General features: G+C 34.5%; 3 protein-coding genes and 1 pseudogene across 3 annotated transcripts in view; 2 read left to right on the forward strand and 2 right to left on the reverse strand.

Annotated features, from left to right (window-relative positions):
• The window catches only part of LOC110692676 (GLABRA2 expression modulator-like), an 11741-nt gene extending 6975 nt beyond the window's left edge, over positions 1 to 4766 (reverse strand). The window contains exons 1-2 of the mRNA XM_021869713.1: positions 4293 to 4766; positions 4090 to 4191 (exon numbers count right to left, since the gene is read on the reverse strand). Of these exons, the coding sequence (XP_021725405.1) occupies positions 4090 to 4191; positions 4293 to 4611 (421 nt within the window). The 5' untranslated portion in view covers positions 4612 to 4766. The remainder of the gene's footprint in view (positions 1 to 4089; positions 4192 to 4292) is intronic.
• A 9931-nt stretch (positions 4767 to 14697) lies between these two features.
• Positions 14698 to 15593, forward strand: LOC110692677 (classical arabinogalactan protein 10-like). The gene has a single exon (XM_021869714.1). The coding sequence runs from the start codon at positions 14910 to 14912 to the stop codon at positions 15339 to 15341; it is 432 nt and encodes a 143-aa protein (XP_021725406.1). The 5' UTR covers positions 14698 to 14909; the 3' UTR covers positions 15342 to 15593.
• Positions 15594 to 23804: 8211 nt separating this feature from the next.
• LOC110692678 (protein DETOXIFICATION 27-like) lies at positions 23805 to 29780 on the forward strand. Its single transcript, XM_021869715.1, has 8 exons — positions 23805 to 24286; positions 24858 to 25399; positions 26309 to 26395; positions 27070 to 27126; positions 28005 to 28243; positions 28731 to 28849; positions 28954 to 29043; positions 29560 to 29780. The coding sequence occupies exons 1-8, from the start codon at positions 23936 to 23938 to the stop codon at positions 29605 to 29607; spliced, it is 1533 nt and encodes a 510-aa protein (XP_021725407.1). The 5' UTR covers positions 23805 to 23935; the 3' UTR covers positions 29608 to 29780.
• An 18246-nt stretch (positions 29781 to 48026) lies between these two features.
• LOC110692878 lies at positions 48027 to 52626 on the reverse strand (annotated as a pseudogene).
• Positions 52627 to 72089: the final 19463 nt, after the last annotated feature.

A 72089-nucleotide genomic window follows, 5' to 3' on the forward strand; every position in this document is an offset into this window, starting at 1 on the left:
GCAAAAAGACCTTCAACTGGGACTAGTGATGATGTAGGAGCTGAAAATAAAGGTAAGAAAAAAAGGTATTGGCTTTGGGATCATTTTGAGTTGATAAAAAAAGGTAGGGATAAAAGATCAAAATGTTTGTATTGTCATGTTGATGTTTGTGGTGGCTCTAAAAGTGGTACAAGTGTTATGAAAAATCATCTTTCAAGGTGTAAGGATTATCCCCCTAATATTGGGCAATCACAAAGGCTTCTTGCTTTTTCTAGTAAGCAAAGTCAACAAACTTAAGTAGATAGTATAGGTGATAATAAAAAATGTGAAAAGAAAGGGAAATTAGAATTTTGGAAGTTTAGGCACGAGATTGGTCGAAAAGCTTTTGCTAAAATGATAATAATGGATGAATTGCCATTTAGGTTTTCTAAGCGTGAGGGTTTTCACCATTTTACGTCTGTTGTTCAACCAAATTTCATTATTCCCCCTCGTTTCACAATTGCTAGAGATTGTTGTTGTGTGTTTTTGGATGAAAAAAAAAATCTGAAAAGCTACTTTAGCAAGTGTCTTCTCGTATTTGTCTCACTACCGATACATGGACCTCTTGTCAAAATTTGTCTTACATGTGTTTTACCGCCCATTTTATTGATCATAATTAGAACTTGCACAAAAAGATTTTAAAATTTTGTCCAACTAGGTGAGGCTATTGGTAAATCGGTTGAAAAGTGTTTGCTTGAGTGGGATATCACCAAGGTAATGACCATTACCGTAGACAATGCAAGTTCAAATGATGTAGGGGTTCAATATTTGAGGAGGAGGTTGCAAAGATGGAAAGATGGGACTATATAAAATGGTAAATTTGTACATATGCGATGTGCAGCCCACCTTCTTAATTTATCAGTGAGTGAGTGAAGGTTTGAAAGAATGTGATGAATCAATAAAAAGAATATGTAATGCTGTGAGATTTTTAACAGTGAGGGAAGGTTTGAAACAATAGATTGAAAAAGTTTCGAAATTGTGTTAATCAAGAACAAATTGAATCAAAACGTCAACTTTGTTTGGATGTTGAAACTAGGTGGAACTCCACTTATTTGATGTTAAAATATGCTATGGTTTATCGAATTGCTTTTGATTTGTTGGAAAATTCTGATGGTGATAAATTTCTTGCTGAACTAACAAAACTTTCTGGTGTTCCTACCGATAACGATTGGGATCGTGTTGCTTCTTTGTTTCCCTTTCTTAAGATATTTTATGATGCAACTTTGAGACTTTTTGGATCTTTGTATGCTACTACTAATGTGTATTTGCTTGAACTTGTGACAATTTGGAAGATGATTAAAAAACAAGTGAGAAAGTGTTAAATAGTGGTGAGATGTTAATGGCCTATGGGATGAAGAAAAAGCATGAAAAATATTGGAAAAATGTGGATAACATTAACTTAATGTTGTATGTTGCTGTTGTGCTTGATCCTAGACGCAAAATGCATTATGTGAAGTGGGCTATTAATGATCAATATGACTCTGTGAAGGTTGCAAAATTGCATGATATGGTCATGAATATTTTGACTTCGTTGTATGAACGTTATGCTTCTTTACAAAGTCAAAATGTACCAAATGTTTCTGAAAATATTGACTTGAGTTCAAGAGACTTGGAAACTTGTAATGATTGGCATGATGTGGCTGATTATGAGTTCGAAAGGGATATTGGTGGACAAAAGGTTTTTGATAAAAAAAAGTGATTTGGACAAGTACTTAATGGATGATAGAGAGTCTATCACGGGTAAGAATTTTGATGCTTTGGGATGGTGGAAAAAAGGGGTGGAGAGATATCCTATTGTTGGTCATATGGCTAGGGATGTATTAGCCATTCCGGTTTCTACGGTTGCATCCGAATCTACATTTAGCACCGGTGGGAGAGTACTTGATGTGTTTCGTAGTTCTCTTTCTTCACATATGGTTGAAGCTTTGATATGTGCACAAGATTGGATGCGTAGTACACGTGGTCCACTTATGATTGAAGAAAGTATTGATGATATTCAACAAATTGAAGAGGGTAATACTTTTTTTAATATCTATTATTATTTATTTAAGCTGGAATTTACAAAATATTTCTGTTTTTTTTTCTATTTTATTTTCTGCTATTATTTGTATGTATTTATTGTATAACTTACTATTTTTTTAGTGTAAAGTTGTCTTCTCTTATTGATCCTCCCTCGGTTTCCGTCGTCGATGATTATTTTTAGAATTAGAGGTAATACTATTTTGTTGGTTTGTATATTTTTTTTTTAATGTTATAGTTTCTGCATTTTTTTTATTTTTTATTTACTTTTATTGTGTTATATTTTCTGCATTTTATTGTTTAAATTAATTGTATAATTTACTATTTTCTTTTTTCTTTTTTTTTTTTTTTGTAGAGTTGTCGACTTGTCGTCTCTTCTTGATACGCGGTTTCATCGTTGATGATAATTCTTAGTATTAGATTGAATGTTTATGTATTTTTAATATTTAAACATTGGTTTGTTTATTTGGACTTTGAACATTTCTTTGTTTTGTAATGTGACAATTAGTATACAAGTTCTCTAAAATTTCTTTATATTGTAATATGTTATAATTAGTTGGATTTCAGGCTTTTTTTTTTTAGTCACTCTGTGAGTTTGTTCACAGGTTATTCAAATCAGTCCAGGTTATTTGATTACTTAAGTTATTCAGGTTATTTAATTATTCAATTTGTTCGGGATGTAATTTGCCTATTAAAACTAAAACAGCAAAATAACTAAGATATACATATGAATTTGCCTTTTAAAAAAATAATTTTGCCTTTAAGAGCTTAATTTAGTATAAAATGATTAATATTAAATTATTAATAAAGAGAATCGGATACTGGATATCCGAAATATCCGATCCGAAAATTTCTGATATCCGAAGCTTTCGGATCGGATATCGGATATCAGATATCTTAATTTTCGGATATCCGATCCGTGCTCACCCCTAGTATTCTCTATTCTTCTATATACCCAAATACTAAACTCATTGTAGGTAATTACTTTTCATCTAGTTTCATAAAACAATTCGTCTAGTGGTTCATCCTTTTTGCATCTCCTTCGGCACAATCCATCACTTTCCATACCAGAGACTAACAAGTTTGACATATCTTTAGGATCTAAAGAATTGGCTTGAAATGCTTAGATTTCACTTATTTGCCAGCATATGTTCGTCTCTCTTATTGGTACCTTCATTATTTTTAATCAAAAAGAGCTTTGTAAACTATCATTAAGCTCTTGTTTTCACCATGAAAATTTCCTAGGTTTTATGGTGGGGGGATTTTAAGTTGACTTAGCAAATACCTGGACACCAAAACTTTCTTAGTAATCAAGCATACTGAAGTAACTTGGCTACACGTAAGTCAACAATTCGAAACAACATACAATTTTTTTTTTATATTTTTGTTCTTAAAAAAGCCTCCCCATGCTAAAGCACTTCCTAGTTCCTAATTTCCTATAGTAGTTAACATTTGTATGCTTTCAGCAAGGAGAGAGCTCAACTGAGGATGATGGTATTATATTAACCTATAGATTCCAGATAAAGAACTACAACCTTATTGATATTGTCCCGGATACATATGCCACAAATAATAAAATAAAGATAGATGAAGAATAAAGAGTATTCCGAATTGTAGCTTTCCCTACATCACAACAAAGCCGAAAAGTTCTTATTCACATGAGAAGTATGATTACTGCACTGAACCCAAACTATATGCAAGCGAGATAAAAAAAAAAAAAAAAAAAAAAAAAAAAAAAAAAAAAAAAAACTCAAATTGTCACGTCACTAACCAAAAAAGCCAATCCTACAGGAAGAAACTTTCTTTCTTGATCCATGTACAACATCAAATCATTGCATATAATGTCAAATTAAGAATACGAAGCGTCAATCTACTACATTATGTTCAAGAACCATGCTATCATTTCACTTTAAATTAATAATAATTCACCGACATTTCAATCAATTGCAGCCCAAAATAATGATAATTTACTGACAATTCGCAAAAAGAAGCGTCTAATATAACAAATTCAATAAACAAAAATGAAGAAAAAGGGTAAGAAATGAATCATACAATGCTGCCAGGTATTGCCGGCGTAATCCTCAGCTTTTTTAGCAGCTTCCTTCACATTCTTCCCCCATCTTCCCAGCACATTCTTCACCGTATCCATCCTTTCTGTAGTCCCCATTCAAATCAAAATCAAAACCAAAATCGTATTATATATAGTTTTTTATATCCTCAAAATTCAATCAAAATAACAATGATGATTATGATACCTTTAAAAGTGGGCTCAGATGAGAGAGAAGGAGAAGACGAATGCGAAACGTAAGGGTTAGATCCACGAGAAGAGTGAGAATTGGGCGAAGAATCAGGTTCAATTGAAGGTGTATAAGTCGACTCAGAAACCAATTGTTCGCTCCACTTCACCGATTTCGCCGCCTTCGATTTACCCTCCGGCGATCCGGTTACGTCAAGAGTGACGTCATTTTCCGGCGACTTTTTTGGTGCGTCTTCGAGATCAACCTCGTGATGCAACGCTACCTCGTCTAAAGGAACGGAGTGAGTCGCATCGGCGGCGAGTTTACCGTCTTCCATGGCGGCGAGCTGAAGATTTGGGGATCGGAAAAACGGTGGTTTGATTTGTTGATTTGTAGGAAAGAAGGAGAGAAAGCGGGGGTGTTGGAATGAAGGAAATGAGAAGAGAGTGGAATTCAACTTTTTTTAAGCCGTGATTGTCTTTTTGAATTCTCTTTCTCATTCAAATACCAACGACATGTCATTACTTTTCCCAATTATTTTGCTTTACCCACTTTACTAATACAATATTTATTTCATTCAAATATGTTTGAAAAATTATACTTCCTCCTTTCCTTAATAGATGACACGTTTCTTTTATCACATTTGCCAACGCACAATTTTCACGAGTTATATCTCCCATTATCAACATTGTAAAATTATAAAAAAGTGAATATTAATAAAATATACATTAAGACGATTCAAACAAGATCCCACATGATTATGTTTTATCGTAGCTACAAATCACAAACGCTAGTCAAAGTGTTGTTTGTGAATAGTGCAAAAGTCAAACTGTGTCATCTAAAAAGAAACGGAGGAAGTATACTTCATTCCTTACAAAATACTCTCTCTGTTTTTTTTTAAATGCATCACTTTAAGTGATATATTTGTCAAAACATAACTTTAACCATTAATATCTTTAATTTTCAATTACTCCGTAGTAAAAATGTAACAAAATTATATTATGAAAGTAGACGTTGTGACGAATCTAATGATATATTATTTAATAGCATTTATTTATTTTATAATAGCAAAAAAAATTAAGTGTCACATGACATGTGAATAGTGCAAAAATCAAACTGATGCATTTAAAAAAAAAAAAACCGGAGGGAGTACTCAACATTTGTACTCCGTAATATTTTAATTTTTTAAGAGTTGTGGACCTTGTAACCCTTGTAGATGATCAACTAGTTGAATTGAATAAAAGCTTGAGGAGTAATACTCAAAACGTGGGATCAAATCACGTTTGCATCACTTGCTCTTATGGCGGCGTAAGTCTCCACCTATATGCACCATGTGTCTTGTTAAGAGATCTAAAAGGCTAAATGAGCCATCACATATTCACATGAATTATTTCGTTAGTCCTCCCTAAATGCATGAGCAAAACTAATACTTTCTCCTTCCCCTATCATTGTAATAATTACCATTTTAGGAAGTTTCACAAGTATTGCGACATTACCATATATGCACATGCTTTTTCTCTATCTCCCTCTTCATCACATCGGTCTGTTTCTTTCTTTCTCTCTATGTATCTCCTCATCTTAAATTCTGCATCATTCCTTGTTATTGCAATATTAGGGCAACGAAGTAAGGCCTTGTTTAGTTCAGCTTATTTTTATTCAGATCAAATCATCGTTTTATGTGCAGTTTTTTATATCTAAATATCTTTAATTTCGTAATGAATAAAATTATAACAATTATATATTAATAAAATACACATTATTACGAATCTAACAAGACCCCACATCAGACCAGATTAGATCATATAAGCAAAAATAAGAAGACTAAACAAGCCCTAAGTAACATAGAAATAAATCAAAGCAAACCTAGTAAAGACATCTTTAAAAACAATTTTCTTAAAATTTAAACTTTTATTTTTTTTAAAAAAGTAGACATTAAAAGTTATTCCAAGAAATATGTCACCCAATTGTCTCACAATCACAATACAAAATATAAATAAAGCAATCTAAGCATGGTAATCCATGAAGTCATGAACTCTTTTGAGTCTTGAAACTTGAAGCAATAACTCATGGCCCAATTGTTGCTGTCTTTAAATCACACACGAAGGCCCACTATTATGAAACATGGGGCCAATGGAGTCCAAATTAATGGGCCCAAGTTAATGCTAGCAGACCATGTTCAGGGAGAAAAGAGTTGGTGTTTTTTTTTTTTATTTCCTGATTGGAAAAAAGGTTTGATTTTGTTTATAATTCTGTTAGGATATAATTACTACGTATATAAACTGCTATAAAATCACAATTTTAATCATATTATGACCCAACTTGTGATGTGGTTAATCCTTGGGGCTTAAGAACCCGCTTAGTCATTGCAAAATATCTTGCAATTGACCCTTGACAAATCAAACAATTTCGAGCAACCAAACGATCAATTCCACGAAGATTGTATCTTAAATTGTTGTTGCAAAACACGTCCTTATGATAAATTATTTGCTAATAGTCTAACATACTCATATCATCTTAAGACCTCCCTTTTCATAAGTCCAATTTGTTCGACTACATAGAACCTCGATCAGGTTGCAATAATAGATTAAAAGCGTACAATGACTATAACCGATCGACCTCTCTTATGTTAAACAGACACAAAATTGAAACCATCATAGCAGGAAAATTTTGATGGATCAAAAGTTCACTGCTTTAACCTGAAATTTGATCGAAGTCACAAGTCAGTATCTTTCTTTACTTCTAAGTCAAGCACAGGCTATGAACGTTAGTTGATTACAGAAGTATAGCTTTGAACTAACTCATTCACTCAGTCATCCTCTTCATCAGCTCCTGTTTAATCTTTATTTGATTAATCAATTGAACCAATAATAGCTTCGTCCATTAGAGGAAAATGTTCAAGCTGTAGGGTACATTTTTTTTTTATATATATACAACAAGAAATTAATTGAATTGGCTCCCTGAGTCCCTGTGTATATCCAAGACATGAAGTAATTCACACCTTGTTAGTTCTTGTTTTGCTAATGTATCAATTAGTCTTCTTACTTATCTCGACCTAAATTTTACACTCGTTATGAATTTTCATCCCACATCGTTGAAGAATTCGACTCAAATGATATGTAGAAATCATTAATTGAGCCTTTTTCCCTACTCATTTTGAGATCAATATCTTTCTTGATCTACTTTTGTTGGATTAATATCATTCTTATTATACTAATTAAGCTAATTGTATCTTATTTCATTCTCCTGTTCCACTATATGAAGTATTTGTTAATAAAAAAAAAGGGCCTATACTAATAAGATTCTTGTGACGTCATGAAAATAAACAATTAGAGACACAGGGAGAGTATACAGAATATAGTATACAAAACAAAGTGTTATAAAGCTAGTTAAATATGACGGAAGAAGGTGAATGTCCAGGCATAGCATACAATTGTTGAAAGAATATGTATGTATTAAATGATTTGTGCAATACTTCAATACCTATCATAGGAGGGCAAAGTTGCAACAATTCTTAAACCTATGAATACATGCATGCAACACGAAGAATATTTAATTTCCATTAATAATGAAGAAAACACAAACCATGGTGGGTAGCAATTGGGTTGGAATAAGCACAAGTTACAAAATTAAGCCAGCCATCTTTGGCTGGAAAGCACAAGTAAACAGCACATATACCATAGTTATATAGATTACTAGTAGTGGTTTTTCTTTCTTTGTATACCCTCTGGCAAGTAAGCACTAAGCATCGAGTGGGGTCAGTGGACCAATTTTCACAACTCATATTACATGCTTCAAAAATTAACATTAGTAACATACTAGTATATGTCATTGTTGCTTGTTGAAATCAAATTTTATTAATTTGCTATAAGAAATCTCACCAATCATTCATAAACTAGTATTAATAGCCTACCGTGCATGAAAAAGGTGATATGATTTTGGAAATGTATGTACAAATTTCGTAAGTTGTGTTATAAATATTACGTGTACATGATACAATCAAATACATACTTTGTGTTGATTACATGTAATGTTTTTTTTCGTAAATCCTTCTATATATTTTAGAGGTTGTAAGAGATCTAATGAAATCGTTGGACTTGTTGGCCTTGCACTTCGATAACGGGAATAAATGAGTAATGAACATAATACAGTGCACAAGTTGAGCAAATGATTGAAAAATGGAGTAAAAAATTATATGTAGGATAACAATGTAAACAAATTAAAGTAATCTTGGCCAGCTTTTGACAACTTTAAATTATTTTTAGCTTGTCTAAAAACATCTGTTAGATGGTTGCCCAACATATAAATTCTTTTGGAATACTTATTATCCCAATCATTTGGTGATCCATTTGATTATTGATGAAATTATACATCCGGTATCCTAGCTGACATTTTGTTGGCTCTAAAAATTTAATTCTACTGGTACTATTGTCTGCATTTTCTATAAAAATAAAATGTTATGTTATTATACGTGGGTTTCAAACCATTTAATAGTTGCAATTTTCTTATCCACAAATCAAATTAGAGAGAATAGACAAACAAGTTAAAAAATTGTACTACCTCCGTTGCATATTATATGCAATGATTTGATATAAAACGAAGATAAGCTAGGTAATGTATGATGAGGGATTGGTTTCAAAATTTGAACTACCTATAACTCTATAAGGTTATAAATCTATGATGTCACATTTTCATCTGAGTGGAGGAGTTGATCAGTCAAACTCAAATACCCTATAACTCTAATTCTCACATACCCTATAACTCTAATTCTCACATATCCTTTTAGACATTTAGATAACGATGAAATTAGCCAAATATTTACTACATTTTATAGACCATATTAGACGAGTTGTTAATCCATAAACTGAGTATATATTGAAGTGTGTTAGGGGTTTACATTTGATTATTTCTTGATCACACTTGATATTATATATATAGCACATTTAGTTTTAAGTTAATGTATGCACCTAATACATCCCATTTTTTTAATTTTTTTTTTATTGTCGACCATATTTTTAGGTGCTTTATTATCCGAGATCATGAATACCACCCTTAAACGAAAAATGAGTTACTAGTAAAATTAGCATTCATTATTGAAAGATGTATTCAATATATTATCCACAAATGCCACAATATAACCAACTAATATTGGAAATATATTTTACTCTGTATAATGTATGCCACGTGGACTCGTGGACGAAGTGCGCCTAGAAGGCTAGAATATTGCACGTCAATAAAGACTATAGCCCTTTTGATATAAATAAAATAAAAAAAGGGCCTGTTTATCAGAAAAATGTGGAGACATTAGGTTGTTGACAGCTACGACTACTTACCGTTAAAACTATATTGTCGCGCCTAGCCGCCTATATACATTGCAAATTTACAAGTTAAGTCTTTTGTTTTTTCAATTTTTTACTTATTTGTTGTTAACCACATGTAGTATTTTTTTTTTGATTAATTGTTTGAATTATTTCACATTGAAAAAATAATCTAATCTAATATTTATATAAATATAATAGGCGTTTTTGGAGAGTATTCGGAGCGCCACGTAAGAAATATATTTATTTCGACCAATAAGAAGAAAGATTTGTATTTTATTTTTGAATTAAAAAACTATGTCGCCACCTAGATAAAAGTAACGAATTAGATTTGATATATCTAAAATTTTAATGCCACGTAGATTATAATCCACGAATTAAATTATTTTAATGAAAAGAAAAAGTTAAAATATAGAAAAAGATAAATTTATTAATTCAATACTACGAGTATAAGAAATCCAAAAAAAAAATATTAAGAAATATTTGAATGATAAACGCTTATAATAAAGTTTGATACCTATCATTATAAGATAAATTTTGATAGTATTTATGATAAGAAATACAAATTGTTCGTTAATTTTAATTAAATTAAAATTTGTGATACCTACCATTATAAATTGACACATCATACGACACAAACAAAATTTCATATCAATAAAAAACCCCATCAAGTGAATTTTGTGTTAATAATCTTGTGTTAATTTTTTGTCATCAATGGCGAGTAATTTTTAGCTTATTTTTAAAGTCCTATGTTTAACTTAGTATTTTTTAATTATTACTTACATTATATTAATTTGGGATACTCAACGATTATATGTTTATGTTTTATTTACTAAATGTTTTTTACTTGCAAATCTAACACATTATATGACAGAAATAAAATTTTGTATCAATACAAAATCCCATCAAGCGAATTTTGTATTAGTAATTTTGTGTTAGTTTTAGGTCATCAATGTCCGGGTAATTTTTAAAATCTTACGTTTAAATTTATGTTTGTAATTATTAGTTACATTGTATTTATTTAGGATACTTAACGATTATTTGTTTATGTAATGACATACGATTAGATGTTGTATACTTAATATATGGATGACTTTGGTTATTTTTGGAGATGATGAAAAAATTCCAATGCATAGATTTGATTTTATATCGCAACAATTTTTCATTTATTGGTAAATATATTGATTTATTTTATATAAATGTAAAGATTTAATTTATATCAATTTCAGTTTGGCTAACATTTTTATCCATTGATGTAGTAGGTTGGTTGTGGACGAGGTTGGTGATTCTATCGAAATAAAAGATATGGTAAAACAATGAATAATGATTTAGGATTTAAATTACTAAAAATTTATCATTTCACATTAAAGATTTTATATAACGGAAAAAATATCATATTTACAATTTATTTATATTTAATAAATTCATGATAAATTATAGTAAAAAAAAATGAATATTAAACTTTTGTAATTTTGTCTGATATTATTAAATACAATAAATCAAATAATTAAAAATCTTAAATGAAAAAACCGTGCATCGCACGGGCTTCCATCTAGTAATGGAATAAAGCTATTGCTTATTGTATGACTAGCAACAGACGAGGTCTTGACTTATCTATAAAGATCGAATATCGTATATGATAACCTCAATAAGTCAATGTGCAAATTTTTCCTCCCCAATTTGTAATGCCCTTTTACCAAAAAGAAAAGAGAAAAAAAGATAAAAATACACTCTTTGTTTTCGAAATATGTCCTCATCTACTATAATCTCGATTAAAGAGTTTAAAATTTGACTAACATTATTAACGATTAAAGAAGCACATTGAAAAATTTGAAAAACCAAACTGGCTTGGTATAATTGGTACAACATCAAAAGAAAAAAGGGAGTATAAGTTGAGCAGCAGTAATGGTTTGTAGTCATTTGATTTTAAGATAAAATTGTGTATAGGATTTATGTGTGGCTAGACTCTCACCTATACAGCTATATGTATATATAAGGTTTATTAAGATAAGATAAAATCTTAAAATAAAATGATAAGGGTTGATAAATTTAGATAACATAAGGCCTAAGATAAGTTTATACAATAATGTATGTTCGTTCATATGAGATAATTTAGTGTATAGTAACGAGATCATAAAATAAAATAAGTGAAATTCAAGTGAATACAACCATATTAGCTTACGAAACCCATTATAAACTTATTATTAACTCTTTGTTCCAAATCTAATAATACAGAACAACACAACACGCATACATATGGTGCCTTGGACTAGCAAATAAGGATTTCAGCCTATGCTAACAAAAATTGTCTATATCATAAACATTTAACATAATTATTACTCTGCCTCAAAAAAAAAAAAAAAAAAAACAAAACAAAATAAAAGCATAATTATTACTCCGTATACTTCATAATCATAAGAATTTGCATTGCTACAATATAGTACGAAGTATATATTTGCGGAATAAATGTTTTGGAGGGGTACATTGCCTATTTAATTTTTATTATAAGGTGCCATAGCTCCAATGGTCTATCATTCACTTACACTGCTTCGATTGATCTCGCAACTGTTGGAATTAATTCTTCATGATCGAGACGAGAGCGAACTTACTTGTAATTTGTGATAATGGATATTGGAGGACTAAATGCCTAATATCATAGAGAGTAGTTGTCCAAGAGCATTGGACCATTTCTTGTTGAATGAATAACTTAGCGTTTCAACTAAATTTATCTACCCCTCCTAATTTACTAGCTTTATTTAAATGCTAAATTATTCGTGCGGTTACGCCAAAAAATTCAATTATATGGAGTATGTAGGACTGTAAGAGTGTAGGATTGATAGTTGATAACATGTTTGAAAATTTTGAGAACAGTTCCGAAACCAAACACGATCACAAATTTGACGACCCATGCCTTCACCCATAGTACTAGCTCTACAATAAACATGATCCTATACACATCATGTGCAGCCTAGGTATACCGTAACAATTTTGTGATATTACGACATTTGAGTGAAATGCTAATGTTGACCATTTCTATATCTTCCATAAAGAAGAAGATTCTAACATAAGCTACATAGGAATATGATACGTTCACCATGACATTTTGATTACAAATTCATGAATCATACCAACAACATACCAAAGTTAGAAATAAATAACGCGTAGAAGGAACCATCCCAAAAATAAAATTTACCACTAAAATAAAAACGCACTTAATTTTTTTTAAAAATAATGGTAGGGTAAATTGACACAGACGTTTTACTGACCAATACCAACTATCACACGTGTTGCACTTAGATGGTGATATTTGTCACTTTAAGCAGCAAATTTCTCACGGAAATTCATGTTCCTATTTTTTACTCTTTTCTTAACTCTTTACACGTGTCATATGTATTTGTCGCACGGCCAGTGCTTCATACACTTTTACATTTTGTATTTGCATGCAAAATGCTAATTACTTTAATATAATTAATTTAATGAATATAGGTTGAAGATTTCAAAGGTAGTAAGAAAAAAATGGTTAAAAACAAGTTAACTAACTCTTACGTAATTGACAAATTATGCTAGAAACTTCCTATGTATGCACTTTATTTGACGCGGTTAATTAATAGTATTACACGGTCAATCAATAGCTTATATTATAATCCAATTTAGTTTTAATATCTTCGCTTAAATATTGACAAGCATAATTTTGTTGATATTAATGTTAATGCTACAGCATGAATTTTGACTTAGGCAACAATAAGTACAACTGTATAAGTATAATTCATTAATTTGAGAAGTACAACTAAGTATATGAATTTTGTTCTATGAAAAATAAGTTGTATATAGACATATGTAAATAATAAAAATTACAAGTTACTGTTGTGAAGTATGCATTTTGTTGATTTGTTAAAAATATTAAGTTGTTTTTCTTATGAATTTATAATCAAATGTTACTATTTTTTTTTTAAAAAAAAAAAAAAAAAAAAAAAAAATTGAATCGTGAAATGTTAGACAAAGTGGAAAAAAAAATTATAATCACCAACCTACTACATCAATGGATAAATTGAACCGTGAAATGTTAGGCAAACTGAAATTATTATAAATTAATATATTTACCAATAAATGAAAAATTGTTGCGATATAAAATCAAATTTATGTATTGGAATTTTTTCATCATCTTCAAAAATAACCAAAGTCATACATATATAAAGTATATAAAATTTAATCGTATGCCATTACATAAACAAATAATCGCTAAGTATCATTAAAATAATTTAATTCCTGGATTATAATGTACGTGGCATTAAAATTTTAGATATATCAAATCTAATTCGTTACTTTTATCTAGGTGGCGACATAATTTTTTAATTCAAAAATAAAATACAAATCTTTCTTCTTATTGGTCGAAATAAGTATATTTCTTACATGGCGCTCCGAATGCTCTCCAAAAATGCCTATTTTATTTATATAATATATATATTAGAATATGAACCTTGTCAATTTAATTCAACTTAAGCATAATTTAGAGGATTTTTCTAATTATTTCGCCATCTATATCTAAAGTACATATTGGGGTCATATAAGGTGTATTGTATACTCGCATACAAATGTCTAGATGATCAGCTAATTAACAAACTGCGTAATTGGGTGGAGTCGTGAGTGGTTGTACATTACCATTAGAATTAAATTCCGTATGAATCTTTAGTCTGCGTAATTGGTTGGAGTCGTGAGTGGTGAAACGGTGTATGAATCTTCCCAAAACTCTAATAAGATGATTACATATTTACTATCAAATTTTAACCTATAAGAAGCATGATTATTAGTTCCATAAAAGGAAATTACACTTAATATATCATTTCAATTGTTGTGCACTTGTACTAACATAACATACTATATATAAGAACTTCTAATTATCATAGAATCTTCAATATTAAGGAAATTAAAGATTATTTTTGTAATCATATCTTTTTACCTAAATTGATTTTATATTCTTTGAAAACAAATACGAGTAATAAGATAAAGGGTTTTACTATTGAAACAATCAAAAAAGATATTATTAAATCTAAAATAGTTGGAAAGTAAGATAAATTTTACAAAAGAATATATGCTCAACCATAAACAAAATTAAAATTTTCAATTGCTAGTTGTACCTGAAGTCATAGAGACAAAGTTCACCGCATTTTCCAACTCATTCCACCGCCATAAACCCAAAGTCACCTCCTCCCACCTTATCACACAATCCCTATAAATACATTATTCTCTTCCTTTGGAATCTCATAAACTTTCTACCCTTCTCATTTTATAACTTTCTCTCACTTAAAAACTCAACAAAAAAATGGCCTACACAAAAACTAAAGTATTCTTCTTACTTTCTCTCTTGGTTGCCACTTCTATGGCCCAAGCACCCGCACCAACACCCACCACCGCCCCCGTAACACCCACGGCCGCCCCTTCACCCGCACCAACCGCCGCAACACCCGCCGCAACACCCGTATCAGCACCTACAACATCCCCTGTTGCCACTCCCACTGCTACCCCAACCCCAACCCCGTCATCGGCTCCCGCTACTAGTCCTTCTGCCGAGACCCCTGCTGCACCTGCCCCCGCTGTCGAAGGCCCGGGTGCTTCTGGTCCATCAGTAGAGGGCCCAGGGGCTGGTGGTCCTTCAGCCGATACCCCCGCTAGTGACAACACTAATTCTGCAGGAACGTCTGTTGTTGCCGGTGCCGTTCTTTTTGGTGGGTTCGTTGCTGCTTTGATGATTTAATTTGATGAGATTTTTTTAGATGTTTTTGTTTGTATTTAATTTTGGGTTTAAAATTTTAAATTTAATTACATTTATTGAATTTGGTTGTTGACTGTTGAGGTTTTTGAGGATTATTATTATTATTATTATTTTGGGGATGGATTTCATGGATTCTTAGGTGCTTTTATGAGTAGAAATTCTTTTGTAAAGAATCCCATGTACATGGATTATTATTACTAATAAAAAGTTAATTAATTTTACTGAATTTCACTATGTTTTATATTTTCTCTTGTTTATTGTTTTGCCGTTTTAGCTTTTTTTATGGCTTTTTGGTTTGAATAATTTTTAATAAGCCTAAGTTGTTAAAAGTCTATTTTGCTGGCGTACCAACCTTTTGGTTTAGAACGTGTTTTTTAATACTCCGTATTAAGACTATATCATTAGAACTCGCTTTTCTCCAATTCCTTTTTTTGGTTATAATATTTCATCATACTTAAAATTTATAATTCGTATAAATGAGCAAGCATCCGAGTATAGGTGCATCATGCATCCGAATATATATAAAAGTCTTTTCATGAGTCTAGTTATGATGCAGAGTCAAGAATCAGTCTGATTTAGTAGTTAAAATTCCTTTTCCAACCATATGATCGAGATTTGATTCGATTTGATTTTCACCCCCAAAAGATTGTTCCTTAATTTTCTCCCAACTTGCAAAATATCGTTCAGGGTAATTTTGAAAATATCTAATTTGCCATAACGGAATATATTTTCACTCGCCCTGTTATATTGGCACCACCTAAGGCCAAGATAAAAATATGGTCCTATTTGTGTGTGACTTAGTTTAAACTTTTTTTCTTTTTACAATCAAAATTAGTTTACACTTGTAAAAGCCACTTTAACCTTTCCTCCTAGGAGAACAAATATGTAAACCATGTGTGTACTTTGTGATATTACTGATATCAAATGTCATTCATTGTTGAACTTATGCGATGGTCTTCCCGGAATAGATTGGTAATGGCCACATACACTTGTACCGTATATTGTAACATAACGGGATTTTTTCCACTAAAACAAATTTTCATTTGTATACTTAGTTTCTTTTTTCCACTAAAACCAAATTTTCAAATGAGTTCAAATTGGCATAAACACGTGACCAATACCACGGTACTAGTAAAGTACGTAGTAAGTAGTAACTACTCTTGGCCTTTTGAGTCCTCCAGTCCAATCTAATGGTTAACTTACTTCGTACTAAGCTATGTAGAGGGGGCAGTGAATATTCAATTGACTAGGGTCCTCCAGTTCAATCTAAGATAGCGTGTTTAAGAGATTAAATTGTCCCATTGGCCATAATAAACAAAAGAAGAACCGAAGAAGTATAATGCCCTTAAATGATGAGTTGGCTACAGTCTTATAAGAGGGCTGGGCCAAAGGGAGAAACTTTGGAAGGGCTGGTTGTTTCCTTTAAGAAATAGAGAAAAATAATACTGTACTTTTGCATTATTGATGGCTAATACTAGTAAACCAATTAAAATCCACTCGTTAAAGTACAGTAATTCAGATAGTCAAATTAATTAATACAATCAGCTAGTAAAATCAGTTAATATAATCAGATATATCAATTAGCTACTAGCTAATCGTCAAAAAAGATACTTGTCTTATTTGAACTTATCAACACTTAACTTATTCAAAGTATAGTCATATTTAATCTTTATAATGTCTTATTATATCTTATGAACCTCGAGCTTAACTTTTAATTGCCCGTATATGAGCTATATCATCTTATCTTAACTTCATAAATTATGCTTAAAATGAGCGAAAAAAGTGAGAAGAATCAAACCTAAATCTTTTAAGTAAGAAATATTGGCAAAATGACAACCTATTTCAATATAATTTTGCTAATATAACAAAAGTCGATGCATAATGTGTTGAAAGGTCCCTTGATGAACTCCCAACACCTAGAATGTTTATTGACCACACTAATGTTAACTGTTTGAACTGCCAAGAGTATCAACTTACGAACCCTATCCTGTTAAAAAAAATGCAATTTCTATAAAAGAAATCTAACTCACAAAAAAAAAAAAAAAAAAAAAAAAGAGAAGGATGAGTTTACTCTGTCCTTAGGATAATATTAGCCCTCCCATATAATGCTGTTGGAAACAATTATGCTAATTTACTCCTATTACTTAGAATGAAAATACAGCATAATTTTACATTCTCCATGGACATGAAATTTTGTGAAAAATGTAGAATGAGAAAGAAAAAGATAAACTGAAAACTTAACACTGCCAAAAGATGTATTTACAGAGATTAATATGACAGTTATTTATCCAAAAAAAAAAAAAAACCTGCCATATAATCTTGTCCGAAATTATCAATTTAATTAATTAAAAATAAAAAATTAAATTAACATAACCGACAATGTTAAACTTGCTTAATTAACCGCGCGTGTGCCACGTACCTAAGAGCTAATCTATGATTAGTAAATATTTTGATAAATACACTACTAATCATCCACTAACAAAGCCATAACCAAAGGCCGATCAAATAGGCGCAAAACAAATCAACTATACATAGCCCACTCAAGTTAATAAAGACATCCAAAATATCTTAATCTTTCCATGTCAGAGAATGTTTCCCCTTTAAAACTCTCATATTGAATACTATACATAGCATATCCAAGTATCCATCTTTCCAACTCCAAGTGTTGAAAATAATGGGCTACAAATGTTGCATAAAGTCTGCTTTGCTGGACTACATGTCTACTTCCCTGGGCTTTTAACTGGGCCGTGTTAGATGGGTTCTGCCTGCTCAATGACACGTGATTAGGACTATTCAAAGCACGTGCTGCTGTGGCCAGCTGTCATGCCTCATGGGCAATTGGCACCTTGCATCTATCCGCATGACCGCTCCTGTTTTATCGGTAACATAGAATTCTTAGGGGAAAAAAACAAAGGAAAAACTGATATAAATTGTTTCAAACTATTTTTGTTCATTAAGGTCTTAGCTAATTACCGAGCTTGCCTCAGTTAATTTCAATGATAAACAATTTTTATTTATCATATGGCAATTTTATAAATATATTAATAATTCATACAATCACTATTAACTGTGGAGCCCACATTAATAAAAAAGTTATTGATTAATTAACGAAAATGCCATGTGATAAACAGTTTTTGTTTATCACTGAGAGAAACTTGTATTTTCCTCTAATTACCTATCAATTTATACTTCACGATTAAAAGACCATTATTAATAATTTTGAAACAAATACTTCCTCTATCCTGTCTTACTCACAATAATTTGACATTTGTGAGTATTAACAAATTTGGAAGAAAGTACTACTTTTTGTGTGCGCGTCATAGATAATCATGTTTGTGGAGATATTTCACTTTGACTTTATGTTATAACTTTAGTTGTTGGTAGCATTAAGGAGGGAAAATATGTAAACATATATTTTTAAGAGTTAATTTAAAGAAGACAATTAACATTAGTAATAGAAAATAAATAAATAAACATTTTAAAGGATAAAATTGTTCAAACACTATTTATAAGAGTTTTTTCAAACTTTTTAAATAAGAAAGAATCAAATCTAAGTATTCTTTTTTTCTTTGGGATGTAGCAGCAACAAGACAAAGCCTTATTTGATGGGCTTAGCCCATAATCCTTTGCACATGTGCTTCTACATATCTAATTCTTTACACCTATGGGCTATAGTAATGGAAGAAATTAACGTTATCTTTAGAATATGGTACGGTTTAAATCTAAATTATACAGTACTTGGCATGTAAAACGTTTCATTAATAGTTTTGTCACTTTTGTTTTGACTTATTCAGCATGCTTTTCCGATTCTTCATGCTTAAAAATTCAATCATTATGTCTCTTGAGTCTTGAGTCTTGACTCTCATCTCTTGTAAATTGTAATAGAATGCTAGAAAATGATTGCAGTACTCTCGTTAACGATATGGTTTTATTTAGCATTTTGTAATACAACTAAGAAAATGATTTTCAAAAGTTAAATGTGTTCACACCTGCATTAGTTTGGGCATTACTAAAACTATGATTTCATTGTTGTGTTAGCGTGTTAGTCGTAACTCGAGTGACTCGTGAGTTTAGATTTTCTGTAAAGCGGTTAGGCCATCACATATTCTGTTATTCACATTATCCCATATGAAAAGGACATCACCTGCCTCAACTTTGGTTATCCTCTATTTCACAATTACGTACAAATTAAAGTATGGAATACATGTTTGGTAATGACTAATTAGTCATTAGTGCCTGTAACTGCTTCGATAAAAGTTGGTTATGTTGACTAATTTGACTAGAGGGCTGTTAATACACAGTAATTATTTAGTACGGAGTAACATTTACTAATATGGAGTATATACTTGAATTGTATCTGTTTTGTTATTTGAACATTGGATCGGAAATGACTCAAATGAGTTATAAATTGCTTATTTGGCTGATTTTTTTTTTATAAGTTTGGTTCATTAGGATAATTGGTGTTATCTTACGAAATATAGTAAGGTGCTAAAATTGTTTCTTACGGAGTAAGGTTCCATTTACTTTACCTTATTTTTGTTGAACTGAAATTATTTTTGCTGAATTTAAATTATTTTTACTTAACTAAAATTTATTTTAATGAATATTATTTTTTTAAGGTGAAGTGGACAGGGCTTAATAAACAAGAATATTATAACTTTTTTTTATATACAAATAATACAATTGGTGATTTATTCTCATAAACAATTTTTTCAACCAAATTTTTTGTGATCCCTATTTTTCCAATCGTAAAAAGAAAATACTCAACCACAAATTATTATTTTTTATGGTAATGAATTGATGTGATGGACAATGCTATAATCAAACCATATAAGCAAAAATGTTCTACTAGAAATTAAATAGTACTCCCTCTATCCCAGTTTACTTGCAACATTTTAACTGGTCACGCTTGCCGATGCACATGTTTGACTATTGATATCTTTTATTATATATTTATATAAGTTATAAAAAGTTTATATTAAATAACTATATATTAAAATAGACCCAATAACATCATTACATAATTACATTGACTTTCATATAATAGTTAAAAAAGATGGTCAAAGGGAGTTGTGTGAATAGTAAAAAAAAAAATCACTGCGAGTAATTTGGGACGGAGAGTGTATGAAATGCTCTTGTCAAGATAATAAATGAGGTTTCTTTAATTTTTTTTTTTTTTTTTGTTTTTTTCTTTTACTTTCTTGGAGTTTATGATAAGTTGCACGAGTTAAACGTGTTAAGAAAAGAGAACTACGGTAATAATATGTAACATGGTTCTTTGGGTTTGACGCACTTAAAGTAATGCCTAGAAATAGCTCGTAATTAATATGGCGCACATGATGGTAACTGCTAAGCCTGCAATTAGATGATGCCGTGGTCAGGGTTATATATAACCAATTTGACGCACATGATCAATGTTTTCTGCTGTTCATCTGGCCCTGCAATTAGTTCATTCTGATCCGGTCAATCACTGTATTACACCATTTTTCTATATCATATGGAGTACTAATTTCACTTGCACTACTACTTCATTACTAAGTATATATTGTACAACTTTCACTTTGATCCACATTCGATAGTTTTACATAAATTAGTGCATATATTACTAGGAGTATTTGATTAATCATGTAGATAAAATATTGCTGCATCAGTTTCTTTTCTAAGTGCAACAACCTTGACTCGCGCATATATAGATTTTAAGTTGTTTAGTTGAATTTGTTAGAATATTATGTATGTGCATAAGTTTTATCAGAGTATAAAGGTAATGGATATGAGATTATAAGAAATGATAAATAGTGTAATACAAAGTGTACAAATCGAGAAATGGTCAAATTTTCCAACTAGGTTTGCTTGGAAGTAGGGGATTGCCATACTTTTTCCCTCTAATCTCAAGTGTTGACCTGCAAAAGTTAGGCTGACTTAACCTATAAGAGGTGTCGATTTAGAAGGGTCTTCAACTTACCTTAATAATAATAAAAAAAAATGTTACTCCTACTTTTAAAATAAATGGCTATTTTAAAAAAGTTTGTACAATATTTATTTTACTTATTAAAATCGAAGAGAGTTAAGTACTGCAAAGTCTGTAATGCTCGTACTATGTATGTGGCTTAAGAGATGACAGAGTCATGAAGGAGGAATTCGCTACCTCTAATAATTTGAGTCATGAATGACTCTAATAACATGCGTTGGTATTAAATTGTACTTTAGATGGTATTATCATGATACCAATATACTTATTCAGTGATACCAACAAATACAAAAATGTTTTATTAGTATCGCATAATTTCTTGTTGGTATTTAGATGATACCATCTAAATACAATGTAATACTAATGCCGTGTTATTAGAGTCATTCATAACTCAAATGATTAGAGGTAGAGATTTCTGTAGTCATGAAGCTTGGTGGCTGAAATTTATCTCTCGACTTTCCTGGAAGCATATGTTGGCAAACTCTACATCACAAAGTCCAAGTCAACAAAAAGACAAACGCAGACAAAAAACACAATACAAAGCCGATCAAATATAATAACAAAACATCTGATAAAATTTGAAAGAAAAAAAAATATAAAATAAAGTAGTAAAAATCCTGAACCGTAGAGATAAACTCCACGATGACTAATAAGCTAGTACGACAGAAATTTAGAAGGGCCACAATTTGTAGACAGACTCAATACATACACTGACCAGTTACCACATTCATCATCCATGACGTCTACCCATTTTTGTAGTTCATGAAAATAGTCCAAATTACGTCTTGACATCAATTTAAAAAATTGGGTAACATTGATGTGAACTTTTAACTTTGTTGAAAAATTGACTAGTTTTAATAATTATTGGAGTAGTAGAAATTTATTGAGTTTGGGAACGTAATTGAATATGTGACGTGTCGCCAATTTGCCACGTTGGTAATTGATATAGTATAGTGGTGGAAAGTTGATGGAAGGTTGATTATTGTTGGTACGGAATATTTGATTATTATGGAGTATGGGACAAATTTGTTACTCATTAATTAATGTAATGATTGGACTGACACACTTGTTAATACAAAGCTATAAAAATTAACATAGAATAGTATAAAGTATATATTTATATGTAATTATTAATATTGTAATTGTTTATTTAGGAATGAAGAGTGTGCTGACAGGTTGTTAGGATCGGGATCCTACCTTGGATTGATGGGGGGTGAGAGGTGGGATCGAATCGATAGAATCGGATCGTAGGATCGTAAGATCTTACTTAATAATGAATAATATTATATATTATGCTATAAATTGACTTAAAAGCATTTCTTCTAAAGGGTTTCAATGATAAAAGACATTGGTTTGCTTAAGAAAAGTCGATCTTTATTTAGCTTTGTTAGTATGGTAGTTAGAAGATTAATAACACAAGTTTAAATTGATAAATTATGTGCAAATTTGTCAAGAATGAGACCTTAATTATGATAATTGCGAGTTGTTAATTGATAAAATCATATTAATGTCTCGGATTCGCTGATTTATTAACGATAATTATTGAATACATTAAATTTAGGTGCATATAACCTAATGAGATAGTAATAAAAAATATGTCAAAATAAATCAAAGTCTCATATTATAGTGAAATGTTGGATCGGATCGTAGGATCGTGTTGAGATCCTGGCACTCATAATTAATATCGGAGTAGGATCGTAAGATCCTACAAATATTAAGGTCATACCAAAGATCCGGATCGATCACGCAATTTTGGATCATAGAATCGTAAGAACCGGATCGGTATTTTAACAACTTATGGTTGTAGAACAAGATTAAGTTATTTTTCAATTTTTTTTAACCATTACCACTATGTTTAATAAATTTGCTAATTGTAAGGTATATTATTTTCTGAATATTTGAAATTCATGTTAATAATTGCAATTATCTTTTAAGCTTTAAGGTTAGGAGAATGATCATAGCCAAACCTCAACCTTTACATTTTTTTGTCTACTATTTGCAAAATTGCAAGCTAGTCACTTGAAAGCTAAGTGGGGGGAATGGTAACGAATTCTTACCGCCAAATACTTGTAGTTGGGAGAATTTGTCTTTACGACCACAAAATTACAAAGTAAATCTTGTAACACACTAATATAATAATGGCAATTGGCCAAAAGTCATGTCACTATAAATACAAGTATAATTTTTCAAACTATTACATATACAATATGATTATCCCGAGAAAGTCCGTTCTCAATAATTTTGGCATTGTTTTAAAATTTATGTGGACATTAACAACAACTTGAAATATTTTGTGAATATCCATATATATTGATATTATTTATTTTTAAAGAAAATTGATATTATTTATGGATAATAAAAATTGAAATTATAATAACCGAAAAGGGGAAATTTATAAATTATTCTCTTGTCAATATTATAATATTAGAAAACATTGTATTATATAATAAAAAGTTCATTCACTTATCCATTATGTTCACTCATCTTTTTTTTTGTTTTTTAATTTTATACTCTCTCTCCACACACCAACCATCTCGATCTCTTTTCTTTAAAGATTAGAAAGAAAAAAATTGGACTCTCTTACTCTCTAACTAGTCCTTAAAAAAATATGTCTAGGGAAAATGGCTCCAAGAAATTGGATGACCAAAAAGTTCCTCTTTTGAAAAGCTACAATCCTTCAACTAATGAAGCTGATCATTTTCAATCTCCAAAGCAGTTGTTACATGATTCTAATACTCCTGATTATTATGAAGACGAATTTAACAACACTCTTGTAAGAAGAGTATGGGTTGAATCTAAAAAATTATGGCACGTTGTTGGCCCTTCGATTATTGCTCGTATCGCCTCGTACTCTATGTTGGTGGCTACCCAAGCTTTCGCCGGCCACCTTGGTGACCTTGAGCTTGCTGCTATCTCTATTGGGTGTAATGTCATTGTTGGGTTCGACTTTGGTCTCATGGTAATGTAAATTAAATACAAGTTTTAGTGAGGTTTCATGTTATTAAATCTACATATTCATGGTATAAGTCTTTGTATATATGTTCTAGTGTAATTCTTTTTTTTGATATCTAGTTTGTTAATAATTGAGTAGATTAGTCTATTGTTGATTAGTATTATATATTATATTTTTTGTCAATAGAAAGCAACAAAAGATAGTACTATAGACGTGAATGAATCTATCCTAGGTTTTGTTTACAATCTAATAAATCTGTATATTAGTTTGCATCAATCTGATAAGTATAGTTTTATATGCTAATTGTTAAATAACTTTTTAAAAGTGTCCATTGATTTAAGCATTTGACTATATATTTTCTTTGAAACTACTTGCTATGGCATACATGATGTTTAAGTGCAACAATATTGTGGGACTTGTTTTAATAATTTATCATAGTAACAAGTTTAAATTTCTTTATGGTTGTCTAAATTCTAATGTTAGATTATTCAATTCCACACTTTTTTTTCCTTGTCTAAAATTAAGTATTTTTTCCTCCAAAATGATGTGTTTTTTTTTTTTTTTTTTTGGGGAACAGTTGGGTATGGCAAGTGCTTTGGAGACACTATGTGGACAAGCATATGGAGCAAAAAAATACCACATGTTAGGAATATACATGCAAAGGTCATGGATAGTGTTATTCGTGTGTTGCATACTTTTGTTACCTTTGTACCTATTTGCTAGTCCTATGATGAAGCTATTAGGCCAACCGGACAACGTGTCCGAAATGGCCGGAGTAGTGGCGTTATGGTTGTTACCACTTCACTTCAGCTTTGCCTTTCAATTTCCACTACAAAGGTTCTTGCAATGCCAACTTAAGGCCAATGTTGTTGCGTGGGTCTCGGTGGTGGCGTTGGTGGTGCAGTTGTTTGTGTCATGGTTGTTTGTATCCGTGTTCAAGTGTGGCATTATTGGTGTTGCTGCTACCCAAAATTTTGGATGGTGGGTTTTGGTTTTTGGGTTGTTTGGTTACACTGCTTTTGGTGGGTGTCCTCTTACTTGGAATGGTTTTTCTATGGAGGCATTTTCTGGCCTTTGGGAGTTCGTTAAACTCTCCACTGCTTCCGGGGTCATGCTTTGGTAATTCTCTTCCTTTTCTATTATCGAATTGATAGTTCCTTAATTAATGGACGGGTCGGTGCGGGTTATTAAGAAATCAGACTTCTTGTGTGTAAGTTAACATTTACTAAGGGACGCTATAGAGTGGTTCTACTTGAAATTGACTACTGATTAAGTAGTTAACATAAGATTAAGTTTATTTATATGAAGTAAATAAAATTTATATTTTCACAAATAAGATAAATTGTGATTATCAATAGTTTGATTGCACGTACAAGTAATAATTCCTCTTCCTAAAAAATTGCTATTCTTAAAAGTGATTTACTTGATAATACGTATATTTCGTTGAAAATGGATATAACCGATTGGTTCCATAATTTTTGTTTTTTTGAGTCTATAAAATCACCACAAAGATAATATAGTGTACTTAGTTAATTTTTCTCCATATAACTTTTGTTTTCGAGCCTCTAAAATTATTACAAATATAATTTAATGTATATCGCTTATGTGTATTTTTCTCCATAACTTTTGTTTTTTCGAGCCTATAAATTTTAAATCACCAAAACGATAATATAATGTATGTTTTTTTTTTTGAAACCAATAATATAATGTATGTCACCTTTGTTATGTTTTTTTCTTCCAATAATTTATTATTTCAACCTCTTTTTGAAATAATGAAAATGAAATCTAGTGTAAAGATCCAATTATAAAACCATGCACATGAATGCTGATTAGTCTTGGTGCCTTAATTAGGGGATACTGTACTATCTTAGCTACGGAGTATTAATTACCTTTGTCTCTAATTGGACTCTATCACATGGTAATGCAAAATGAAGGGAGTTTTGTTTATTTTATTTATAGTTAGTTGTTTAGATATTTTGCAATGTTTATTATATTTATAACTAAATTGGTGTATATTATAATCAACAGCTTGGAAAACTGGTACTACAGAGTATTGATACTGATGACTGGAAATCTGAAGAATGCTGAGATTGCCCTTGATGCTTTATCAATATGGTACGATAATATCTCTATTTTTTTTTAATTTCTTGTATACTACAGTAGTATTTAATATCATATCAAGATTTTTCAACATTCTAATTGTGGAGCATAATAATTCAAATTTGTAAGTGTATGGACATAATTATTTAGCATAATTTAAATTTAAATAGACCTAATCTAATTTGACCTAATCGAATTCGAGCTTAACATTCAAATTGACATCTTTAATAATAAATATGCACCTTTTTAAGTCCTCATAAAGAATGGACTAGTTTTCAAAACTACCACCTTTCTAGTGGACCCGTTTTTTTATATCATTTCTTCCATCCCATCGATCATACTACATCTTTAAGTTTTGATGATGCAAAATTGGTGAAAGAGTAAGAGGGTGGAAACCATTGATAGCATAAGCGAGAGTAAAGTTGTGGTCTTGAAAATGTACGTGATGCTTAAAATTTTGGTTGAAGTCTAGAATCGATTTATATAGTCTGTCTGTATGTTAAGTAATATAAAGAACCGGAAAAAAAAAATGTATTAACTGTAAGGACAAAGTGAGTATGTTGGTAAAAGTGGGTTGATTCATTAATCATTATTGAACCAAATGAAGCCACCTCTTTCTTTCACATTATCTTCAAAATGTGTTGTTTCAATATTGATAACACGTGAGTAATTTTGTGATGATCTGTCAGCATGAGCATCAACGGTTGGGAGATGATGATTCCGTTTGCATTCTTTGCTGGCGCCGGGTAAGTTGGTGTCTTCTATTTCTTGTATTCTTTAAAGTCGGCGATATTGACCCGTAACGAACTATTGATACATTTGTGTATTCTCAACTCAAAATCAATTTGATATTTGATATTTATAAGGATGGTCAACTTATCGTACTAATATTAATTAATTGATAATAAACTCAAATGCAAGCCAAATGTAACTTCGAAATTGAATGACTAAAATCATGACCAGTTGATGATTTATTTTTAAGTTACGAAAAAAATCGTAATCAATTAGCTATTTAAAAATTGATTGTAAATGTAATACGGAGTAGTGGAAATGTCATAGTAGACAAAGGTACATAATGTATTTAGGTTCAGATGATTTTTTTATTGTTTTTTAAAAAGGGTAATGCTATATGTAGGTTTAAGGGTTATATATAAGCATTAAATACACTCTTGAAAATTGTATAAAATTAGTAATTCAGGATAAAAACACGCGTAAATCAGTGTAATTAGTGTTTATATTTTTATGATTTCCTAAATTTTTACGATTTTCTAGTGTGTATATAATGTTTATATGTAGCCCTAAGGGCTATATATAGTATTTTCCTTTTAAAAATTGGAAATTTAAGCCATCTCAAAATAAATGTCAATTTGGCTAAAATCTCGATGAAGTACTCGTACTTTTTAAATGAGCCAGTTGTTCTGTATCAGTATTCCATTTATAGTTCAATTTGTTAATATTTTAGTGAATTTGCTCTCTTTATAAATTATGATGCAATAAAATTGCAAACAAATGCTTATATTTGGATATAATAGGGGTAATTAAAAATTTGTTTGGTTTGTTTATTTTATCTAAACTTATTTTATATGAACTTATCTTACATAATATATGTGTGAAATGTGAACAGAGTTAGAGTGTCAAATGAGCTAGGAGCGGGGAATGGAAAAGGAGCAAAATTTGCAACAACAGTAGCAGTTTTGACGTCTGTTGCAATTGGGCTTTGCTTTTGGTTGCTAGTTTTGCTTTTTCACGAAAACATTGCTTATATTTTCTCCACCAGTCCTCCTGTTATTGAGGAGGTCAAGAAGCTTTCTATCCTCTTGGCTTTCACTATCCTCCTCAATAGTGTCCAACCCGTTCTCTCCGGTAGTTTCTCTATTCCATAATATTAAGATTTTCATCATCTAGATATAGTTGTTACATTATTATTATCGCAGTCAATTATAAGTGCACACGTACAATAAATTTAATTCTTATATTTCCTCTATCCCATAATACATAAGACGTTGGACTCTTTCCACTATTCATGCATTAGGTTTGACCATAATTTTTTTACTAACATAATAAAAATATATATTATCACAAAATATGTTGTTAGATAGGTTTTAATATAAAGCTTCATAATATAATTTTAAACATAATTTTCATTAATATTAATTATATAAAAATAAAGTCCAACTAGTGCATTGACATGTGTGCAATGTTTGATTGTGTCATATATTATGGGACAGAGGGAGTATGATTTAATAACATATTCTTTATAATAGTCGTCGTTCTAGCCAATGTTTCAACGGCCTTTCCATACAGCCCCACCGGTGTGGTATTCTTAATTATTTGTGGCCTTTCTTCATAGGTGTTGCGGTAGGATCAGGGTGGCAAAGCTTGGTGGCTTACATAAATCTCGGATGCTACTACTTGCTTGGTACACCACTTGGGTTTTTGATGGGGTGGACATTTAAACAAGGAGTTATGGTAATTATTTTCCTATAAATTGACTTTAAGTGGTTTTGCTCCCATGACCTATATTTTATTGGTCTCATCCTCTTGTCACTTAAATAGATTTGATTTAATTACAGGGTGTATGGGCTGGAATGATTTTTGGGGGAACTGCTGTTCAAACTGTGATATTAGCTATCATCACAATTCGATGCGATTGGGAGAAAGAGGTAATTAAACTTCAAAAATTTGGCTGATAAGTAGCTAAGATGATTAGTTTGGAATACTTTTGTTAGATAATTTCATCATGGAATCTTTACAAGTCACCTATTTAATGTAACAAAACATAACACTTAACCCCTAAAACTAATACATGGTAGAATAATGACGGGAATTTTATTATTCCGTACATGTTTATAAATTGTACAGGTACCACTTGAATTAGTAAAAAAATTCAAAATATGTACGGAGAATTTTTTGAACCATAGCCTATAAGTGATTATATGTACCTAGTGATTATATCAAATCGACTTTAGATGAAAGATCCATTAAGTATTGCCATATGTCTCAAAATAATAATAGCCATTTAAGTTATATTTTTGCATCAAATTTGGCTGTTTTCTTATAATTTTATTTTTTTAAAAAATTATTATTTTTTATATCGTGAAAACAAAGTATATCTATTCTTTTCTTCTCTTCGATTGGATGATCATTAACAATTTGATCTTTCATGCTATGAATTGCAGGCTCAGAGAGCAACCTTCCATGTAGACAAGTGGGGAGAGGGCATCTAACATCGATTTGAAATTGTAATGACGCCTAAATTGTTTTGTTTGGGGAAACAATTAATTATTTTTAATAGGTATAAATATGCAGGGAAAAAATGTTCCTGATTTGTAATCAAGTCAATCTTCACTGGAATAAAAATTATTGTAGTTTCCACAAATGCCATCTTCATTTGTACAAATGTTCCATAGGCACTTCGCTTAGACTAGGGCCCTGTCATGATCACTATATTTTATTTATTTTAGGTATATAAGTTCAGATAAAATTAGTTCAAATAAGAGCTAATAAAGGCTATATATATATGTTCAAGTTTAATTAACATCCAAAGTATAAAATAAGTTCAAACAAAGTGTAATAAGTTCAGATAAATTCAAATAAGATCAAATAAGTTCAAATAAGTTTAGACAAGACCTGAAATATTAAAATTAGGTGAACTAAATACATTTTTGATACAGTTAAAAAAAGCGTTAAGATTAGATGATAGAGACAACAATAGTAGATTTGCATGATGACAACTTAGTCTCAATGGTAACCTTGAGGACTCTTGACAATGTGATATATGTTGTGAAATAGGGAGAAAGATGAGAGATTGAGAGAGAATTAATGTGTATATCTTTATTCCATATGATGGGAGTATATATACATACAATATAATTAGGGTTTGATTGGATAACAATAAACCCTAGATCTAGAATATTCTGGATGATACAAGAAGGATAATGGGCATCCACCCAATATTTCATAACACTCCCCCTTGGATGTCCATTATTGAAGATTGTGCTTCGTTAAAACCTTAATTGGAAAAACCCTATGGGATAAAAACCTAATTAAGGAAAAAGAGTACAACATTCTTTGTAATACGCTCGAGATGCTGCCTCATTAAAAACCTTACCAGGAAAACCCAATGTGGGACAAAACCATAGTCAAGGGAAAAAGAGTACATCGCGTATTTTCTCCCCCTGATGAATACATAACTTGAGATTTTCTAGTGTCGTAGCAATGAATTCTATATGGTTGGATATCTTCTCATATGTAGTAAAATATCATTCGTTGAACTTCGATCCTCCTAAATTGAATTTGCACTTTCAAGTCTCCAAGTCTTCACGTGAACATGTGAAGTGTCTTCATTTCATCGTACATGTATTTATCTCTAATATCATTAATTTCAAATCTTTGTTTAATAGTTGATTTAAAAGTTAAACTTATGCGGTTACACCTTCTTCTGGAGGTCGTGAATAATAGAAATTGATGATCATTATTTAATAAAACATTCCTTAATAATTATATAGCAATATATGATATTATTAATGTTGCTCTTCAACCTCGTATGAATTAATAATATAACACGTAATTATATTCATTGATCATGGTTCTTTTAGACCATAATAAAACAATTTACGTATAAGTATCCTGTTGATATTCTCTAGAATTTTCATAATTGACATGATAACTCTCTTGCAAATACAAATAGTAAATCCCACTAACTTTCATATGCTCAAAATTCAGGTTGAGATGTCAATGATTTAGTCAAATAGACTTTTCAAAAGTTTGATATATAATAATTGCAATATTCAAGATATAAACTTTGTAGGGCTGGATATTTAAATACATCGTATATAAGTTCTTCAGGAACTATTCTTACATGATTCATAACATGCCATTAAATCGGTTTCATCAATAATTTCATGACAATTATAAGCCCATCGGAATATAAATATCTCCTTCTAATTTTCCATTAAAGTTGTAAATATGTCTTGCTATACTTTGAATGAACATTCACATACACCACAATTATTGTATAGAAACTAATGCATGCAATATGAGATATAAATATATTAAACAAAATAATGAGTAATGCATCTAACAACTTCTGACATATGCAATGAATAATCCATTAACCTATGACTCACACATGCATATGAACATACATAGGATTCAAAATAATACAAGACACTGTACAGTGTGGATTTAAAAATCCATATTTTATTGGACTTTTGGTCCATGATAAACTTCTAACTATTATCACTATGTCGACGTTAAAATGGACATATATACTTTAGATCCCTTATTCAATAGTCCATTCTATAATGCATATGCATATTATTTATCGGTTTCATAGTATATCGGTATTATAAAATTCAGCAAGATACAATTTCGCATGCTAATTTACTATGATATTTGAATACATCTCCAATTGGTACCATTATAACCTTTTTCATATCATAGGCCATCTATTATAATTCTCAGATATCTATATATACCACTTCTATCTGCGGTATTTCATACGTTATGGTATTAATATCAACTGCACTATCTGGCAATATATCACATATATTGAAACCGATCTTACAATCTACACTTCAGATGTAGTGGTTTAAAGAAAAATTGGCAAGATCTATCTTAATGTATGCACATAATATCATTATCATTATGAGCAAAATGTATCTCTCTATGCCTCTGGTTGGGTCATAACGGTATATAAATCAAATCATAAATGTGCAACATATCTTGATACAAAAATTAGCATGTAACTTTACAAAGTATTATTATAGGGATCAACTAATTATAAATTTATAATTTTGCCAACTTACTCCAATTCTTCTCCCCCTTAAGTTGGTAAAATATATCAAATATTGGGGCAATTCTTCACCAACTTAGAATATAATTTCATGTGCAACAAATTTCATCTCGCAAGAAAATAATCATATTCAACACTTTTCACCTCTTTTGGAGAATAATGTAATTTCTATCTCTTTTGGAGATCAATCTTAATAGGGAGTCATGATTTGTGTAGTTGTCTATTTTCTTATTCTATTTCGTATGTGCTGACATAAAATAGCCCCAATCAAGAGATTAATTTACTATTAAATCACTTGTATGAAAAGCCATTGATCTTCTAATTCTCCAAATACTTTAATAATGAATTTCTAGTTACTCAAAATCTCTACACATACAAGTTGTTTTAGTGAGCTTATGGCCACTTATTACTTGTTCACATACAAAAGCATATAATAATCTCTTGAAATTTCTTCAAAACAAACTATTAAATCATAATATAAATATAGCCCAATCTCAATGTTATGTCTTGACATTCAATTCATTTCATAATATCTAGTATGAGAGAGCGTCATCACTTTATTCTTTCATATCAAGTGAAAGTTAAAGTTTCCATGATGGGTAATTAATTATTAAACCCGTATGGCCTAATTTAATTATCACATCCAATCAGTTCTCTAAATTTGAACTCTGGTCAGTTTTTCAACACTAGTAATCACTTTATTAAACTTATTTTATGCATGGTCATGAATATGATGTGATATTTGAACACCAACATGTGTTTCTTTATACCATTGGCAAGACAATCAACTAATATTTTATCCAATAATTAATCATACTCTGCTGAGTTTTAACTATAATCTTGATACATGTTAATCTTGTTGGATATTTTATACTCTTCCGGAGTCTTTTATGTAATCAAGATACATATGAATTGTACTAAAAGTGATTTCTTCTAGAAATGTAACAGGATCTATCACTTCCTCAAATTTGTCATTGTCAATAGCGGTTCCTTTCCTTTTCGAAGATACTTAATTATCATTAGAACCTATTGATCTATCACGCTTCAGACGTGATATAGGTTCATCAACAATTGATGTTGTCCTTTTAGGACATCAAATTTAAATTGGAGCATTTACAATTAGTATATGATCAATGACATTTATTTATATCCATATTCAGGATGGTATCATATCAAAATATTTAATTAACATGTGGCCACTTCTATGAAATAAATCGTTAATATTTAAGTTAATGTATGTACCAAACTGACCACCAATATATTTTATTATTTATGTGCAAGGATTGCATAAAATAATGGAATAAATACAATATCCCCCTAATCCTTGCATGTGGGGCATGAAATGAATCCAACAACCTTTAAATCTCTTCCACCTTTTAAAGCATAAATTCTTTTAGCAATGCATGTATCAAGCATAATAAAATTATTCTTATATACTCTTACTCGTAACTCTTGCCCAATTATATTAATATCTTATAAGTATGAGCATAATAAATATATTTTTCAAGTTAGTTGCTCACAATGTCATGTCTAATTTCTTAAACTCAAACATTATTTCTCGGTCAAATAGTTAATATGTAATCATGTTTTCAATTCTAATTGAACTTTTCAATGATTTTAATAACAAAAACATCATGCAAACATGCTTCTTCCAATCATACAAATTCTCATTCACTTTTGGGAGTGAGTAAGTCTAGTAATTTATAAATCATCAATTTTGACCCAGAATTCGATATATTATTCAAAAACTTTTGTATATTCTTTCTCATGATACTATGTTTATAAAATCACATTAGTATTGTGAAACTAACAGAATTTCTAAGTCACATATGTATCTTCATATTATTTTTTGAGGGTTTTTAAACCTTCATAAATTTAAGTAACTTCAGGTTCATATGTATGAGTATTTCATGTTCAACTTATTCATCATTCCTATAATCCAACTTAATGTAGGCATATAATATCATGTATAATTGAAATCAATCACACATCACTCAATGATTTCAATGTTGAAAGTGGCAGTATGTTTCATAATAGGTTCCACTTATAAGGTTACCGACAATATGACCATATGTGGTACATATCAAGCTAATGTCAATTATAATGCATGTACATGAGATAGTTCAAAGTACTAAAAGAACAATATTTGAAACTTCAAGTCCCAGAAATGGAGAGAGATATGTAATTATAGAGTATTAGATTGCAAGTTACTAGTATGACACTATATGTCTAGATCGATCACTTCATAAATATCTCATATATCTCATGTAATAGTCATTATTGTCATCACAAACTATTGTTCATCAATCAAATCCTTTCCCATCTAATTAACAAAATAAAAGAATTTCAACATTGCAGGTGGAAAAACAAGATAGATTGTGATTAACATAATTTGAGGTCAACTAGAAAAATAAAGAGTGTTGACATCTAGTCAAACAACATAGGCTTGTGAAAGAGAATCAGAATCAGAATCATATATATTTAGTTGTAATGCATATGCATTATTAAAGTTAGCATAATATAAACATGTAATTGTTGAACCCACAAATCACGATTTAAGCTAGTATATAGTATTATTTTAGTGACCATGCATAAATTAAGTTGATATTCATATAACATGTATATATAATTCACAAAAGTAATATGAAGTATGTTAGTATTTGATGCAAATTAATATGAAGTATGTTATGCAAATTAATAAGAGATAATTCTCTATAGTCTGTTATTGGTTTCTTTGCATTTGATGCAGTATATACACAATGTCATCAAGTAAAACATTGGGCCACACAAGTAAGGACAACTAGGAAAATTAAACATTATGATTTTCTAAGACGGAACTAGTGTCAATAAGATTTCTTTCAAAAACACTTGGTTCTTTACATTGCATGCTCACTAGTAGACCGGAAAGAAAGATCAACTATATGACACTTCAAGATCAGCATTAACTAACTCTCTAGGATAAGAATTAAAACACATTAACAAGATAAAGATTATGTCTTGAGTGTTAACATGCAACGCAAGTACAAAGTACAATATATAACAATATAAACATAATAAACAAAACTAAACATATAATTAGCCCATAGGTGTATAGGATCATGGAAAATCATGATAAATTTGATAATTTGATTTAACAAGTATAGTTGAACGCATTAAGTTGCAGCTGAACATAAAACACAGTAGAAAAAGTATAATAGATGTATACATGATAAAGTAACTTAAAATTAATTAACATAAGTATATATAATTTATATGTAATCTAAAGATTAAAACACCCATCATCCAATAGACCAGTAATACTTGTTTTGGGGTTTTTTGATGTGTCCTGCGGGAGAGTTACGATTCCAAGAATGCCCTTCGACGCCTGTGCCTGCAAAATCACGAAGACTCCTGGGGGTAGGAGCTCCGCCTCCGACGATCAAGTTAGTAAAGATACGAGAGGTAGAATGCACGTAATGTGGAAGTTACTTCTCGCGTAATGGGAGAATTCCACAATTAATATTGCTCGGGGTAAGTGTGTTTCTTTTTGAGGAGTATTCAATGTGATCAACAAATGTTCCAGCCCCCATTAATGAGGGTCCTTCCACTATTTATAGTGGGGAAGGGATGGTTCCCCTTTTAGGGTTTAGAGGACACGTGTCAGCAGAGGATTGGAGCCCTGCTGACCAATGGCTGGATGCCACGTGTCACTAGGCCATTGGGCCATGTGATTAGGGTATTTTTACCCCCAACATTTGCCCCTCACTGGTGCTGACGTGGCAGAGTGCCACGTGGCGCCGGTGAAAGATTTTTTTTTTTTTTTTTTTTTTTTTTTTTTTTTTTGAAGGATGGAAAAGCAGAAGGCGAAGAGTCACGACTTTTCACCTTCCGGGACAAATTCTATAAATAGGAGAAGATGTCCCCCGAGCTCTCATTTACAAACTTTGCCAAATTTCTGAAGATTTGAGAGCAGCCGGCAATTTGAGAGTTGAGAGCATTCGGAGTTGAGATTCGTTGAGAGCAACCGGTCTACAGACCGTCTGGGTCGTTGCAAGCTAGCCAAAGATTTTCGAGAGGGTAATCAGAGAAACCCAGCCGGATTTTGAACCGCCTGCGTCTTCGCAAGCATCCCAGAGAATTTCCAGATTTTCTTCTAGGTACCGTCTCTATTCTTTCTAGCTTTTTCATGTATTTCCGTTTGAGTCTTTTACTCGCATTTTTGTTCATTGGTCCCATAAGTAGATGGACCCCTTATACCCATACCCGGAACCTAGCTGTGAACTCAGCCGGTTTATTAGTACGGCTGAGTCTAGAACTGGGTCTGCCGCCTCTGTTCTTTGGGACAACCCTTTTTCAACACCCATATCGACCGACTCTGTGTCTGTGCAGGACACAATGGCCAGAATCCGGTCTACTGCCAGAGATCCCAACTACAGAAGTGGGAGCTCAGATGAGCAGCCGCCTGAGGTCCCAGCTTCAGGCAGTGAAATAGAGCATGGAGAGGTAGAGCAGAGAGGCTCACCTGGGGGCGCTCCTAGCACCCCGGGTGATAGCATTTTAAACGAAGAGAGTGCTCCCCTCCAGGAGACCAGAGAGCAGGTAGGCTCTGATAAGGAGGTCTCCAACTCCCCAGCCGGCTCTGATGCCGGTCACGTTCAAAGTAGCAGTAGCAGCTACTTAACCGAATCTGAGGATAGCGAGGAGGCGGAGAGGCCTTCCTGGGATAATAGGAACGATCCTCTCATGATCGCCGTCTCCTCCAAGGACCGCGAGCTCATGCGGGCTGCGCTGCCAGATTTTATCAAACGGCGGCCGCTGGGGGGTGACTATACAATAAAGGTCCCGGCTGCTCTGGGAACAATATGGTGGGAGGATGGACAACCGAACGCGAACGCTTGGTTCGGGTGCTACGAGGCGGCCTTCGTGGCCGGAGTCCGCTTCCCTCTCCATGACACAATAAGAGCCATACTTAGGGGGTATGGCCTAGGTCTCTGGCAATTAACCCCCAACTCATGGGTAAATATTTTAGGGTATATCGCCGCCTGCAAGATGCAGGGCCTCAACCCCGGCTGGGAGGCGTTTGCCCACATGAATTACTTGAGTAGGAGCCCAGGCGGCTGGAGAGCCTGGTGTACCTTGACCACCCAGCCCAAATACCTTATGACCTTGGACAAGCCATCCAAATGGTCGGACTGGAAGCACCAGTTCTACTTGGTTAAGGCCCCAACTACGGCAGAGAACAGAGAATTCCGGATCTACAACCGGAAACCAGAACTCTTGGGGACCAAGTGCTGCCTGCCCCCTGTCCCGGAGGATGATAGAGAGACCATCCTTGACTCCGGGTTTTTTGAGTTAGTTCTTGACACCCTCTCATCCGGAGAGATAGTAAGGGTACCTAGAAACTGGGTGCCCAAACATGAATTTTTTAGGGACGAATGCTTCTTGTCCGCTTGTGGTCTAAGCAGCATGTTTGAAAAACGTATGTATTCGAAACTCAGCCGGTTTCTTTCGAACCGGATGCTTTTATTTCCTTGCTTATTTATTATTCTAACCGTGTGCCTTCCTCTGCAGAAGAAGCCAAGAGAATGCTGCCCACCGAGAAGACACCGACTAGGTCGGCTGCCGACATCCGGAAAGCCAATCTCGAGAAAAAACTTGCTGCCCAGGCGGCGAAGAAGGTATAACCGTCTGATCCTTCTCGTTTATGTCGATCCTTTTATCCCATAACTTATATTTTTCTCGTTTACAGGACGGGAAGCAGATGCCCCGGTCCCTTCAAAAACAGGTCAGGCCTCCGCCGACCCAACAAGAGTCTGCATCCAAGGTGCAGAAGACAGCCGACCGGCAAACTACCGGCGGCAAATCAATAAGGGTCCCAGACGGGCCTGGATCTGCGGATGTGCTTTCTGCCATCCCATTGAGGACCGCACCCGGTCCCTCTGAAGGCCGTTCGGGCCGCCAAGGTAACTTCGACCTTAAACTGCTTGATCTGCCCATGCGGGTCAAGTCTTATTCACAGTCTCGATCGCAGCCGGGGGATTCTCCAATCAGCCGGCAATCTATAGGCAGAGCATATGCGAGTTTCTCACCGTCTGTTTCTGGTGCAGATAATTCTCCCCGCTGGCCGGACGGGGCACAATATGCCCGGGCCATGTTGAAAGCCGTCCCCAGGGACGAGAAGGAGGCGATCCCTGGGATCAACTCCTTTAATGCCGACCGGGTGCTGGTCGACCTGGCCGACGTATGCTCCAACAACCATGCGGTAATTTTCTTGACATGCATTTTTAAGTATGCAGTATTAACCGGCTGTATTTTTGCAGGCTATGCTGCGCGTAGAGGGGCTCAAACGAGCTTATACCCGCAAGTCTGAGGAGGTAAGGAGAAGCAAACGGGCTGTTGATGACGCCCATAATGTTGCTGACTACTCTTTGTACATGCATGGCTTAGAATCTAAATCTATACGCATGGAACAGGCAGAGAAGACCAAAGCCCTCCAACAGCAGATTGATCAGCTGAAAAACCAAGTTGACCAACTGCAGGCGTCCCTGGATGATGCCAATAAAAAGTTGGAGGAACAGACAGAGCCCCTCCAACGGCTGAGCAAGGCGGAGACTGAAAATGGCCGCCTTGCCAAAGAGAATGAGCGCCTGCGCAAAGAGGCGGCTGCTGCCAATGAGAACTTCAAGGTCACCTTGGAGTCGGAGCAGGAGAGGCTCATTGAAGAGAATGAGCATGACTGTGCAAACCGGATGCAACGGGCGTTTTCCCTCATCCACCCGGAGGCGGACTTCACCGTCTGGGAACTCGCCTTCAAATATTCTGATCTTGCCATTCTGGCCGAGGAGGCGAATGAGCCGGGGCCCGGACCCTATGACGCTTGGGTTAGGGAGGAGATTGCGCGACGGCAGGCGGAGGCTGCTGAAGAGGAAGAAGTCGTTCCTGAAGCCGACGCAGCCGCTCACCCTGATCCAACCCAGAACCAACCGGAATAGGACCGGCTCACTGTTCGCCTGGAGTAGCAACTACTTCCCGGCCTGCGTGCCTAGCATTATCTTGTAATAGCGCCGGATGAGATGGGCTAGGCTGTAATAATTTTTATTTTGAATATAAACATTTTCACCGGCTGAGCCGGCTTTTGAATGCTTTTTATGTTTCCGCACTCCAATATTAGAATTCTTGTTATCTTTTATAAATATTTCTGCGAGGATAACCAAAAGAACCCCGCCGGCAACACTACCGCTTGGGTCTGCGCAAACAGCAAAGAAATTTGCAAAGGTTGCCAAGAAGACCCCACCGGTAACTCTGCCGTCTGGGTCTTCACAAACTAGGCGAAGAAATTTGCAAGGGTTGCCAAGAAGACCCCACCGGTGACACTGCCGTCTGGGTCTTCGCAAACTAGGCGAAGAAATTGGCAAGGGTTGCCAAGAAGACCCCACCGGTAACACTGCCGTCTGGGTCTTCGCAAACTAGGCGAAGAAATTGGCAAGGGTTGCCAAGAAGACCCCACCGGTAACACTGCCGTCTGGGTCTTCGCAAACTAGGCGAAGAAATTGGAAAGGGTTGCCAAGAAGACCCCACCGGTAACACTGCCGTCTGGGTCTTCGCAAACTAGGCGAAGAAATTGGCAAGGGTTGCCAAGAAGACCCCACCGGTAACACTGCCGTCTGGGTCTTCGCAAACTAGGCGAAGAAATTGGCAAGGGTTGCCAAGAAGACCCCACCGGTAACACTGCGGTAACACTGCCGTCTGGGTCTTTGCAAACTAGGCGAAGAAATTTGCAAGGGTTCCCAAGAAGACCCACCGGTAACACTGCCGTCTGGGTCTTCGCAAACTAGGCGAAGAAATTGCAAGGGTTGCCAAGAAGACCCCACCGGTAACACTGCCGTCTGGGTCTTCGCAAACTAGGCGAAGAAATTGGCAAGGGTTGCCAAGAAGACCCCACCGGTAACACTGCCGTCTGGGTCTTCGCAAACTAGGCAAAGAAATTTGCAAGGGTTCCCAAGAAGACCCCACCGGTAACACTGCCGTCTGGGTAATTGCCCCTGGATAGTGGTCTGGGTCTTTGCAAGCCAGGCGACTATCCATATGATATAGCTCGAATATACACTAAGTGCAAACATTAGATTTGGGAGCCAGTCGGTTTATACTGAATTACCGGTCGGGACTTCGCAAAAGAATTACGCCAGATTAGGGTGTCCATTCACCGGTTGGGCTTTTGCAAGCATACCCCTGAATGAATTATGGCCTAGACCAAATGTTTAGGCCTGCTCTTAGAGAGTCAGGCGGCGGTACTGAGTACCGGCTATCCTTCCAAAAAGTGAGCCGGCTGCAAGTTTGGGGTTGCTAGCCTGCCCCTTTTTTGGTGCGTAGGATCGTCAGGCGGTTTTGTCCGCCTGTGTGATCGCTTAGAACAATTTACCACCCAAATGGGAGATGTTCTCTTCGATGAATTCACCCGTAGGGGTGTCATCGGATGATTTTAGGCTTGCTCTTAGAGAGTCAGGCGGATTTGTCCAAAAAGTGAGCCGGCTGCAAGTTTGGGGTTGCTAGCCTGCCCTTTTTTGGTGCGAAGGATCGTCAGGCGGATTTGACCGCCTGTGTGATCGCTTAGAACAATTTACCACCCAAATGGGAGATGTTCTCTTTGATGAATTCACCCGTACGGGTGTCACCGGATGAAAAAATTAGTTACTGGTGCCGCTTGTGGTAGGCACAAGACATGGCGGCTGTATACAAAATTGAATGTAATTCTCATTAATCATTTGAAAATTTTTAAAAGATGTACAATGCTTAGAAGTACTATTTTTTGAGGTTATCTACATTCCAAGTTCTAGGCAACTTTCTTCCGTCTGGAGTTTCCAGGCGGTAAGTGCCGTCTCGTACTTCTTCAAAGATCCGGTAGGGTCCCTCCCAATTTGGGGTTAATTTGCCTTGTTCATTGGCCCTACCGGTTGCCTCCATTTTGCGAAGCACAAAATCTCCTTCTTTCAAAGGTCTTTTACAAACCCGCTTGTTGTAGGCTCTAGTCATACGCAGACGGTAGATCTCATGACGCAAGGCAGCATTCCCCCTTCGCTCTGGAAGAGCGTCTAAAGCCAACCGCATGGCTTCCCAGTTAGCCTCCTCATCATATAACATAATGCGTAGAGTAGGCTCATAATGTTCAATGGGAAGAACTGCTTCAGTGTCGTATGTCATGAGAAATGGGGTCTCACCGGTTGCCCCCTTTTCGGTTGTCCGGATAGCCCAAAGGACATGAGGTAATTCCTCTGCCCATAGTCCACCGGCTCTTTCTACTTTCTTCTTTATCCCGTCTGAGATCAACTTGTTAAAAGCCTCAACTTGACCGTTTGCCTGAGGACGGCCAACGGATGCAAAACAATGGGAAATTCCTTGGTCTCCCAACCAGGTTTTCAGGACAGGCGTTTCGAACTGCGGTCCGTTGTCGAAAACCATGGACATTGGAACCCCGAACCGGGTGATGACGTTTCTCCAGATGAAAGAAATCACGTCTTTCGTTTTAATCCCTTTTACCGCCTCTGCCTCAACCCATTTGGTGAAGTAGTCTACTGCTACAAGAATGTAGCGGCGGCCGCCTGATGCAGGCGTATAAGGTCCCAAAATGTCCATGCCCCATTTAGCAAACGGAACCGGACTATGGATTGCCGTGAGTTCTGTTGCCGGTTGATGTATCAACTTAGCGAATTTTTGGCACTTGTCGCATCTCTTTACTAGATCCATGGCATCCGCTTCAAGAGTGGGCCAGAAGTACCCTTGCCGTCTGGTTCTTCTGGCCAGGGACCTGCCGCCAATATGCGAGGCACAAAACCCCGCGTGCAGATCTTCCAAAACTTCTTTCCCCCTATCCGGGGTTACACATTTCAAAAACGGCTGCAGGTATCCCTTCCGGAGGAGTTCCCCTTGATGCATAACAAAACTTGAAGCACGCTTCTTGAGCGCTGATGCTTCTGAAGGGTCATCCGACAAGGTACCATCCGTCAAAAAGGACCGGATGGGATCCATCCAGGTAGCAGTTCTGTCCAAGACTCCAATGGGATCATTCTGAATACTTCGTTTATCAATGACTTCCCAAAAGACCGTCCTAGGAGCATCACCGGAGGCTGATGATGCCAACTTTGAGAGGGCATCCGCCTGATTGTTTTCAGACCGGGGACCCTGTCGCAGATGAAATTCATCGAAGGACCCAGCCTTCTCTTTGACCGCCTGCAAATATTTGATCATAGCCGGATGGGTGGCTTCGTAGTCACCAAGGTATTGGCTAACGATCAGCTGTGAATCTGAGCAAGCGTCGACCTTTCTTGCACCGGCTGCCTTACACATGCGCAATCCGGCTAGCAGGGCTTCATACTCTGCCTCATTGTTGGAGGCTTGGAACTTAAACCGTAGTGCATATTCAAACTTATCCCCTTCCGGGGAATGACAGATAACACCTGCACCACAGCCGTTCACCGTAGAGCTGCCGTCTACAAATAACTTCCAGACCTGATCAGGGTTTTCCGGGTGCACCGGCCTAGTCATCTCGACAATAAAGTCGGCAAACGCCTGACCTTTCACTGCCCGCCTAGGTTCAAAAGTTATCTCAAGGCCTTGTATTTCAACAGCCCACTTGATCATTCTACCGGATGACTCTATAGTAGTCATCGTACGCTTGAGCGGCTGATCTGTGTATACCACAACCGGATGTGCCAAAAAATAAGGCTTCAACCGCTTGACTGCTACGAACAAGGCCAACCCAAATTTTTCGATCATGGGGTACCGGAGCTCAGCATTTTTTAAGACATGGCTGATGAAGTACACCGGCAGCTGAATGCCGTCTCTCTCAGCGAGGAGAACGGCACTAAGGGCGTGATCAGAGACGGCTAGGTACATGTACAGAACCTCCCGGGGTAGGGGGCTCACTAGCCTTGGCAAAGAATGCAAGTGCTGCTTAAGCCTCTGGAATGCCGCCTCTGCTTCTTCACCCCATTCAAACCTTGACCTCTTCCTGATTGCCTGGAAGAAATAGAGGCACTTGTCACCTGACCGGCTGAGGAACCTCCCCAATGCCGCCAGACAACCGGTCAACTTCTGGACTTCTTTTACAGTGCGGGGAGACTTCATGTCAATTACCGCCTGTATTTTTTCCGGATTAGCTTCGATGCCTCTTTGGTCAATCAAGAATCCGAGAAACTTCCCAGACTCAACACCAAATACGCATTTCTTTGGGTTAAGCATGACCCGGTGCCGCCTGAGTGTGGTGAAGGTTTCTCGCAGATCTGCTAGGTGATCCGTCTGTAGCTTGGATTTGACTATCATGTCATCGATATACGCCTCTACATTCCTGCCAATCTGGTTGATAAAAACGGTGTTTATCATGCGCTGGAATGTAGCCGGTGCATTCTTCAACCCAAACGGCATCACCGTATAGCAGAATAACCCCTGATCAGTGACAAAAGCCGTCTTCTCCTGATCTTTCTTCCAGAGAGGTATTTGATGGAAGCCGGAATAAGCATCCATAAAGCTCATTAGCGCATGGCCGGCTGTTGAGTCGACTAGGCTGTCAATCTTTGGAAGCGGGTAGCTATCTTTTGGGCATGCTTTGTTCAGATCTGTGTAATCCACACACATCCGCCAAGTACCGTTCGGCTTCTTTACTAGAACGACATTTGCCACCCAATCCGGGTAGTAGCATTGCCTAATGAATCCAGCATCCAACAGCTTTTTGACCTCAGCCGCTGCCGCTTGAGATCTTTCTCCACCATGATCCCTCTTTTTCTGCCTAACCGGCTGCTTTTTGGGATCTACGGCTAGCTTGTGGACAGCAAGATCCGGGCTGACGCCTGGCATCTCTTCCACTTCAAAGGCAAAGATGTCTTTGAATTCCTTCAGCAGCTGGAGCAAGCCTTCTCCCAACCGTTCGAAGGCTACCGTCCCGACCTTGACTGTTCTTTCAGGACGGCTGTCATCTAGGATGACATCAAGGCAGTCACCAGCCGGCTGAGGTCGTTGGTCATCTGACCTTTCCCCGGCTAGTGATTGCTATTTCTCCTTTTTGACGGGTGCCAGTTGGTCCGCCTTTCTTTTCATACCGGCTGCCCTTGGAGCCGGGACTGCTGGATCACAGTTATCAATATCTATGGGCTCGCCCTGGCCGGCTGCACCCACAGTTGTCTTGACGTCAGAGAGATAGCACTCTCTTGCCGTCTTCTGGTCCCCGCTTAGGGCACCGACTGTACCATCATCCTTTTGAAATTTGACCAACATGAGGGACGGGATGATGACAGCCTTAGATGCGTTGAGGGTAGGACGGCCAAATATCATGTTGTAGGCGGACAGCTCCTCCACAACTAAAAACTTGACTATCATGTGGCGTCCTTGCCCCTTTTCACCCAGCCGGATCGGAAGATCTATGCTTCCGACCGGATGCACTACTCCACCCCCAAAACCGACTAGTGGGTGAGGAGCCTGGTGCATGTTACCGGATGTGTACTTGAGCTTGGTCAAGCACTGATAACTGATTAGGTCAGACGAGCTCCCGGTGTCTATTAGGATCCGGCCAACCTTCTGGTTGGCAACCTTGCATTCGATGACGATGGGGTCATCATGAGGCCGCCTGACCTTGCCCCGGTCCTTTTCAGAAATAAGGACCTCAGGGAAGATGTCTTTCGACGCCTGGCCCTCATCCACTGAGTTGACCAGCTTCCTGATGTTGTCTTTGGTGCCCCGGATGGTGGGACCCCCTCCGGCAAAACCGCCTGCTATGGTGAAGATGGTCTCTTCATCCGTCTCGGAGTTGACTGGGCCGGTTTTTGCCGCCTGCCCTTTCTTGGCCTGGGCATTACCCTTAGCCTTGGGTAGATAGGATTTTAGGGCCCCCTCATCTGCCAGACGGTCCAATAGCCGCCTGAGGCTATAGCAGCCATTGGTGTCGTGGCCAACATCCTCATGGTATTGGCAATACTTGCTCTTGTCCCGTTTATTCACGGGGCTTTTCATTTCAGCCGGTTTGTCGAGAGACATCCGGTCTTTGATTTCCAGGAGGATGGTGGAGCAATCTTTTGTGAACTCGTATTTGGGGGCATATGGTTCTGACTTCCGCCTGATCTTCTGGGCCGGCTGTCCTGATCGGTCAGCTGCCCAGACCCCTTTTCTCTTTTCTTCCTTTCTTGCCGGCTGATGTTGTTGCCGGCTCTCTTTTTTGTCAGACTTTTTATAATCTGACGGCTGCTTGACAGCACAAAGCTCCGTCGCCTGTATATAGGCTTCAGCTTCAATTAACGCCTCTTGGAGGGTAGCAACCCTCTTCCGGACGAGGTCAAACTTAAAGGTCGACCCATCCTTCAGACCTCGAAAGAAGTCTGTATAGGCCACTTCGTCTGATAGTCCTGGAATCTGAATTCTCATCAGATTGAACCGTCTGACGTTTGACCGGAGGCCCTCCCGGTCGCCCTGCTGTATTGCCCCTAGGTCGAGGCTAGTCTTTTTGGCAGGAATATTCATTGAGAAATTTGATGTAAACAAGTACGCCAAAGTTCGAAAGCTGTTGATGCAACCGGCTGGTAGGTTACCAAACCACCGCTGGGCTATGCCCTTGAGGGTAGCCGGGAAGCATCGACACCAGACGGCATCATCTAACCCCTGGAGGTACATGAGGTTAGAGTAGGCCATTAGATGGTCTTCTGGGTTGGTGGTGCCATCATAGGCCCCCACCAAAACATTCTTGATCTTAGGCGGCTGTGCCGCCTGGGTTATCTCTGGTGAGAACGCCGTTGGCTGTTCCCCCAAATTTAGCAGGCGCAGCTGCCAGTCCGTGGGTTGGAACGGCTGCTGCGCTTGCCCACCGAAAAGACCCGGTGACATGAAAGGGGATCCACCCAACCCATTCGTTGTGCCGAATAGGCCAGGCTGGATCACTTTGGGTCCAGACCGGGCAGAAGCTTCGCCCGTCTGGCTCCTAAGGTTCGTTCCCGTACGCCTGTGTGAGACGTCATGGAAACTGTCCGGGAAGGTCGACGTTGAGGCCGACGCAGACGCCTGACCTCGCTTCTCTTGGAGAAATGTGCGGGCGTCTGAGAATGTTTTCTTGGAGCCATCCGGCTGTACGTGCCGGATGGCCTTTCGCAGCTCCCCTTGAGGAAAACGGAGTCTGCTTGGATCAAACCTTAAGCCCTCCCCCTCCTTTGGCTTGGGATGAGGGGTAGGAACTCGTTCTTTGACCGCCTTCTTTCCAGAAGGCTTCTTGGCCGGCTGACCCTTCTTTGGAGTAGCTGACCGGATGAGGCTCTTGATCTCACCCTTGAAACTATTCATGAACGACATGAGTTCGTTTCTTGTAACGGGGGCTGAGCCCTCCACCGTTTGGGCAATTCCAGCCGGTTGCCCGGCTGGGTTGTTGGGAGCAGCTTGGCTGATTTCCCGTTCTCTTCTATCTTTAGCACGAGGGTGCTTCGTTCTGAAAGACCCATCCGGGGCCACATATGTTTCAATTTCGTCGCCACTTTCATGGTCCGTCTGGACCTCAGGCTCGACCTCAGGCCGTTTGCCCTGATTCGGTGACACAGTATCAGAAGTCATCTTAGAAGTACTCTCCCCACAGACGGCGCCAAATGTTTCGGGGTTTTTTGATGTGTCCTGCGGGAGAGTTACGATTCCAAGAATGCCCTTCGACGCCTGTGCCTGCAAAATCACGAAGACTCCTGGGGGTAGGAGCTCCGCCTCCGACGATCAAGTTAGTAAAGATACGAGAGGTAGAATGCACGTAATGTGGAAGTTACTTCTCGCGTAATGGGAGAATTCCGCAATTAATATTGCTCGGGGTAAGTGTGTTTCTTTTTGAGGAGTATTCAATGTGATCAACAAATGTTCCAGCCCCCATTAATGAGGGTCTTTCCACTATTTATAGTGGGGAAGGGATGGTTCCCCTTTTAGGGTTTAGAGGACACGTGTCAGCAGAGGATTGGAGCCCTGCTGACCAATGGCTGGATGCCACGTGTCACTAGGCCATTGGGCCATGTGATTAGGGTATTTTTACCCCAAACAATACTTATATCATGGTTTATCGTATTAAGGAAAGAAGATCATAAATCAAACATAATAATCATTAGATTAAAAGGCAATAAATTAAATAACATGCTTTAACGCTATACAAAATCGATCATTCGCCATATAAACACTTACGCAAAACATCATGTAATCAATAAATAGTAACAATAACATAATAGATGAATAAAAAAATTATCCTTATAAAGTTTGTATGATTAAAGGGCCTATAAATTTACACGAAACAATTTATTACTACTCGTAAATCATAAAATAAGGCCAGGTCTTTCTAAAACTCTTTAGAATATTAATTATGATAATTGCAAAATGAATTTCATACGAAATATGTACGAAAAAATTCCCAATTCACTTTACTGAGCTTTGCACTCAAAAAGTCGAATACCCTCGAAGAGTGAAATAATTCAAATTATGAGTTACGACACATTAAAATTATGCTTTTAGCTATCTTTCAACCATTAATAATCTTCTTAAGTTTATCAAATCAACCAAAAAAAAAAATATTCCGACAGATTATACTTTGCTAATAAATTAATAATAGTGCCATGGAATTATACCAATACAAAAGCAAATTTCAAATTAACACAGAATATTAGGTGAATAACAAACCATTGGGAGGAAAAACGTACCTTTTTTTTCCGATCAAATTGGCAAGATTATCAAGGTACAATCATGATCTTTAATATAATGTTCGGGTGGAGCCGTGGTGCTGATAACGTGTTGTGAAATAGGGAGAAACATGAGAGATTGAGAGAGAATTAATGTGTATATCTTTATTCCATATGATGGGGTATATATACATACAATATAATTAGGGTTTGCTTGGATAACAATAAACCCTAAATCTAGAACATTCCGAATGATACAAGAAGGATAATGGGCATCCACCCAAGATTTCATAACAATATACATTTATATCTTCACTAGATACGCTGGTTTTGCAGATATAAATTCATAATTTACTTATTTTCAGACATATCACCAGTTGTAAATCATTGTTAGATGCCCTCTGCCCACTTCTTAACATGCATGCTTGCCTTCTGAGCCTGCATTAAATTGCATTAACAGTCTAAATCAATCTTCTAATATTGCAAGAATTTTGAACTTTCCTAGGAACAGAAGTGTTGCGATTACAAAAATAAAACATGTAGAAGTACCTCTTTTTCCCAATCACATCTAATTGTGATGATAGCTAATATTAGTGTTTGAATTGCAGTTCCTCCAATCATTCCAGCCCATATACCCTATTTAAAAAAAAAAAAAAAAAAAAAAAAAAAAAAAAAAAAAAAAATCGTAATAAGACCAATTGATGTGGTAGAAATGAAACATAACAAACAATGGTCAATTACAACAAATATAATAATAACGTGATACATATGGTGATATATCCGTACCATAATTCCTAGTTCAAATTTCCACCCCATAAAAACTCCAAGAGGTAGACCAAGTAGATAATAGCATCCGATATTAATGTAAGCCCCTATGCTTTGCCATCCCGATCCCACTGCAACACCTACAAGTAAAAGCCTCGAAAGTAAAACATACTCAATATTATTTGTATTTTAGAAAGTCCGGATAAAATTGTCACACTCAGTAACATATTGAGTATTACCCTTAATAGTACGTGTATGAATATGCCTATATGTGTTTATAGGCTTATAGGCGGCCGAAGTTAGTAATAACTAAATAAATATTTTAAACAAGCCCAAATAATAGTTTGTTTAATGTGTGTCCGTGATTCCATGGACATACAATAATTTGTGAGTTGTAACCTTAATAATGGATTAATTGGTAGAGAGGTTACCGGAGAGCACGGGCTGGACACTGTTGAAGAGGATGGTAGTGGCCAAGAGGATGGAGAGTTTCTTAACCTCCTCAACAACGGGTTGGCTAGTTGAGAAAATATAAGCCAACTTGTCATGAAAAATTAAAACAAGCAGGCAAAAGAAAAGCCCAATTGCCAAGGACGTTGTTACTGCGACTATTGTTGCAAATTTAGCTCCTTTTCCATTCCTTGCTCCTAGCTCATTTGCTACCCTAACTCTGTCCATTTTTACCATACCATCATCAACATGTTTCATAACAATAATTCAAAAATGGATTTTTTTTTTTTTTTTTTTTTGAAACCAAAAATGTTTTTATTTATGTATGAATCATTGATAAAAAATAAAGAAAGTAAAATACGCATTTAGTATAAAAATATAAGGAAAATTTGGAAAATACCACCAACAATTGTACTCATTTTAGTAATTACTACTAAGAGTTTTTATTTATTTATTTTATTTATTTTTTATTTTTAATTACCATCAACATTTCTTCAAAACATAAAAACTCCCACATCTTTTCCCAAACCCTCCTATTATATGACGTCGCCCTTTTCAATTTTCCTCCATTTCTCCCTCTCTTCTCTCGATTCTCAGTCTTCTCTTCTTCTTCTCTTCTTAAATCCTCATTACTATGCTCACCCACCAAAATTATTCCCCCAAACGGATAGATTCTTCCTTGTTTTCACAAAAAAAAATTAGGTAAATGGTAAAAAAAAACATAAATTGCAACCTTAATTTTGTTCCTAATTAGCAGTAATTCACAAAATAAGAATCAATTTTTGCAACAAAACTATCACCACAATCAAATCCCCAAATTGATTTCATATATAAACCCTAATTTCAATTCAAAAACCCCCAAATTGATTTTGAAAACCCTAATTTTAATTCAAATACCCCCAAATTGACTTCATAGACCCTAATTTTAATTCAAAAACCCCCCAAATTGACTTCATAAACCCTAATTTTAATTAAAAAAAACCCCCCAAATTGACTTCATAAACCCTAATTTTAATTCAAAAACCCCCCAAATTGATTTTGCCCATGATGTTGCATTGTCGCTTGGGTTGGACAAGATATAAGTGAATTAAACCCTAAATTGGCTTAGGAGAATTTGACATAAAGGAAGTGAGAGGGAAGTAGAAGGAAGAAAAGGAGAGAGTATCGTGAGAAGAGAGAGGAAAAGGAGGGAAATTGAGGGGGGTAGTTAGTGGGGGCCCACAGTGACGTCATTTGGGAAAAGAGGTGGGAGTTTTTTATGTTTAGAAAAAATGTTGGTGTTTTTTTTTTTAAAAGAAAAAAAAAAAACTTAGTAGTAATTACTAAAATGAGTACAATAGTTGGTGGTATTTTTCAAAATTTCAAAAATATAAAGTACACTTTTAGTTTGTCTAATTTTGAATACATTTTTAATTTAAGTCAGGTCAAATTTATTAGATTTAGAAATATCAAGAGATAGCACATGAACTTACCCAGTGCCAGCAAAGAATGCGAAAGGAATCATCATCTCCCATCCGTTGATGCTCAAGCTGGTGCAATTGTACAACCATTGTATTAAATATAATAAAACCTTATGTTTTTTGTTTGTTTGTTTGTTAATATCTTATTACTTTAGGAAAACTCAATATATGGAGCATTGAGCTTTATACACATTTAATAAAATGTTTGACTAATTAAAAGACAAGCCTTGACATATAATACGACTATATGAGTACTAGAATCATACCATATGGTTAAAGCATCGAGGGCTATCTCTGCATTCTTCAGATTTCCAGTTATCAATATCAATATTCTGTAGTACCAGTTCTCCAAGCTGTTCACAGTCACAAACACGTTACATTATTAGTCCTAATATAGTTTCAACATAGGGAAGGAAAATATGCGGCTAGTAACTTAGATATTATAACGTTATAAGAAAGCATATGCGGCTAGTAACTTTACATTATTAGTCCTAATAGTATTATGAACCTATAAGAAATGTGGCTAGTACCTTTACATACACGTTACATTATTAGCGTAACATTTATAATACTACATGTAAACTAAATTAGGTGAACGCCTGAACGGTATAAAAAGTCAAAATGAAACGATTGGATATCAAAACAAATAATAATACCGGAGTAGGTGACTATAAATTTTTTAACAAAGATAATTACCTAATCATGACTCCAGAAGCAGAGGAAAGCTTAACAAATTCCCAAAGACCAGAAAAAGCCTCAATTGAAAAACCAGCCCAAGTAAGGGGACACCCACCCAAAGCAGTGTAACCAAACAGCCCAATAACCAAAACCCACCATCCTAAATTCTGGCTCATGGCAATACCAATTACACCACACTTGAGCACGGATACAAACAACCAGGAAGTGAATATTTGCACCACAAGTGCAACCACTGAGACCCACGCCACGACACCGGCTTTAAGCTGGCACTGAAGGAATCTTTGTAGTGGAAACTGAAAAGCATAGCTGAAGTGAAGTGGCAACTACCATCGGGTCACCTCCCCGGCTAACTCGGCCACGTTGTCTGGTTGGCCTAATAGTTTCAACATAGGGGAGGAAAATATGTACCACGGTAATAGAAGAATGCAACATATGAATAATACTATCCATGACCTTTGCATGTATATTCCTAACATATGGTATTTTTTTGCTCCATATGCTTGCCCACAAAGCGTCTCCAATGCACTTGCCATTCCCAACTATTTAATACGAAGTAATAATCATAAAAAAAAGAAAATAAATAAAAAAAAAAATCATTTGTGTTATTAGTAATATGCTACATTTATTTAGTTAAGTGTCTTATATGTATTTTTACACTCGTATATCAGTATATATGCATCATGAAAAAAAAAATAAAAAAATAAATCTCTTTAAACATCATGCATTTATTATAACATTTGTGTTAGTAATATGTTACATTTTCAAAGCTTAATAAAGAAAAAATTATAACATTATTACATATGTACTCCGTATATCATTACAAACTTACAGTACACTTAGCTTGTATGTGGAATCATGCAATAAAAAAAAACAAACCTACTCTTTAAACATAAATTGAAGAAAAATCATGAAAAAAATTTAGGGTACAGTAAAGCAAATAGTATAACAAATACTACGTGGTACTTATCAACTTTATTTTTTTACCATCATTTTCAAATCGAATAGGATAACGTTACATACATGCTACACATATATAGTACGTTAAAGTTTGTATTTTGATTACCATGAGACCATAGTCGAAGCCAACAATAACATTGCAAGCTATGGAGACAGCAGCAAGCTCAAGGTCACCAAGGTGGCCGGCGAAAGCTTGGCCAGCAACCAGCATAGTGTAGGCAGAGATACGAGCGATGATAGAAGGACCAACGACGTGCCACAACTTCGTGGATTCAACCCATACTCTTTTAACAAGAGTTGTGTGTTCAACATAATCATCTTCTTGATTTCCACCTTGATAAATCGGTGTAGGATGATGCTGCAATAACTGCTTAGATGATTGAAGTGCTTCATTATCTGAATGATTGTAGTTTTTTAGAAAGGGAATCTTTTGTTCATCCATTTTAATTTCTTAGAGTTATTGTTATTAGGCATAACTATAATTTTACGACTATATATTCCAAATTCTAATTTCGATCCTTAAAAAATAGAAAGTGGATAGGTTATGGTGGATTGGTGGAAGGCTGGAAGCTAAGTTAATTAGTTAATGACTAAAGAGATAACAAATGACAATAAATCGGTGACAATGAAAAAAGTACGGGGTATAAACTACGTACTACTCATTTGTTTCTTAATGTTCTTTATTGTTAATAGTCTTAATACAAATAATACTTGCACAAAAATAAAGAAAAAAGGCAAACAAGTAAAAAAATACGTCCTTTTGAATAGATTAAAAAGGATAAAAAATATAAATTGCCAAAAATGAAATAAAGTGGAAGGTAAAATAAAAGAAATGCTTATGAGAAAAGTGTAAGGAATAAAAAGAGACAATATACTAGCTACAAATTAAGTACGATGCATATGAAGTATTCACCGTTACCCTAATTCCGTCTTTGGGTTCAAAGCTTATCAGCTTTGTCCATGAATATCCTATGATATGCGGAGTATAAGAAAAAGCATAGTCATTTGAACGTTATCTTGCTTCTTGATTGTTAGATTCAATAATTCGATTGATTGAACACATGTTTTAAATTATCAACTTTTAACTTTTTATTACTATGCAATGAAAGATATTGATGGCTAACATGAATTTTTTAATGTCCACAAAAAAGATAGACAGTGTGAACAATTGAGAATTGATGAAACTCAGGGAGTACTTTCATTGTAATCATCGTATAGTGGATTGTTCAAACTTCAAAGTCCACTTTTACATAGAAGAAACGGCGCCCCGTGGGGTGTCATTCATGTTACACGTGCAAAATTATGGTCTTCCTAGCTAATGTAATCATCAGTTTTGTCATGGATTAGTTAATATTATATTATTAGTCCTTTTTTCGTCTTTTTTAAGTTCACAGTTCTTTTAAATCTCGTCTATTTGCTCTTGCCTTTTTGCTTTTGAATTTGGTGGTTAGATTTGATATGCCTTTTTCATTCCATTTGAGGTCTTGTTATTGCTGTCATCTTACTTTATACTTCGTATTTTTTTTTTTTTTAAATCTAGTAGTAGTTTGATTAGACGGATAATTTAAACGTTTCCCATTGAACAAACTAATATTATGTTTTTTTTTTTTTTTTTTCACCTTAATTGCCGAATCAAAATTATTATTTGCCGAACTTTAATTATTTTTATTGATTCATATTTATTCTTTAAAGTTACTTATATTTTCTTTTTATTAAACTAAAATTATTTTTATTAAATATTGCAAATTTTGTTTTAAGGTGAAAACAACGAGGCCTAAGACCATGCTCTCTTCACCTTATTTTTACTGAACTACAATTATTTTTACTAAATTGAAATAATTTTTTTCTGAAATTAAACTATTTTTGTTGAAATTGATTATTTTAACCAATAAAAAATTATTATTGATACACAATTATTTCCTCTGTACTCCGTATCTAATTAGTAATTCACTAGGTCAATAGGTTGTGCACAAAATTTATGCAGAGTATGTACTATTAATGTGTAAGCCGGAGGTTGAAAATTAAATTTGTTGATAAAAGAGGAGTATAACAAGTGGGGTTAGTGGGAGGAAAGGTAAATAATAAATTATAAAGAGATAACCCTGATTGTTTCGGGGTTTTCTGATGTCCTGCGGGAGAGTTACAATTCCGAGACTGGAACCGGACGCCTGTACCTGCAAAACAAACGGATGCTCCGGATGGTTGGAGATCCGCCTCCAACGGTCAAGTTAGTACTTGATTAAGGAGTAATTAATGCGGAAATTAAAGTGATTGGGTCTCTCTAGGTGAGAGTGTTTAATGTGTGTAATCTGCGTTTTTTTTTGCGTCCTCTCCCTTAATGAGGATTAAGGGAGGTATTTATAACCTCGGGAAACGTGTCAATCTAGGTTTAGGTTAACCTTGGGCTGATTGGGCTTCCCTCGGAAGTTGGGCCTAGGTGACCGGCTTCTCCATTAGGCATGGAGTATGCCACGTGTCATGACATAATAAGTCCATGGTGGACGAATAAGCGTGTGCCATATGGCAAGCCCTGAGAGGTCCAACTGGGGGACACTTGGCAGGACCTGATTGGCCCACATGGCACATTCCGATTAGTGGGAGCAAAATCCCCTAACCACTGATCACTATGAAGAAGTGATGCATATATTCAAATATGACCATTTTAAGTAAGTAATGCACATACTTAGCTTATTCAGATACATAATATATTTAATTTGTTCTTTAAAGTTACTGAATTTTACTGATTAAAATTTATATTTACTTAACTAAACTTAATTTATTTTTACAACACTAATATTATTTTTACTAAACTTATTATGTTTATTGAATTATTTGAATATGGTGAAAAGAACAAGACTTCAATCCTCTACGAAATTGACTCATCGGTTCTCTAAGGTCGTATTTTGTAAAACAAAGCAGAAAAAAAAACTAAAAAGATCATTAAGTGGTTGAAAAAAAAAACAATTGTAATATATATATATATATATATATATATATATATATATATATATATATCATGAACGTACAAATAAATCCAACGGTTCACATGTTTACATGAACAAATGCACATCTAGTACAATTATTATGCACATTTAATTCAAATATTATGCACATTTATATTGAAAAAATTATGCATATTTATTTTTCACTTTGATTTCCCCATTGTTTATCGTTGACGAACAACTGTCTTTCTCTATCTTCTCCATTAAAACGTATATATAAAGTTACAAATTTAGAGATGATCGATAAACTAATTGTGGCCTAAAAGACTTGCAACCCCAATCAGAAGGATTAACCGAACAAAATTTAGATTATAAAATAGAATCGTTTGGAAAATATTTAACAATATGCACATTTAGTACAGAAGTTTTGCACATTTAATAACTTTATAAATATGCACATATCATCACAAATATATGCACAATCTTTACAAGAATAATGCATTTTTAATTAAATAATTATGCATATGAGATAAGTTGGTTCATTGACAGAAAACACACTAATTTGAGTTAGTTAATCAAACGCTTGTTCATAGATTCGACTTATTTCAAACTCCCAAATCAATTTTGATCTAAAATCAATATCAATAATTTAATACTAAAACAGACACCGGGAGTGACATGTGTCACATCCTGGTACTGTTTTTTCCCTCCAAAACTTCCTCTCCCCTTTTAGCAAAAAATATTTTATTTTTGGAATATTTTTATAATAAAACTATAATAATATTATTCCAAACTTATATATTATCTCTATATAAAATGTATTCCTTTTTATTGTGTTTAAAAATTTTCCATGCACATTTACCTAAAATAATTTTCCAACTCTTTTTTAATTATCTTTTAAACGAGTATTGTTGAGTTTTACCGAAAAAGTAATAATAAAATTGATTCATATCGAAGTAATTGATATTAAAGAAATTACTGTAAAACATCACTTTAATTTTTTTTTTAAATTCCTTTTTACTTTGTTTATTAGACTAATGGAGTATTAGATATGAACCATAAAATAAATGTTGTGTTCGGCAACTATATTATATGTCTAATTCGAAAATGTAAAATATCAATCAATTTTTTGTTATTACATTATTAAAAAAAGTTAATATCTTAGTAAATACAAAAAAGTTATTATCTTTTGCTGAAACACTTTATTGAGATAATAATTTTATTACATTCACATTCATAAATAAGCTGCATTTTAAAAAACACGTCCGACATAGTGACATATTCTTGTGGGTTTTTATTTATTTATTTATTTATTTATTTTTAGGATGAATAGCTATCATCGACAAATAAAATTTTAAGGCAATTAATAAACAATGATCAAACTAGAATTATTGGATAGCTTTCAAACACATTTTTATTGAGACGATATCATTAAGAATGAATATACTACTAATAATATAGGTTAGTGTTGCCTAATTATTAATTGTGATTGCCTTTAATGATCTAAGTAGTATTTATTTCCATTGAAATTATTTTATTGGATATAAAGATGATATATTATTTAATTTGTAATTTATATATTTACATGTATGTGGTGCCAATAGTTTTACTGTAAATTTTAGTTTGTTGTTTGATTAATGTTTTGATGTTAATTAGAAGGAATTTATAAATAAGTCTTTAGTCATATAGTCACTAGATTGTATAGTTTTATTGGGAATAATATGCATTATTAATGTAATATGATGTATACTACTTTTAAATATTTTCAACCCAACTAATCAACAATAAATTTTTTTCTTTCTCAATTGTAGTTTTAATGAATTTTGCCTTATTATTTTATTTTTCTATATGCATTGCATTTGTTTATTCCATATGAGTTGCCTCATTTTTATATTATATCAAAATTCATTATGGGAAAAAGATTATTACTACCGTGTATCGCACGGGCACTAATCTAGTTAAAATAAAATTGATGATTGATTTGATTTTGGTACTTGTGATTGAATTTACCTACTTGAATTTTCCTTCTGGACGGGAGTAGAGAGAGAGAGAGAGAGAGAGAGAGAGAGAGAGAAGGTGGGGAAAAGACTAGGGAGGCAGGATGGAGGAGAGAGAGGTTGGATCTTCATTTGATTAGAGAGAAAAAAAATGGGGAAGTTTGATGAATATGGAGGAAAGAGAAGGGGAGGTAAACGGGAAAAAGAAGGGAATTGGAGAAAATAAGTTTTTCATATTATTTATAATTTTGCCATTAATGAAGCTTGTGATTAGAGCCATTAGATCATTTTATTTGAACGTTTGAGATTCCTTCTCATTCTGCTTATTATAAGACCCTTCTCATTTGAAATATATATATATACACACACGGGGTGGTTCCGCTGTAAACAAGGCTTATGCTGAAAACAACAAATCTCAATTATTCATTATTAGCACAAAAGATCATACGGTTTAAAAGCCCTAAGATCATTCCAACCTTACATATAATCAATTCAACCATTTTAAAGGTCACTACATGTTAAACTAAGGTAACTTTATCTAAATTGACGACATTTACATAGAGTTACTATATATAAAAATAACTTAACTATATCAATTTTGACGATATTTACACAAAGGTCATTATATACAAAAATAAGGTAATTATATCAATTTTTACAACATTAACATAAAGGTCACTATGTACAGAAGTAAGGTAATTATATCGACTAAGTTTTTGACACAATTTACATAAAGGTCACTATATACAAAAATAAAGTTCACTATATATAAAAATAAGGTAACTACATCAATTTTGACAACATTTACATAACGATTGATGTATACAAAAATAAGGTGACTGAAATTTACAACATTTCCATGATACTAAGGTCATTATATACGAAAATAAGGTAAAAATATCAATTTAACATTTACACAAAGGTCAGGTTAATATATTAATTTTGACTACATTTTAAAAAGATCATTACATGTAAGCCTATGTGGGATTTGAACCCACATCATGTGCACAATGCAAGTACACAATGCTCGATCAATTGAGCTAATAGACTTTCGGCACACAAAAACAATATACTCCATAGCTATTAACTCATATTATTGCACAAAATCAGGGGTCACTTTACATATTAATAAAAAGATAACTAGTAAAAAAAGAGTGACTAAACCACTGATGTTTCCTCGTAAATTAAAACTACGGAGTAGAAAGCAAAGTAAAGGTTACTGCATAAAACGGAACTGCAGTATTAAAGCCAGCATTGAAGGACAGAGTAGAGCCTCGGAGGGACTCAGTTGCTGCAGGAGCCAAAAAATCAGTTTCCATCAATTATTGCCAAAGTATTGGCCAGTTCTTCACTGTCAGCACATTGAATATAACACACAATATATACACAAACCTTCTCCCAAAAAAATATACAACATTTATTAGTCCGATTGACATCTACAATCCCACGATTAAAATAAAAGAGAAGATGAGAAACTAGAAATCAAACTTTCATTCGGACCAAATTATTCACAAATCGATGAATTTGATGACTACATCACTTGACTTGGTTGACTGCTAGTCTCATCACACTAATAAAATATAGTTCAATTTTTCAGAAAAAACGACTCACAAAATTCGAAACCAAAAGAAAATCAAGTAAGTCATCGATTAAAAAATAAGGGATTTGTTAAACATCGCCCACAAAATTAATATGATTTGACAGTTTTGCCCCTGTGTCAATTTTCTCTGAAAACGAAAATTTCACTCACCGAAAAATGTGGAGTCGTACGGGGACGGCGGGGAGGCCGGAGATCCGGGGGACGACGAATGTCATCGGAAAAGATGGCTGGCGTCCGGAGGAGCCGCCACCACCGTGGCACCGGCGCCTGGCCGGGACGCCGCCACCATGGCGGTGGCGCCTAGCCAGGACGCCTGTACCATGGTTGAGGCTTCCAGGCCAGGCGCCATAACCATGGTATTGGCGTCCCGGCTAAGCGCCACCACCATGGTGGCGGCGTCCCGGCCAGGCGCCGGTTCCAGGGTGGTGGTCCGGCCATTTTTTTTATTTATTTATTTTTTTTTTTTTTACCTTTAACTTGCTTAAAATTCAAAATAAAAAATTTTCTTAGTTACCAAAAAAAAAAAACAAAATATTAAAAAAAACAAGAAATATTTTTTTCTCAATTTCCAACAAAAAAAAAACACAATATCACACAAAACAACCACGGCAAGATGTCCTCGTGCATTACTTTTGATGGAGCTCCATTAATATATATAACTATATTTAAATTTGTGAAACTGATATGGGATATTGCTATTGATTTGTTTCAGCTAAGTTGTCGTATTTTGAATATGTCTAATATTGTTTTGTTTCGGCTAATTTGTCTTATTTGAATAAATCACTTTTAGTAAAATTCATATGTTCCATGATTATGTAAAAGGTTCAAGAAGAGTATGACCGTTCGTGGATCCGCGCAACTTACCCATGCAACATATAGAATGCAGTAAGCAATACAGTATAAAAGATTAATGTTCTCATTAAAAGAGCAACGTACAAATAAGATTACAAATAAAGAATGTAAACATGAAAAACTAAAATGCAGCTAGGGTGTTCCATTCGTGGATCCGGTCATGATATAGCGCATCTCAACCCTCTACGCTCGCTGTGCGAATGTTGTACCACCGAGGTATAATCGGTGGCACTGGAAAATCGAATGACATGTCTAGTCGGATGAAATGTCTGTATGACGACCCAAGAAACGCAATAGCTAGCTCTCTGACCGGTGTGGTGACAGTCTCACGCGACCGCCAAGGGAGAACCGTGGTACAAGGATAATAAGCTTGACTATGCACTCCCAGGCCGAAACGCATGACTGCGCGTTTGTAAATGTTTGCAACGGCAAACAGATCTAGGGGCGCGTCAAAATAATGATTTTGGCCGCAAGGTCCACCTCCCCACCGGATACGCCGCAGAGCGCCATCCAAGTCATCCTGGTACACATGACGATAAACATTTCGGTTAGAGGCAATTTCGTTGTACATCAACTGACGCACCAAACCGTAGTTGTCTTCGCCCATTTGAAAAACATCAGCCACGACCCGGAATCCGCAGTTACCATCTCCGACTACATCATTCCACCCTTCCAAGTACGGCATGATGATCGCAGGTATCCTTTCCTTGTACGGAAACTGATCTACATCGTTTCTTCCTATTCACCATATAATTATAGACAGTTAAGAAGGCAGGAGTAACACTTTAAAACTATGTGCAATGTAAACAACCAAAACGTACCAGTTCTCAGGGGCATATTCACAGACGATGAAAATTGACTACGACTAGATGACGATGTCCGACCACGAGCACGACCACGACCAAGACCACGGATATACTCAAACGTACTCCTGTTCCGCCGTTGTCGACCTCGAGGACGGTCAACTCCTTCGGGTTCCTCATAATCTAAGGTAGACGTGTGGAACATGTCATGAAGTACATGAGTAGCGTCACGAATAATAGAAGGATGGCTAGAGGACACTCAGTCGTACATCGAACGAAACTGCTCCAACTCCTCCTGTTCACAGTCGGCCGTTTGAGTGTCTGCATGCTCACCAATAACAAGCGTCCTCCAGAATGAATGGACCTGATCAACATGTAACGACGCCCTTTCTTCTGTAATAACGCGGTGAATGGTGCATGCGCAAGGTAATCCATGAGTTACTGAAATAGCACACCCACACCGAGCATACACTTCGTCAGCCAAGTCCCTCATCCTGTTTAGCTCAGTGAGAATCAACCCCAAGCAGTAGTGCGACACACGACCATGGAGAATCTTAAATATAAAATCTTAAATAATAACTTGGAGCCGTCTCATCCTTGATGATTGCATGACCAATCAGAAAGTTCTGGTTCGTTGGAGTCATCCCCATGATCTCAACCAGTGGGAACTTGTACTTGTTTGTCTTGTACGTTGAGTCGATCAAAATCACAAATGGCCAAGACTTGATCATATCAGCACAATCAGGATGCACAAGGAAAAGATGAGTCACCTCCGCTGTATCTTCATCAGAATCAAACCAGAACAGGTAACCACGTGATTGTGCCTGGTGTAGCAGCTGCTGTATAGGGTTCCTTCCCTCTGACCGTTCAAACCTGAGTTGCTGTCTGACGTTGTAGATGTTTCTTCGGTTTGGATGGTCTTCTGGAAATTTCTCTAATACAGATGCTAATATTTTAGCAGGCTTGACTTGAGCATCACTCATTTCTTTCACAACTAGTTTCGCAGCAGGACTTAAGCCGCTCAGCTGTCGATGACCCTCTTCATATACTATCATCTCATGGTTGTGATACCCCCATTTAGAGTAACCAATCACTTCCCAACCGTCACGACTCCGTAGTTGTCGAACCTTTACTCTGAACTCACACCCACAACCTTTCCGCTTTGTATCAAACCGAGTGGCTGTACGAAAATCTCTTTCTTCTCTTTTGCGATAACGGTCACATCTCAAAATGCGATCCATTCTACCATCCCGTTGAGATTTATGAGTTACTACTACCAAGCAAAATCCAGCTGCAATTGCAACCTGTTTTGCCCAATCAATCGCCTGTTGAGCTTCTTCGAATGGACCATCATGTCCAAATATCCCACTGTAATCATTTCCGTCTCCACCATATTCCTGCATCAATTATATATTACAATAAATACATTTAACGGATAATACATTTAATTTCTATATTTACACAGAATTAACACAAAAAAAAGCATAATTATATATAATCAAACTTAATTTTTATAAAAACCCAATTCGAATTTTCAAACTAAATTTAAAAATATACCATTTCGAATTTTCAAACTTAATTTTAAAAAAACTATTTCGAATTTTCAAAATTAATTTAAAAAAAAACCCATTTCGAATTTTTTTAAAAAATCATTTTCGATTTTTTTTTTTCAAAAAAAAAATAAATAAAAAACAACAAAATCAAAAAAGAAAAAAAAAATAATTTATAAGGGTGGCGTCTGCCAGGGCTGCCACAGCCACTGGACTGGCGCCTGGCAGGGCCGCCTCAGCCAGTAGAGTGGCGCCTGGCCAGGACGCCAGTCTGATGGTCTGGGCGTCTGGGCTGGACGCCACTCTGGTGGTTCTGGCGTCTGGCTTGGACGTCCAGGCTACGGTTTGGGCGTCCATCCTAGGCGCCGGAGCCACTCCGACGGTAAACCGTGAATTTTAACGGTGACTTACCTCGTTTTCCGTCGACGACGACGTACCTCCGGCGTCCCCCGCATCTCCGGCCTGCCCTCCGGTCTCCCCCGGCGAGCCAGTACGGCTCCACATTTTTTAAACCGAGATTATTTCAATTTTAGAAAATGGGCATAATGGTCACACCAAATCATATTTGTGGGCTTTATATGGTAATTTGCGGGCGATGTTTAGCGTTTCACAAAAATAAACCTAACTAATATACTCATAATTTTTAAGCGATTAGAATCTTAAAAACTAGCAATCATCCAAATTCTAGAATCAAAGATGCAAAATTAAGCTAAAATCATAGCCCTTAGAGAGAGAATATTAAAGTAACAACAAATTCACTTCAATTTGAATGCATAAATAGTAAAATTAGACATCAGATTGAAAGTATTCAAATGAAATTCAACATAATGTACCATAAAAAAAATCTCTTGGTATAAAACAGAGAATCAAACGTTCAACCCAAATCAAATCAATTCTAATGCAAAAATACCTCAATTAAACTAAATACAAAGAATCTTAACATCATCAAGCCAACAAATATAATTTAACAGTGATAAAATTATCGATTAATTAAAACAATAATAAGAGTGAAAGAAAGGAAATTAAACTGACCTCTACACTGCCATTGATGTACCTTCAGCTTACAAAGAGAAAGTGAAAAAGCAATTTCAATCACACTTACCACCATTTTCTTCTCATTTTCATCCACCTTCAAAATTTTTCAATTGAATCATCTAATCTACATTTCTGACAGGCTAAAGTCGTATCACTTAGTCAAAAGTAATTCCTAAAACCAGTAACTAAAATAGATAGGGAAGTAGGGTCGAATCCACAGGGAAACTAGTCTTTCTATTCCTAATCAATTAATATAATCTAAATTATCAAGTAACAAATAGGATTTTATATGAATTAATCTAAGGGAAATAATTAAACTAAAACAAGTTGAATAAATGAGGAAATCAATAATAAAAAGCCTAGGGTATAGGTTCACCAATAAATGCATAAATTAACCAGACCATAAAGAGCTTTCGCTACGTATTACAATCACAAAATTAATCTACCAGTATTAAATCGCATCTCTCGAATCTTGACTTAACCATTTATAAATTAACCTGCCTATTGAAACTAAGCCTAAACCTTAATTCTCATCTCTCGAATCTCGAATCAATATTGCATAACTCATACAATTAAACCAGGCCAGCATTGACAATCAACAATAATAAACTACCCCTTTATATTATTTATGGATCCCCACAAACCCTAGAATTAAACTACTCACACATAATTAAATCTAAACTAATCAAAGCAATTAAGCAAGACATAATTAATCAAAGCAATTAAATTACTGAAAATAAAAGGGGAAGAAATCGTTACCAAAATAAACAGAAATGATGAATTGTATAAATCAAAAGTGTAGAGAGATAACAAGAATATTCACCAAAGCTTAAAACTAAAATCTAGAAATTAAATAATGAGGAGAACCGTACTCGTTATTTGCTAAAAACGTATTTGATTAGGGGATTTTTCCCTAACCAATCATCGTCTGACAAATGGACCAATCAGGCCCTGCCATGTGTCTGCCACATGGGCCATTAGGAGCCTGCCACGTGTAAGGCGTTGATCGGTCCACCATGGACCACTTGAGTCACGCCACGTGGCCTCCCCCATGCCAAATGGGAAAACCGGCCACCTAGGCCCAATGACTTGTGGAAGCCCAATCAGCCCTAGGTTGACCTAAACCTAGGACTGGCACGCATCCCAAGACATATAAATATGATCATTAATCCTCATTAAAGGGGAGGACGCCAATTAATTATTCTCACCTAGAGAAAACACTTTACCTTTTTTCGCATTAATTACTCCTAAAACAAGTATTAACTTGACCGTCGGAGGCGGAGCTCCTTCCACCCGGAGTCTCCGTTGTTTTGCAGGTACAGGCGCCCGATTCAAGTCTCGAAGTTGTAACTCTCCCCCAGGACATCAGAAAACCCCGAAACAGTATTTATACTTAAGCACAGAAATCCTAAATAAAAACAACAAATTAAATAGTCAAAACACCCTCAGAAACACGCGCCCAGTCGGGCGGAGCTTCACCCGGCCGAGCCCGCCTTTTTGAACATCGAATCTTCACTCGCGCCCGGTCGGGCGGGAAACAGGGCGAAGGGCTTCGTTCTTCCTTCTACCTCACCCGACCGGGCGAGCCTTAGGCGAGGCACCCACCCGGTTGGGCGAATTCCCGGGCAAGCATGGGCTCTCTCTGATCCTTTGGGCTATGTTCTTGGCCCAATTCCGAGTTTTCCACCTTGGGTCTTGAATACTTGGTCCATTGCCTTGGTCTCTTTTTTGCCGAGCCCTTAATCACCGATTTGACGACTCCAACCGGTCTTGGGCTATGAAATATGGTCATAATTCCCCAATGCTTGTGGTGGCTTATAATTCCGGGAAAATGTTCCAAATCTGTAATTTCCTATAAAATAGTACCAAAACTATGAAAACACTAGAAAACGCATATTAGTAACAAAAGTGGCTTCAAAGAGCCAATAATACTCCTAAATATGACCAAGGGACGAGGGTAAATCTCTGTATAAAATGAACATATCAATTTCTCCAATAAGTTGCAAAGACTCACAGTTCAAACACCTATAAATTTCGTAATCAACGTTATCAGTTTTCTAGGACTTTTTGTGATTAGATCAAAATCACAATGAGTAATCTGATCGATTGATCAAAATAATACAGGTGTGATTTCTCAAGTGAGGAGAGAGAGAAGAGGTGAGAAAAAATTCTCCAAATTTTTTACGTAGTAATATCAAAAAAGAGAGGGAAGAGAATTATCCAGAATGAGGGGAATGAGAATAAGAAATTTTTGGCTGTGTGATTAAATAAATTGAATGTATCAGATTTAATTTTATTGATTGACATGTATTCAATCTCATCCATTGATTTTTTAAGGACGGCTGAGAATCCTTGTTTTCAGTTTTTGGTATACTATATATATATATATATATATATATATATTATATATATATATATATATATATATATATATATATATATATATATATATATATATTTATATATATATATATAGGGGAGGGGTCCGGTAAGAACTCCTCCTTATATAATAACCCTAGTTATATAAGAACTAATCTAACCCAACGGATTAGATTGAATTAAACGGTCACAATTAATGGAAAGCCAGTAATGGCATTATTGTAAATATCAAAACCCTTTCACCTTCATACATAAACATAAGTGTCTTAATTTTCTCTCTCCTCAAACACAATCCACACCTTTGTCACTTTCTCTCTCCTAAGACCCCATGTTCTCTCTCCTCAAAACCCCAAAATTGCTCCAAACCGAACAAAAAATCATCGATTTCCTTCAAAATTTTCACATAATTTCAAGAATACTGTTCCTAAACTTGCATAAACAAGTTGCATTGAACAATTCAAGTAAATATTTCGCAAGAAAAAACCCTAGATTTCACAAAAAATAATTCAAAGGGAAATACATACGATTGGAAATTGACAAATTACAACATACTCCTATGAAATTAAGTTCCGAAATGAAAAGGTAAGTAATAATCTATCAATTTCAAAGAATTTTAGGTACTTTCATTGCCTAATTTAGTTTGATTTTGATATTTATTTTTTTGGGTATTTTGAAATTTGAATTGTTGCAAGCATAGAATGAAGAGTATAAGGAAGTTTTTGAAACTAATGTGCCTACTGTTACAAATTCGTATGATTTTTCTTCAATTTTTGGCTTTATATTCTAAACTTGTGTTTTGAATCATATTTACTATGCTTATTATGTTCTAAATTATAATCTAAAGTGTGTGTAGTGTGTTTAGATCTGATAATTTATGATTTTTGTGATGTAAAATTATATTTGAAGGATTGTGTATTATGCTCTAAATGTATTTGTATTATGTTCTAAATTATATCTATTATACTTGTTATGTTCTAAAATTATAATCAAAAGTATGCAAAGTATGTTTAACTTTGATAATCTATTATTTTTGTAATAAAAATTATGTGTTCTAGTATATCTATTATGTTCTAAACATATGCTTGTTATGTTTCAAAGTATGTATGTTATGTTCTAAAAACATGTCTGTTATGTTCTAAAAGTATATATATCATGGTTCTTATGTCATAAAGTATTTGTATTATGTTCACATTTATATCATATGCTAGCTTCTTATTATTATGATCTAAACTTGTGTTTAAAAGTATGTTTATTACTTTCTAAAGTATGCTCTATTATGCTCTATTGTTCATATTTTATCATAGGAAAAAATTTAGAACATAGGACGAAAAAAAAATTTGAACATAAGTTTAGAACATAATATATTAATTTATAACATAGAAAAAATAAATTTAGAATATAGGATAATTTAGAGCATAGACAAAAATTTAGAACATATATAGGCTGAAAAAATTTAGAACATGTAGGATAAAAATTTAAATCATACATTTATAACACATGTTTAGAACATAGGAAAAAAATTAAGAACATAGGAAAAAATTTAGAACATAGGAAAAATAATTTAGAACATAGGTAGAAAACTTTAGAACATAGGAAAAATAATTTAGAACATAGGTAGAAAACTTTAGAACATATGCAAAAATATTGTAGGACATAGGAAAATTAATTTAGAACATAGCAGAAAACATTAGAACATAGGAAAATAAATTAAGAACTTAAAAAAATTAGAACGTAGGAAAAAAATTTAGAACATAAGAAAAATAATTTAGAACACAAGCAAAAATCTTTAGAACATATGTAAAAAAAATTAGAACATAAGAAAAATAATTTAGAACATAGGCAGGAAACTTTAGAACATAGACAAAATAATTTAGGACATATGAAGAAAAGTTTAGAACATAGGCAGAAAAGTTTAGAACATAGGCAAAAAAAAATCAAACCATAAGAAAAATAATTTAGAACATAGGGTTATTGTTAGGTATGCTAAAGCCTATTAGCTCAAGTGGATAGAGCACTATACAATTGCATAGAGGATGTAGGTTCTAAATTAGCTTAGCATGTTGTAAACTCTTTTTCATCATGTTTTAAACTCTTTTTTAGCATGTTCTAAGTTAGTGATACCTCTTATTGCATTCTTAATTGTTAATGATATCATTTTTCATGGATCTATTAGGTGGTTGGTCGGCCTTTAGATGGATGAATTAATGCTTCCCTTAGATTTATTGATTGGCATGTATCATCTTTGAAGAAGAACTTGGGGAATGGGAGAAAGAGAGAGGGAGGGAGGAGGGGTAGGGGTGAGGGGAGTATGCTGGCCAGCTGGGCATTATTAATGAGTTCAAAGGCTTAAAATAGGTGGATGGACTTATACCATGCTTATGATGTTGCAAACTTAATTGTCTCAAAATGAAATGTAGATGCCTTGGCGGGTTAGGATGGTTTTGTATACATGATGGGGGCAATTTAACTTGATACAAGGTGGCCATTTTTTATTAGTTATTATCAATGCCAATGCAGCTTTCTAGTATGATAATTATCGGTCTTACAGTAGTAGTAGCCGCTGTAAAAAATTAGTGGATTATTGGGTGGGGGGCCTTTGGTTTGAGAAATTGTAAAATGTGAAGGGAGGCATGTAGCCAGGCATAGTAATGGGGGCATTTGAGTTTCTACATGTGATTGTTTTCCGCTGCTTCTAAGGGGGAGTGGTGATCAATAACATACGGCTAAAACCTATTAGCTCAAGTGGTAAAACACTATGCAAATGCATGGAAGATGTAGGTTCGAATTCTACATAGGTTATCTTTATAAATAACTAAAAAAAAACTTAAAAAACTAAACCTAATTATTTCTCCTTATAGCCTAATTTATAACAAATGTAATAATTTAGAACATAATGTAGAACATAGGAAATAATTTTAGAACATATAGAAAAAAAATTAGAACATAAGAAAAAATTTAAAACACGGGATAAAAGTTTAGAGCGCATTAAAAATTAGAACATAGGATAAAAAATTTAGAAAACATAGGAAAAAAATTAGAACATAGGTAGAAAAATATTTAGAACATAGAAAAAAGTTTAAATATAGGAAAAGTTTTTGAACATGGGAAAAAATTTAGAACATAAGAAATTAAAAGGCTTAGAACATGAGAGAAAATTTTAGAACATAGGCAAAAGAAATTTAGAACATAGGAAAAAATATTTAGAACATAAGAAAAGGTTTAGAACATAGGAAAGTTTAGAACATGAGAGAAAATTTTAGAACATAGGCAAAAAAAATTTAGAACATAGGAAAGATAGTTAGAGCATGAGAGAAAAATTTAGAACATAGGCAAAAAAAATTTAGAACATAGGAAAACATTTAGAATATACACACAAAAAATTTAGAACACGGGAAAATTTTAGAGCATAGACAGAAATAATTTAGAACATAGACCGAAAATAAATATATGTGGTTTTATATGATGTAAACTCTTATCTTTTAAAGTTGAATGACTAAATTCTATAGAATAATCTAAGTTATATAAACAAATAATTGGCTTTAAATGATTAATTACTATGGAACTATGCTACAACTAAACTCTTATACAAAACTCTCGTCTCCACATTACACAAAAATCAACCTACGTAGGATTCGAACCCACATTTTTTGTGCATTTGCACAATGCTCTACCCTTTGAGCTAGTAGGTTAATGTATATAAAATATCTCAAAAGTAATTTTTTTTTTAAATCATATCCCTGACTCATCTATATATTCTATATTTATATCTCTTCAGCATTATTGGGGCTTATGCTTTACTTGAAGAAATTTATGTAATCTAGAGTACAATAGGATGAACTAAAAAAGATCCAATGATAGACCATAAAGCTAAGATAGACCATAAGACATTTTATACGGCCTGAATGTGTTCCAAAGACAAAATATAAAATAAGAAAATGAAGGAAATGGATAAAACAAGCTAAGCAATTTAATCAAATGGAATTAGACTTACATCCGCTATAGCCATGTTTGTAATGCATATACTAAGTAAGTACATGCAGATGTGCAATCTTCTACAAAATAGCTAGAATAGGAGTCATATATACTGATATACATACACAAACCAAAGGAGGAAGAGCTTTCATAGGTGCTATTGTTGCATCCTAATTCATGAAATTATTGACATCGATTTTGATGATCAACAAAATTAGGACAAGCCTGCCTGAATTTCCGGGTTAAGAATAGCATGATAACAATCTGGATTAAGATTATGGTAACGTATCTTTCACATTGACCAGAGATTAAACTGTCAGTAATCCACTAATCAAGACAAGTTCTAATTAATTTATTAAAGTTTAGAACATTAGCATAATAGTTTAGAACAAGGGAACAATTATTTAGAACATGATCAATTATAGCTCAAAAATTATGAAATGAAGATCAGACATTAATCAGTAACATTAATTATAAGAAATAAACATGATTGAATAACTAATGACAAAGAAGGTCGCATAAGCTCAGCTTTCGGATCCAAAATTCATTCAAAATTAGATGAAAACTAATAAACCTGAAATTGAAAATAAAACAACAAAATTAAAATTACAAAAAAAAAAAAAAAAAAAAAAATCAACACTCAAAACAATAGAACATAGAAACTAAAGCTGAAATTCGATTAAAATTAAAGCAACAATAATGAAAAAATAAAAATGATTGAAATTGAATAAAAGAATGAAATAAAACAATCCTGATCAACATCCAACACGAAAATAAAAGAATGAATAAGCCACAATACAACAATGCAATGAGGTGGAAGCAAAGGAGCAGCAGCAACAAATAAGTTCAAGTAAGCGAATACGAGATCGTCGAGCACGGGAAGAGCACTAATCAAAGTGTTAGTAGAATGAATTTGAGATTGAGTTTGAGTTTCATCCCTTAAAGTCAAAAAAGCAGTCCTCCATGATCTCACTAACACAATTGAATTAGGCAACTCTGTTTCTTCGGCCATTCTACCAATTTTTTGTTTGACGATAAAATTCATTAAAAAAATCGCCTGAATATTCATATGAATTTCACATAATCGAAGAAAATAGAAAATGAAAATAGTAAATCACAAAAATCAAACAAAATCAGTAAAAATCCAACATAAATCGCAGCAAAAAATTGAGAAATAAACGCATCAAAATCGCAGCATACAAATCGCAAAAAATCAAGGAAAAATTTGAGAAAAAATCGCATAAAACGCAGCAAAATCACATCAAAATTGCAGCAAAAAATCGCATCAACATCGCATAAAACAAGTTAAATTCTTCGAAATTCTTGGAGTATAAGTTACCTTTACATTTCAGAACAAATTGTTGTACGAATTTATTGTTCTTCGCCTTCGTCCATTTAATTTTTCTTTGATTTCCGTCAAACTAGGGTTCGAATTTGCAAAATTTCTACTTAAATTTCTCAATTCAACAAGATTATGCAACTTAATGAACTAATTTAGCTGAATTTGAGCAAAAAGTAGAAGAAAATCATTGTAATTTGCTTCAATTAGGAGCGATTACGGTGGATTTCTAAGAAAAATTGGGGGTTTTAAGAGAGAGAAAGTGGTGGGAAGTTTGAAATGTGTTTGAGAAGAGTGAAAGATACATGAAAGAGGAAGATGAGAGGAGGTGTATGTATGACGCATGAAATTACAAAAATGCCATTACTATGGCCGTATTTAGGACGGTTAAATCAAAACTAATAAACGGCTGATATTGGTTTTTATATAAGATTGGGTTCTTATATAGAGAAGGGTTCTTATATGAGCCTTCATATATATATATATATATATATATGGTTGTGATCCAATGAGAAGGATCTTAAAATAAGAAGGATGAGAAAATACCCTAATTGTACAAAGCATTTCATCCAACGGATCATACAAAAGTTATAATAAACCCAAAAGTTATAATAAACCCAAAAAAAATTTAAAAAAATGGCCAAAAAGATATTGAACCCTATGCTTGATACATACTCCGTATTATATATGGAAATTTTCCGTTCTTGCAGATTTTGATAAGAAAAAACAAGACCCTAGTTTTTTTCAATTTTACCCCCAAATCAGATCGTTACAATATTAATGCAGTGGCTTCTTCTATTTGTCGTCTTCTTCTCTGCGGCATTAATCATGATTATTTATCTCCTTTTCGTCTTCTATTTGTTATGTGTGTGTGTATTACATCCTAAAGTTTCTGCAATATATATATATATATATATATATATATATATATATATATATATATATATATATATTATATATATATATATATTATATATATATATTATAGGGTTGTGATCCAATGAGAAGCATCTTAAAATAAGAAGGATGAGAAAAACTCCTAATTGTAAAAAGTATTTCATCCAACGGATCATACAAAAGTTATAATAAACTCAAAAAAATTTTTAAAAAATGGCCAAAAAGATATTGAACCGTATGCCTGATACATACTCCGTATTATATATTGGAAATTTTCTGTTCTTGCAGATTTTGATAAGAAAAAACAAGACCCTAGTTTTTTTCAATTTTACCCCTAAATCAGATCGTTACAATATTAATACAGTGGCTTCTTCTATTTGTCGTCTTCTTCTCCGCGGCATTAATCATGATTATTTAACTCCTTGTCGTCTTTTATTTGTGTGTGTGTGTGTTACTTCCTAAAGTTCCTGCAAAGTATATATATTATAGGGTTGTGATCCAATGAGAAGGATCTTAAAATAAGAAGGATGAAAAGAAATCCTAATTGTACAAAGTATTTCATCCAACGGAT

Source organism: Chenopodium quinoa, unplaced genomic scaffold (genome assembly GCF_001683475.1).
Source record: "Chenopodium quinoa cultivar QQ74 unplaced genomic scaffold, ASM168347v1, whole genome shotgun sequence".
Taxonomy (NCBI): Eukaryota; Viridiplantae; Streptophyta; class Magnoliopsida; order Caryophyllales; family Amaranthaceae; genus Chenopodium; species Chenopodium quinoa.

What these genes read in the sequence shown, in the direction of transcription:
- LOC110692678 (XM_021869715.1), top strand. Translation starts at nt 23,936, where the DNA reads ATGTCTAGGGAAAATGGCTCCAAGAAATTGGATGACCAAAAAGTTCCT. An exon ending in CTTGATGCTTTATCAATATG is followed by an intron (nt 26,396 to 27,069) that starts GTACGATAATAT and finishes ATGATCTGTCAG; the next exon opens with CATGAGCATCAACGGTTGGG. An exon ending in GATGCGATTGGGAGAAAGAG is followed by an intron (nt 29,044 to 29,559) that starts GTAATTAAACTT and finishes TATGAATTGCAG; the next exon opens with GCTCAGAGAGCAACCTTCCA.
- LOC110692677 (XM_021869714.1), top strand. Translation starts at nt 14,910, where the DNA reads ATGGCCTACACAAAAACTAAAGTATTCTTCTTACTTTCTCTCTTGGTT.